The sequence below is a fragment of the Heloderma suspectum genome, chromosome 3 (assembly GCF_057233095.1).
Source record: "Heloderma suspectum isolate Gila_16-S chromosome 3, 16-S_ref, whole genome shotgun sequence".
NCBI lineage: Eukaryota > Metazoa > Chordata > Lepidosauria > Squamata > Helodermatidae > Heloderma > Heloderma suspectum.
This window is the reverse complement of record NC_139460.1, coordinates 147,695,620-147,767,708: the sequence shown is the minus strand read 5'-3', so window position 1 is coordinate 147,767,708 and position 72,089 is coordinate 147,695,620.

The window sequence follows — 72,089 nt, the reverse complement described above, 5'->3', positions numbered from 1 at the left end:
TCAGCCAGTAAGCGAAGTCCAAGTCTCTTTATATTTAGTGGGCTGGATCCAAGCAGCTACTTCAGGAATGCCAAAAGGGTTGGGTATGCTGCCCAGTGAAATTTGCAATATCTAATAATATTTGTTACCATTACGGACAAGGATCAAGCATACAGGTGGCTGGCTGGACTTGTCTAAACACCTTGCCCAGATATATCATCAGGCTTCAACAGCTGAAAGTCATCCATAACAAATTCTCATGCTGTTATGTACCCTGAATATACTTGTACAGTGAGTCTGATGGGGTCTCTTTGCTAAATGTTTGGGAGCTTCTGTTCTTTCACTGTTCTTCGGAGGAAGGATGGAATCATCCTCATCATGTCATTTCATAATAATTATTTGGCAATCCAACAACATGTACTGAGCAGGAGTACGATATTTTTAATTAAATATTGGTAGGTACTCCATCTTTCACATATAACGAAGACTTATGATTTGGGAAGAAATGAAGCACAATGACCTCAGTATGTATCTAGTCTAATTAAAATGTTGCTATCCACAAGATAAAATAAACCCACCACCACTTATTCCATCAATGCCTGTTTTGTTTTGTTTTTCAGTTGTGGGGGAATTACCTACATAACATTACTGCATTTACTTTGATTTTACAAGTGGAAATCACAAAAGTGACAATAATTTTATTATGAAAATGGAGGTGAAGGAGTCTGAATGGTTGCATTAAAAACGTATTAAGGGGTCAGTCTAGCCCAACTTTTTGATCAATTAAAATGGCTATTTTACAATGTGGGGGTACTACTGACATTTTGTGGATTATGGAAGTCATTGGGCATGATCCTTTCCCTTCCACAAGTGCACTTCTGCAAGGACTGCAAACCCAAGGCAGTATCCAATAAGATATGAGCACTAATGTAAGTTGCATTCCACTAGTGTAAGGAACCTCTAGTGCAACACCAGTAGGGTTATCTGGTGTGACAAGATTTCCTGGAAAACCCATCATGCCAACTAACACTATTGTGTTAGCTGGAATTGTGACAGAATTCCCTTACACTAGCACAACATAATTTGCATTACTGCTCATGTCTTGTTGGATATTGCCCATAGGGCACCATTTATTTATTTAAAATATTTCTGAATTGCCCCTTCGCTAAATGAGCGCTCGAGGCGATTTGCAATTAAACCATAAACACAATAAGGTACAACAATTCCAAGCAAAACTGATAAAATGCATAACAATAACACAGGGGAACCTTCTAAAACAAAGGGCAGCTTTAACCTATAAAAGCTCAGCAGAACAGTATAGTTTTTATGAAGCATCTGAAGGCCAATAATTAGGGATCCAACCTAGCCTCCCTGGGTTGCTGCTACACAGAAAGCCCTCTCTCAGGTCCCTGTAAACCTCACCTCTCCAGGAGGTGGGATGTTGTTGTATTCTTTCTCCCCTGTCATATTGGCCCTTAGCTTGGCATGGGTAGTGCAAGTACAGCGCTACATTCCCAGCCATGAGCTGCCCTTGCATGCCTCCCACAGAACAATGGAATGGTCTAATTGTGTCACAGGGTGAAGCACTGTGCTTGTGCTCCTCATGCTTGCACAAGATCCTTAGCGCAATCCCAGACAACACAGGTGGTGCTGGGAAAGAGTCCTATCAGAAACTCTGGAGAGTGGATGCCTGTCTGTGTAGACCAGGGGTGGGGAAACTCTTTGAGCCCAAGGGCTGAATTCCATTTTTTGAGAAGCTCTCAGTGGCACATTCCAGTGGTGGGAGGGGCTGAAGGCAAAAAGGGGTGGTGGGGTGAAATTACCCCCCCCCCCAAAAGCAGCATATTGAAGCTTGATACTCTAACTGCTAGTAACTAAGCCTTAGGAGAAGCATTTCAATCTTTTAGCATCCCAGTGTTTTCCCACAAGTCGTAGTGATGGCCACCATTTTGGATGGCTTTAAAAAAAAGGGGGTTAGACAAATTCCTGGAGAAGAAGGCTATCAATGGCTGAAATCTTGATGGCTATGTGCTACCTCCAGTATCAGAGGCAGTATGTCTATCTACACCACTATGTACACCACCTGGGAACATGGGTGGGAGGGTGCTGTTGCACTTATGTCCTGCTTATGGGCTTCCCATGGGCAGCTGGTTGGCCACTGTGTGAACAGAATGCTGGAAGAGATGGACCCTTGGTCTGATTCAGCATGGCTCTTCTTATGTTCTTAATGGGGAAAAAAACAAGAAACCGCTAAACGGTTGTTGGGGAAAAGAGGGTGGGGGCAGGGGAAGAGAGTGTGACCATCTGGGGAACCCCCAGGCCTGAGCGCCCCCACCCCAGTGTAGTATCCTCTCAGGAGCAGCAATTAATGTGGCTTTCAGTTTGTGGCATCCTTCCTGGGCTTACAAAAACAATCCTGGCCTCTGTTAAATGTCCCAAGATTGTTGCCCATTATCTCCAGTAGTTAAAAGGATTTACATGTACATCTGGAAAGCAGATACTTTCATACTCCATATGAGAATGAGGAAGAGAAGTTCTTTTCAGTGACATGTCAAATTCTTCACTGTATTATTAATTTAATGAAATTGGTTTTGAGTAATGGGACTAAAATGTTTGTTAAGGCTTCATGTAAATATGTTGGTTTACTAGACAACTGGTCATAAAAACAGAGTCTAAAACACTCATAGTTAAAAATTATTTCTGCATATTTATTTTGAGAAAGGAAAGGCCAGGATACCTCTACAGATGTGTTGTGACAATCTATCCTATCCCTTTTATACTGTCCTTCTTGATTAGTTGCTTGCCTCCATTGCTAATAATATACTAAACTGCCCAGGGTTCATTTGCCATAAAGTGCTATTTTCTTCCTTTTCCCTTCCCTGTTTCTCTGAGTCCATACAAATAACCAAGCTACCCTGGGATGAGCTCTCCAAGCCCCATGATACTTTGGTAATCTACAAGGCTGCAAAAAGTCCACGCATCAAGTCACCATTGCCAACTTTAATATTAAGCTCAGTGATGGGTAACAACAACATCTTCCAACAACATCTGGAAGGCCACATGTTCCCTATCCATGCTCTAGAAGTTACAAAGTCACAATTGTGATAGATGTATCTTTGCTCCAAGCCCTGCATAAATGAATGGAGCTTAAACTGCATGGCTCACAGGAGAAAATCATGAAGGTGGCCCTCAAGGGATAGATCAAGAGTCTATATTTAAGAGGGCTACTTCCTTTTTCTCCTGAATCTCTCCCTGCAACTGTGTCTCTCACAAATCTATGTCCTAAGCTGTGTTGTAGTTGGAACAGAAGTTGCTGTTATATTAGGACTTTGGTGTATCTGAATGATTACTGACTCTGGGAGACTTTCTGGGAGCTGTACTAACAAGTGTGCATGCCCTCTGGATTCACATATAAATAAGAATATTTCATTAATAAGAAGAATGACTATGAGCAAAGAGTGCCTTTCATGTACCATGGAGCAACTGCAAACAACTTGTTGGATGGAAAGATTCCAGTTTAGAGGCTATGAATAAAATCCAATGGTGTCTGTCCATCAACAGAATGGACACCATTAGAGGAATGGATTTGCCCTTCCGATGCCCCACCTTGCAAACCTTAACATCTGGTTTGGAGAGTTGTGGACCCTCTGGATCAGATTTAGGGCATGTGGGGGGATAGGGGAGGGATGGGAAGTCCAGTTGCATGAGTGGAAGTCTACTCATGTGACATTGGATGCTGCCCATTGATTTCTAGGTTTAGACCTGTCAGCTGTTAATTAAGCACTGCTTTGGGGATGGAGTGAAGGAGTCAGAATGAGATCAGAATTTATCAGTGAAAATGGAACCCCCAAAAGTACACTCATTGGGCAGTATCTAGCACTGTCATGATGCTAGAGGGAATTACCAATTAATGCAACAGGAAGCTGGATCTGGCTAGTGCAACTGGAAACCAGCCCAAACAATCTCTTCTGGAATGGGACACTTCAGCAGACATCACAGAAGGGAGCGCCGCTGATCTGTCCCATTCCAGAAGTGCTAGTTTCAACTCATTTCCTGGGCTGTGCTAGCTAGCAAGTATTAGTTTCCATTGTGCTAGTGGTTTTCCTGCTAGCACAATGTGTTTAGCTCTTTGTCATCTGTATCATCCTGCTCCTGTCAAGTAGTGAGGTCATTTTCACCACACAGGCCGAGTGTATTTCTAGTGTTGTGAGAGAAGCCAGAAGCTTCCCTTCTCTCCCTCTCGCTTCAGCCACTCATAATTTTATAAGTATTCATTCATGTCACACAAACCCCATATACAAACACACGAATTATTTCACTGATGGATGGAATGATTCATTCATTCATTCATTCATTTGTGCATTCTCTCTCATTCATTTTTTCACTCTTCTAAAGGGCCATGATCAGTCCAAACTCTGCAGGAAACATTTAAGTTTAAAACTGTTTCCTGGCTGAAATAAATATGATAACATTGCAATTATGTTAAGCTTATACTCATGACAGTCTCTCATCTCAGAATGTTTTACAGACTCAGTGCTATAAAGAGGCAGATGCATTTCTAAATGTTATTAAATCTTCTTATCGCAAGCTATTATATTAGCACATAAACAAGTATTATGAAACATTACAATACTTTAAAAATGTTCATTACCTCTACTCTTCTCTATCAGCTGGGGGTTAATGCAGGTCAGATTTTTCTGTTCAACTTTAAACTCACTAGAGAATGAAAGGAGAAGTTGATCCTCATTGTTATTTTATCCACAAGACAATTTAGAGGCAATTTGTCGTGCAAGACCATAGGCTTTTTATCCTTTTTTATATTCTTAATCGATCTCAGTGCACAGACATTAATTTGGGAAAACAAAAAGTGCAATCAAGGTTGAGGAGGCATTGCTTAGATTGTCTGTGAGATGTATGTTATCTCTAGAGAGTAATGATCTCTAATGAGAACTCAGACTCATAAAGAGATGGCAACAAAGCTAATTCATGCCTAGAAAGATGTACTTGCTTGAATGACAGATTCTGGTTGGATGTGCCTTTTCCCCCTTCCTGAGAAAAGTAAGAAAAACATTGTACATATAATATTCAGTGGACTTCAATGTGCCAGTCACAGCATGCAAAAAAAGGGTACACAAGTGTTAAATCATAATCTACAGAATGGAAGCCCATATATTTTTGATGATGATAATAATAATAATAATAATAGGATTTATTTATTTATTTATTTATTTATTACATTTATATCCCGCCTTTTTTCCTCCAAGGAACCCAAGTCGGCTTACATTATCCTCCTCCTCTCCATTTTATCCTCACAACAACAACCCTGTGAAGTAATTTGGGCTGAGAGTCTGTGACTGGCCCAAAGTCACCCAGTGAGCTTCCATGGCTGAGTGGGGACTGGAACCCGGATCTCCCAGCTCCCAGTCCAGCACTTATTATTATTATTATTACTATTATTATTATTATTATTATTATTAAAATAAATAACTACTCTGAACAGATATACACTGGATTTTCAAATGGCGCCTTTTGTGTTTTGTTTGGCATTAACCACACTCCCTAAATCACCATTGCTTCAATCCAGCTCTAGTCAAATAGTGACATGCAGTGACCATTGTCCCTGGAAAGAGTGCGCAGCTAGCTTTGTACACATCAGTGATGTGCTCAACCAGTATGCAGTGATGGCCAGCTGAGCATTGTGATGCAGATGTGGATTGGCACCCAGATGCATATTTGCATCTGTTACACATGAAGATGCCTGCTTCTATATCCCCATACTGTATCAAGGCAAGACAACAACCTCATCTGAAACTACAATTTGTTTCAATTATATGAAGCTGCTTTTGTTCACATTCCTCCTTATATTACACTTTCTTCTATCCTTCTTTCCCCCCTGCTGTCAAATATATTGTAAGCTCCCTGGAACAAAGCAGGGGTCTGAAGGCCACATGCAGCAGTGGCGAGGGGACCACATGTGAATTGCCAAAAAAGAGGACATACATCACCAAAACAGTGGACAAAATAGGACACTGATTTGCATTAATCTAGTTCTGGCCCAGCCTATAGCAAGGAGTGCCTCCAGCAACACCAGACAAACCACTCAACAAGATCAGCCTCGGATGGCCTTCTCTCTGTCTCATCAGCCAGGACAGCTAGGCTGGTGGGGACAAGGAAGAGGGCCTTCTCTGTGGTGGCCCCCACTCTGGAACTCTCTCCCTAGGGAACTCTACCATGCCCCCTCTTTAATGAGCTTCCGCCACACACTGAAAACTTGGTTGTTCAGGCAGGCATTTGGGGTGGGTTAGGGTATTTTTAGAATATGATGTTTTAATGTTTAATTTTACTATTTTATATTGTTTGTACTGCTGTGCATTGCCCAGAGGGGCCAGATTAAGAAATTTAATTAATAAACAAATTGTGCACATGCTAATTTATATGTATATATGCAAATTCTGAAATGAATATTATATTTAAATAGAAATATATCTCACCATAGTATGCAAGATTGTAATCAGGTGATAGCTTATAGCTCAGTCTGCTCTCCAAGTGCTAACCGTTGATGGGCAACTTCAAGATCCAGCTCTTCCTTCTGATGTTTCTTTATCTTTCAACTGGAATTGGATGGGACAGCTCTTTAAACAGAGGATGCCTTCAAAACAGAGGATAGCCCTGTAGGTAGCTCTTCAAATAGAGAACTGTTCTGTGTAAAAGAGGAAACCAGGCCACCCTAACAGTGGGTTGGGGCTCAGGGGGCACATGTCAGTGTGTGATGTCTGGGAACACACACTTCTTCTCTCCCTGGGGCCCTTGGAAGCTGACTGTGACCAATTTATGTTCCATTTTTCGGACAAATTTGTTCTCATTCTTTCCGACTTGGATGCCATTATTCTGACAATCACCATTGCTTCAATCCAGCTCTAGTCAAGTAGTGATATGCAGTGACTATTGTCCCTGGAAAGGGTATGCAGCTTCATACACATTAGTGGTGTGCTCAACCAGTGCAGAGGCAGAGATTAATTTGGCCAAGTTTCTGTCTAGTCGTGTTGTGTGAGATAGGTTTCAGCTTGTGCAGCTTATGATGCGGACAAGTTATTGGATGTTCGTGACCTACCACTGCATGCCTTTCCTGGATGCTAAAATCTGCTAGGGAAAGGTTCACTATCTGGATTTCAGAGGTGGTTAATGCCTCTCTAAAGGAGGGTGTGGCCCCCACTGCTATAAGGAGGTAGTGGTTCAACTTCTGTTCAAAATAGTAAATTTGGATCCCTTGATTTTGGATAATTATCATCCAGTATCTGATGTACCATTCTTGAGGGAGATAGTGGAAAAAAGATGGTGGCTGCCACCTAAGTAAAATAGTAAATAAATAGTGATGTGATTTTATCTTTGTTTCTAAGCAGCAGTGCCTCGGTCATCCTTCCCTATCCTTAGATTCTCAAATGTTGTTGGACTACTAGTCTCATCATCTCCAGCCAGCCTGGCCAGTGGTTGGGGCTGATGGTTGTTGCTGTAGTTCAACATCATCTGGGGATCCAAGTTTGGGGACAGCCAGTCTAGCTGGAGGCAGCAGAGATATCTGGCTCTCCATGTTGCTAGAGCCAACCTGTAATGAGTGAATGGCTGTGATTTCATCCTAAGCATCTTCAAATCAGAGAATGTCTTTTGTGTCATCAGCTTCTGATAGATGCGGAGTACCGGGTGCCTTATACTTCATCTTCTTGATCTTCTCTCTTGATACTTTGCTGTCACTGAGTAACACTGCCTGAGTTTTGTTGTGGAAATCCTTGTCTCTCTGACTTGATGAAGGACGTGGGACACATTCAGCCTGTTCTTTTGATTGCAGCATCCATATTGGCCACCACTTTGCATCCTGTGGAGATGAAGTCCAATTTGTCAATGTGGAGGAAGACAAACATATTAGAACACAAACCATTTGCCATAACAGAGCTTTGTCATCCATAACAGTTGGGAAAAAGTTTCCATTAGCACATAGTACTTGGACCTGAGACCTTCCCTTTCTTAGCATTCAGCTTTCCCTACCCTTCAGAGCTCAGGTTTCTTTCCAGGAAAATGGTATTTCTGTTTACTTTCCCTCTTCTCACTTGCTCATTCCAGGAGTCATCCCTTGGCTGTAAAATGTTATGTCAGGACTGGCTCTAGATTTGGATTCTTTTCACTCACAGTTGGAGGTAGTTGAACGAAAGCATCATTATGAGAGAATTCAATCATGGCTCAACACAATTTCACAGATCCTTATTGTTCCATTTAGTAAGAAATGGCTCAGAGAGTTAATGTAAATGGTTGTGGGAATTTGAACAACAACAAAGAAAACCCCACTCCTACCCATTATCCAAAATTGTTAGTATTCGGTGCACATAGGTTGCCACAGTAAATCTTGCACTAATAAGGGTATCTTTATGCAATGGAGAGCCAAAGATAAAGTATGGGAAATTATAATGAGAAGAGACATGACACGATCAGACTTGTAGAAAGAATGACTACCTGGGAAAGCTGCGCTTACTTTTCTGTGTTCACAATGAGGCAGAACAAAGCACAAAGGGAATTTCAGAGAAACATTAGATTTGATTAAAAAGTTAAACGCAGTCCAATGTCATGCATCTCTCAGGATAATCACAAAATGGATTTGCTCCGTGCCCCCATAAGTGATACATTTACTGACACAATCGAAAGTCAAGTGGCATATTCAGAAATGTACTGTAGCTTTAGCCAATATGCATTGGCCCATTTCATGTCAGATACAAATCAGTATTTCTGTCAGATATTGATTTAAATCAGAATCACTCAGGGCTCTCTCATCTACAGTTTCGTATGCCAAATTCTTTGAGTGGGAAATAAACAAACAGTAGTGGCCCATCGAACGTCATCTGTTTAGTGTTTGTCAGCTCAGAGACAATGTCGCCTCTGCTTTTTTAGTAAATTCTTCTTGGGGGACAGACAAATACAGTACAAGTAACCTTGATTCCTGAATTGGTTGAAATTTAGGTCTTACCATGCATGTGTAAGCATTTGTTTGCAACAGAATGAGTGCCAGAGAAAACATTACAGTTAGAGATGGACAGACTCACCCTGGAAGCCGGCTGGCCCTGCTCACTATGTGAGGCAAGCAGGAGCCTGGTGAGCTGCAAGCAGCTGCCTGGTTCCTCAGCGAGCCACCATTTTGTGTAAAAATGGCAGCTTGCTCTTTTACGCAAAGGGCCTTTTATGTAAATAGCTGCTGTAAAGTGGCCATTTACTCAAGATTACAGGCCCCTTATTTAAAAGAACAAGCCACCATGTTTACGCAAAATGGTGGCCTGGTGGACCAGTGGGGACTACTGTGCTTGCCTGACTCGGCACACGCGGAGTCTGGCAAGCACAGCTGTCCGCGGACTACAGTTTGAGAGGTCGAGCAGGGGGGAGTCTGCCAGAGTCACCCCCCTCTCAGACTCATTACAATAATTACACAGAGCCTGCTGAAAATGTATCATACAGTCGTAGAATCACAGAATAGTAGGGTTGGAAGGGGCCTACAAGACCATTGTGGTATTGCTCTAATGGTAGGAATGGCGGAGAATTCCACCACGGATTCCAGTGAAGCCGGATTCTTGAGAATCCGGCCCCCCAGAATCCATGGCGGAATGGCCTCCCACCCCCCCACCCCCCGCAGAATCCCCCCGGGACGGCACTTACTTGGGGTGGATGTGGCGGATTCAGCGGCAGCAGTTGCGGCGGCTCCAGCAGCGGTGGCTCCGGCAGCTCCAGCGGCTGGTCTCCTGGCCACCCGCAGCAGGGCTGCTGCTGCCGCCATTGCCGTCCTTGCAGCCGTGATAGGCTACATAAGAATTTACATTGCCTATCATGGCTAACCTCAATCCCCCCCCAAAAAAACCCTCAGTGTATGCAATTGGCGGCAGCTACAGCGGCCGCCATTTGCATTCCCTATTTTCTGCCGATTTATCTTACGTAAATATTTACGTAAGATAAAATGGTGGGAAAAAAAGGGGAATGCAAAAACAGCGTAGTGGATGCTATTTTCGTTCCTGTATTTTTCGCCGTCCTAGCCTACATAAATATTTACATAGGCTAGGACGGCGAAAAATAAAGGAACGCAAATAGTGTCCACTATGTTATTTGTGTTCCCCTTTTTCTTCCGCCGTTTTATCTTACGTAAATATTTACGTAAGATAAATCGGAGAAAAATAGGGAACACAAATGGTGGCTGCCATAGCCGCCGCCATTTGCGTACGCTGCGTTGTTGTTGTTGTTGTTGTTTTAGGTTTAACGTGATAGGCTACGTAAATTCTTACTTAGCCTATCTAGGGATGTACGAAAGGGACTTACCTTGTCCTGCAGCTTTTTTCACGGTGGGGGGGAGGCTCTTCGCTTCTCCGCCCGAAGTTCATGTGGGGGGGGTGTCTTCCCTCCTCGCCCGGCTGAAATTCAGGCCGGGGAGAAGCGCCCCGTCTCCCCAGCCATGAACTTCAAAAGAAAAGTAAAAAAAAAGCCCCGTAATAGGCTACGTAACGATTTACATAGCCTATCATGGCTAGATCTGCAAAGTCAGCCGTGATAGGCTACATTAATCGTCACGTAGCCTATCACGGGTGACTTTGGAAAAAAAAAAAAAAGTGCGTACGCAAATGGCAGCCCCCATAGGGAGCCACCATTCGCGTTCCTGATTTGGTCCCTGTAGTCTACATAAAGATTTATGTAGACTATGGTGAAAATAAGGGCAATGCTATTTTTTACTTTGCTTGTAATGGCGGCGGCGGCAGCTGGTCGAAAGACCGGCTGCCGCCCCCGCACCTGATGAAGACCTGCCAAACCACCGCTGGGACCCGCTGCCGGGAGCGACATTCGTGAAAGGTAAGTCCCATCCTGAGGGGGGGTCGGGGGGTGGCGGCGGAGAATTTCTCCCCGAACCTTCGGAGGATCGAATGCGTTGGCACTCGGCCCCCTGAAGTTTCGGGGAGAAATTCTCCCCCATCCCTAAGCCTATCACGGCTGTCTGGCTGGATGCAAATTTGCAGAAATCTGGCTGGGGATGGCCCTGGCTGGCTGTTCCGCAGCCAGGCTGCAGAGCGGAGCCAGCCGTCGAGGATTCCAGGGTGGAGGAGCGGATTGCCTCCCCCCTGTTGAGGATTCCGGGGGGAGGGACAGAGCACCTCCCCCCCACCATGAAAGATTCCACGAAAAGGTATGTGAGTTTCATACATCCCTATCTAACGGTCCGGAAGTTTTTCCTGAAATTCAGCCGGAATCTAGCTTCCTGTAACTTGAGCCTGTTATTCCATGTTTTGCACTCTGGGATGATCGAGAAGGGATCCTGGCCTTCCTCTCTGTGACAACCTGTCAAGTACTTGAAGAGTGCTATCATATCTCCCCTCAGTCTTCTCTTCTCATGGCTAAACATACCCAGTTCTTTCAGTCTGTCCCCATAGGGCTTTGTTTCCAGTCTCCTGATCATCTTTGTTGCCCTCCTCTGAACCCTCTCCAGTTTGTCTGTGTCCTTCTTAAAGTGTAGTGCCCAGAACTGGACATTGTACTCCAGGTGAGGCCTAACCAGTGCTGAGTAGAGGGGAACTAGTACTTCCCGGGATTTGGAAACTATGCTTCTATTAATGCAGCCAAAAAGAGCATGTTTTTGCAGCCACATCACATTGTTGGCTCATATTCAGCTTGTGATCTACAACAATTCCAAGATCCTTCTCACTTGTAGTATTGTTGAGCCAAGCATCCCCCATCTTGTGACTGTGCATTTGGTTTCTTTTTCCTAGGTGCAGAAATTGGCATTTACCCCTATTAAATTTCATTCTGTTTTTTTTCTGCCCAGCACTCCAACCTATCAAGATCACTTTGAATTTTGTTTCTGTCTTCCAGGGTATTAACTGTACCACCAATTTTGTGTCATCTGCAAATTTGATCAGCATTCCCTGCACCTCCTCCTCCAAGTCATTAATAAAAACATTGAAGAGCACTGGGCCCAGGACTGAGCCCTGCAGGATCCCACTTGTTACCTCTCCCCAGTTAGAGAAGTTCCCATTGATAAGCAGTCTTTGAGTCCAGTTCTGTAGCCAGCTGTGGATCCATCTGATTGTTGTTTCATCTAGCCCACTTTGAGTTAGTTTGCTCATCAGGATATCATGGGACACTTTGTTGGAAGCTTTGCTGAAGTCGAGGTATATTATGTCCACAGCATTCCCATATCCCACAAGGGAGGTTACCTGATCCAAAAAATGAGATCAGAATAGTCTGGCAGGACTTGTTCTTGACAAATCCATGTTGGCTTCGAATAATCACTGCATTGTTTTCAAAGTGCTTACAGACTGATTGCTCTATAATCTGCTCTAGAAATTTCCCTAGGATTGATGCCAGACTGACTGTCATTCCCAGGTTCCTCCTTTTTGCCCTTTTTGAAGATAGGGACAACATTGGCCCTCCTCCAGTTACCTGGCACTTCACCCATCCTCCATGATTTCACAAAGATAATAGACAGTTGTTCTGAGACTTCTTCTGCCAGTTCCTTTATTACTCTAGGATGCAGTTCATCTGGCCCTGGAGATTTGAAGTCACTCAAATCTCAGATAACATAATTAGGGATGGCGGAGAATTCCGCCACGGATTTCAGTGAGGCCGAATGCACTAGCATTCGGCCCTCCAAAACCCATGGCGGAACAGCCTCCCACCCCCCGTCACCTTGCGGAATAGCCCCGGAACGAAACTTACCTGAGGCTCCAGTGGCAGCGGCGGCAGCGGCAGCTCCGGTGGTGGCAGCTGGTGTTTCAACCGGCTGCTGCGGCCACCATTTGCGTCCTGCTCTTTGCCGTGATAGGCTACATAAGTATTTACATACTCTATCATGGCAGTCCAAAAGAAAAAAACAAACAAACAAAAAACAGTGTAAGCAAATGGTGGTGGCTACGGCGGCCGCCATTTGCATTTCCTATTTTTCACCGTTTTAGCCTCCGTAAATATTTACATAGGCTATTACGGCAAAAAAAATGGGAACGCAAATAGCGTAGTGGCGCCATTTGCATTCCTTTTTTTCTGCCATGTTATTTATGTAAGCTATTATGGTGGGAAAAAAAAGGAACACAAATGGCGCCCACTATGCTATTTTGTTCCCCCTTTTTTTGCCGTAAAAGCCTAGATAAATATTTACGGAGGCTAAAACGGTGAAAAATAGGGAATGCAAATGGCGACTGTTGTAGCCGCTGCCATTTGCATATGCTGTTTTTTTTTTTGGCTTGCCATGATAGGCTACATAAATACTTATGTAGCCTATCATAAAAGCTTTGCTGGATGCAAATGGCGGCCGCTATGGAGGCCACCATTTGTGTCTGCAGCAGCCCGTCTGCGGCCAGAACTCCGGCTGTGGACAGCCCTGGCTGGCGGCTCCATGGAGCCACCATGGAGCGGAGCTGACCCAGGGAGGATTCCGGGGGGAGGGACGGAGCGCCTCCCCCCCACTGCGAATCCAAGCTGCGAAAAGGTAAGTGACTTTCGTACATCTCTAAACTTAATGCACTCAGATGACATAACGACTTACACCTACCAAGACTATCACATGTTTATCCAGCCCTCATGTCATGGCGGTATTTAGCATAGGAAGCTCTAATGCCAAACTGGGGTGGGATTGGGTGGGATAATTATTTTTTTAACTAATCTTCTGACTTGGCATCTCTAGACAATCATATTCTAATATACCAAGTTGCAATTCTTTTACCTGCCCCAGAGCAGAAGTTTCCTAAGAACTTTTGCCCAGGTCCACTGACAGAATTTCAAGTTGCCTGTTTAGTATCTTCATCTTTTCTGCAATGCATGATTGATCGATTGATTGATTACATTTCTATATTGCCTAATCATCAAAGCTCTCTGGGCAGGTCACAACAGTTAAAACAATAAAATACAATAACATGACAAAACACAATATAAAACTTTGGAAAGTTTAAAACTACAGTATGAAACCAAAGTAAAAACAAAACAAAACAGCAGCAGTGTGAAGTTCTAAAAATACAATAACAGATTTAAAACAATAAAATCTGAAGAACTAAAATGTCTGGGAGATTAAAAAGGTCTTCACCTTGCACTGAAAAGACCAAACAAGCCTTTCTGGAGAGGGCATTTCACAACTGAGGTGCCACAACTGAAAAGACCCTGTCCTTAGTAGTCACCTGCCTCACTTCATTTGGCAAGGGCATCCAGAAGAGGGCCTCTGAAGACAATCTTAGGATGTCATTTTTGTTGCTCTAATAGACCTTGGGATCAAATATTTTGGGATATTTTTAACCAATATTTTCCTTGGCTACTGGAATCTCCCCAAATATGGCGGCGACCCCCTAGTAGACATTCCTGCGATTGGTGTGAGAGAAATAGTCTTTTCTGGGCGTGATTTCATTTCTAAGAAGGAAGGTCTAGGGCTGCCAAACCACAAGTTTGTTAAACACCCTGATTTGATCCAGACTCCCTCTCCTGGAGAGGAGAGTTTCCACACCAGTGCTATGAATTCCAAGTGATGTTCACTCTATACCAGAAACCAGGATGACATGGTGTCTGCTGCTAAACATTATGGGTGGAGGGTTAAATGACAGAAGGCCACAGAAGTTAACTTTACAACTTCCAGATCAACTTTTTGCAGGTCACAGGGAATGGGGAGGAAAGGGTGGGAAAGCCTCCTTGTGCGGGTGTCATTCTGCTCATATGTCTGGATCCAGGACAATAAACACATTGGTTCAGGCTTAGTCATACCTATAGTATGAAATTGAAGTCATGGCTAACTTAAGTCCCACTGATTCCAATGGGTCCTCTCCTGGGGTCTCCAACGTGGTACTCGTGGGTGTCAATGTGCACATGGACACCTCTCTTGGCATGCACCCAGCTCCCTGTCTCTCCTGAGTTTTATTTTATTTCTTAAGATAAATTTTTATTTTTTTAAAAAAAACGCTGGCTGGGAATCATGGCAGTTGCAGTCCAACACATCTGAAGGGCACCAGTTTGGAGAAAGCTGATTTGGGGGAAGCTTCCTCTTCTGAAAAAGAGTTGATGTTTTCAGTGAGGCTTTTCAATCAAGACTTGGTGTACACTCACTCTATGCATTGTACTATTCACAAGAAAATATTAGTATACATTTACTGCATGGGTGACGTAGAGGGGAACGTAGCATTTGGTGGTGGTGGTGGTAGGGAACTGAAAATAATATGTGTAGAACGTTTCCAGTCTTTCATAAAACCAAGCAAAACTGAGGAGACAAACTAGATATTATATAGATTAGTTTGGATACAGATAGCAGTAGCAACTAAGGATGCTGCACACACTTTTGCAAATGTCAGGTTAGGAGTTGCTACTGGATTTCAGGAAACAGACTTGTTTGAAAATTCCTGATTTATCTCTTTGACAAACAAACAAACAAAAAAACAAACAAATCTGCACTTAATTTCCTCCACGGTCCTTGTTCCCTTCCATGCCTAATTCTGTCTGCTCTTAGGAGGTGTTTTGGTCACATAGCAATTATTTCCAAGCTTCTGATTTCACACTGTAGATTTCCACTTATGGCTGAGGGGTTTTCCATTCTTACAAGATTACACTGACTACAAAGGCTTTTTTGTCTTCCATCAGAAGTTAATGATGGTGCAAGGACTGTGATGGATGGACAATGGATTTTCTTCTTTTGTTTCTCCAGATCAAATTTGTTCTGTCAAACAACTGCTTGGGATTCAAGTATCAGATCCTCAGTTAGTCATATGTATGTCCCATTGAAATTAATAGGACTTGATTGCAACTAACGTGCCCCAGTGATGTCAATGGAACTTCAGCACAACTAACTTTTTCCTTGATTTGACCCTAGTTGTGAAAATCCCAGATGCAATATAGTTTTGATGAATTCTTTACATCTCTAGTAGTGAGATTCTATATATGTCTACTTAGAAGGAAGTCCTATGGAGTTCAATGGGGCTTACTTCCAGGTAAGTATGAATAGGATTGCAGCCTAGAAGACAAGAAATTCAGCATAAAATTGGCTGGGGATGCTGCAGAATATAATTTGGTCCACATTTTTAAGCAAACCATCTTAATTCACACTTTCTGGTTTAATATGAATATTAATATGAACATTTACCTTCAGATCGCACACTTCTCTGAAGTTTTTCATGCAGTTCTCAGCTCAAACGTTGTGTAAGATAAGTGCATTAAGGAAAGTTCCATGTGAAGTAAATGTGAATTTTTTTGTGGATTTTTTTTTTTTTTAAATCCCACACTGATGAAGTTGTTGTATGGAATGGACTTATGGCTGAACTGAATCCATACAAAACTGACATGGACCAGATATAGTAGGCGTGGGCAAATTTTGGAGGTCCAAAAATGTGTTGACAGGGAGAACTGTGATTTGCCACTGATTTTTAATGGCAACCTACTATGGAAGGCTAAAATGTGGCCGTTTTAGCTTTCTGTAGCAGTTCACCACTGAAATTTGGCAGCACCCCATCAGTGTTCTTTCCCCCTCCACAAATTTCAGCAGTGTAGGGCTGGCAGGGGTTGCACCGGGATGGTAGGTGCCCCATGAGGCCCATGGATTACGTTTCCCTCCTCTGAAATATATAATGATCATTTCTAGAATAGGCCCACCAAGCTTGTGATCCTCTAACATAGAATTTTATCACAAATAACTTTAGAATTGTATTTTTAAAAATCAAGGAAAAGGGATTAGTCGTGATCCATTACAAAGACAAATGACAATGCAGGCATAAATGTCTGTCTACGTATTTTATTTTAATTTTTAAGATACCATGCATTATTAATTAAATGGACTTGTATATAAGCTTTTATTGCTTCCCATACTATGATGTCATGAACATCACCTGTATCATTTATCTGTAAATATCCTTTCAACTCTTCTGAACAAGTCTTCATTTTGCAACAATAAGACATTTAGGGCGCAATCCTATCCAGATAGGCGGCCGCCTCCGAACTTGGAGGCGACTGCCTATCCAAAGCAAGGCAGAAGAAGCATGGAGGGGATTGTTCCCTCCGTGCTTCTTCTGCCCTGCATTTTTGGCTAGACAGCCTATTGTGGCTGTCTAGCCATGGGAGGACAGAGCAGGGAAGGAGGCTGCTGTACAACGCATCGGATGTGTCATACAGGTATTTCCCCCCTCCCCGCCCTGGAACGCCCCCAGCCATGCCCCTTTTCGGCTGCTCCACACTCCTCTTGTGAGCACGGAGAATGGGGCTGTTCTGCGCTGCCTCTGAGGCAGTGCAGAAGTGGGGGGAAGTCAGTTCTCCGGGAACTGACCTCAGAGCACCGGCTCTGAGGTCAGTTCCCAGATAACACTATATCCTATGGCCATCTAGTCACTGTCTAGGAACCATAGGATTGCTCTCTTAATTTCCAGTATTGTTGAAACTTCTGATTCAGCCTTATTTTTAAAAAATCTAAGTGGATTATGATCTACATAACTAGAACTATTAATTGAAACTGCATCGACTCTATTTGCTAACTACATATTTTAAAATGAATTCACTATTTCAGACAAGAAATGCATTTAATTCATGAATGCAACTGATTTGTATTGACATGAAGTACACCAATACATATCCATTTAATATTGCAGTGGTTACTCTATATCATCACTTTCTTGCTGTATGCCACCTATATTTTCACCACTACTTCACTACTGTATTCTGTGAAGTTGATGAGGAGAGTGATCAAATTATAGTAATAAGGAGAAAATGTTGGATAGGGAATAAGATTGTGCCCTTGATTCTCTGTGACATTCTTGTTGACCAGACGCTTTTTGAACCTGTGCTGCATTGGGTCCTCCCTTATATCTGGTCAGTTTCTTACTTCCTTCTGAAGACTAAAGGTGGGTACAATGTTCAATTATGTTTTAATAGACAGGGAATTCATTAGGGATGGCAGAGAATTCTTCCATGGACTCCAATGAGGCCGAATTCCATGTGTATGTATATGTGTGTGTGTATATATATATATATATATATATATATATATATATATACATTTTTTAAAAAAGAAAAACAAAACACAACAACAACAACAACAGAAGCAGAAACACAACAACAATACACATTCAATAAAATATCTCTTAAGATTGTAAGGTATCTACCTTTGGCTCCCCTTACACAACAAATTATTATTATTATTATTATTTTCTAGTTCTTGTCTTAGTTGTATATTATACACTGAGTTCACAGACATTATCTCCTTTCTCCTAATTTTAACAACAGAAAAAAGAGAATCAACCACCTCAAAGTTTAAAATCCACATACATAGATATCATTTTTCTCTATTTCTTGTACAAATTTAGTTGTTGACCCTTCTTTAATTATAATAGTAAGTTTTGCCATCTCTGCCAGTTCCATCTTTTTCATGATCCACTCGCTCACAGTTGGTACTGTTTCATTCTTCCACTTTTGTGCATACAATAACCTTGCAGCCGTTGTCATGTAGAGAAAGAGGGTTTATCTGTTAGACTCAATAAAAAAAGTTTCTGACTTTACTTCTATAGTAATATTCTTTGAGCTAAAGACTGTATTCTTTTCCAAAATGTTTTAGCTTTTTTACAAGTACATCATAAATGATAAAACATTCCCTCTTGGTCTTCACATTTCCAACATTTTCCAGAAACACCTTTATATATTTTAGACAACTTAAATGGTGACCTATACCATCTATACATCATCTTATACAAATTATCTTTAAGACTTGTTCATAAATTTTAAATCCCTTCCCCACATATTTTCCCACTCTTCGATTGATATATTATGACCAACATTTTGTGCCCATTTTATCATACAATCTTTTACTTGTCCATCCTCTGTCTCATACCTTAACAGAAATGCCCTCACCCCGGCTCCAGCTTGTCTGGCCGAAAGGGGGGGGCATTGCGGGTGGGTGGGGTGACAAGACGTAGGGGCCTCTGATTGGTGCACCCCAGTGGCACCACCATGCAAGGAGGGGCAGGCTGAGTTGTCTTAAACTCAGCCCCCTTCCCAATCTCAGCTCTCTGGCTCGACGCAGCTTGAGAGAACTACAGCTCCGCTGAGAAACAACGAAGGACACCTGCCTGCTGGAAACCGCTGTCGTCATCGTCGTCGTCATTCCAGCCACTTGAACTTCTCCTTCTCCTTGGTTCCTCCGTCTTGGTCCCAAGGGCTCAGCATGCCTGCTGCAGCTCCGGCTTTGCTGGCAGCAGCGGTGGAGGCACACGTGCGCGGACGCCACCGCCTTCACGGCCGGCTCTTGGTCTCATCGGCAGGAGTGCAGGTGGCTGTGCCAGCGGCGCTCACCCGGGGGAGGCGCCAGTTGCCCGCTCCTTGTGCGCGCCCCCGCCCGGCCGAGGCTCCTCCGAGCGCCCGCCCCCCTTCATTGTCCCCCACTCCGGCGGTTGCCACGTGCCTGCGCCGCCGCATCTCCGGTGTTGCCGGCGCTCGCGGCGGGGGCGCGTTTGTGTGGGTACCTCCCCTGCGGCCAGCGCTTTTCGCCCGATGGGGAGGCCTGCGACTGTGACGTCGCGGGCCCGGGCACGCCGCCTCCAGCGCGCTCCCTGCTGTGGTGCCTGCGCTCGCGGCGGCCGGGCGCCTGCCCCCCCGCTCGCCTCCTCCGGCGGATTGCCGTACGCCTACACCGCCGCGGCCCCGGGGTTGCCGGGGCTCGCGGTGGGGGTGCATGTGTGCGGGTGCCGCCCCCTCAGCCGGCGCTTGCCGCCCATCGGGAGCGCGGGTGGGTGTGCGGGCGCGTGCCCGGGTGCGGCGCCTCCTGGCGCGCTCTCCTGCTGGGGCGACCGCGCTCCAAAAAAAAAAAAAAATACTGCAGCCAGGTGCCCTCCCCACCAGGGGGGAGCGCCTGCTTGACAAACCAGGGGTCCCAGGTTTGATCCCCGGCACCTCCAGGCAGGGCTAGGAAAGAATCCTGCCAGAAAACCCTGGAGAGCCGTTGCTGCTGAGCAATGCTGGCACTGTTTGGCTGAAGGGAGCAATGGTCTGGCCCAGTATAAGGCAGTTTCCAACGTTCAGCCAAAACAAAACAAAACACGCTTTTGTTCTCGCCGGCGGTTGCACGGGCCTGGGCGCAAGCTCTTGCTGCCTCCCGCGAGCGTGGGGAACTTACGGAGGCAGCACGTGCATCCCCCCCCCAAAAAAAATACACAAACCAACTCGAAAATACACAAAACAAACAAAACAAAATAACCACCTGGGGGCGCCTGCGCTCAGGAGTGGCTCCCGTGGCCGCAGGCCCTTGCTGAGCCTCTTTGGCGCCGGGATTAAAGCAGGCAGCAACTGCGCCCCCCCCTTCAAAGCCACTGTGTTATAGTGGCTAGAGTGTTGGACTGGGACTTGAGAGTCCCAGGTTCTAGACTCCTTTCCAGGGGCATCATTTAAGGCTGAGCCACTGCTGGACATGCAGAAGGTCCCAGGTCCAGTCCCGGCATTTCCTGATAGGACTAGAAAAACTCTATCCGAACCCCTGCAGAGCCATTGAGTGAGCCACAGATTCTCCACCCCTGCCCTATAAGCTAATAAAGTTAATGGCTAGACACACGGTGTCTTAACCATGAACACATATACACATACAGAGAGAGGGTCTATGTTTTTGAGCTCACCTCTCTAGCCGCTGCCAGACACTGAGGGTGTCCCCCCCCGTCTGGTGGTAATGGCGGCACAGTCGCCTGTTGCCCGGGGTGCCCTGTGACTAGCCCACTGGAACCTCCTGCTATGTGCTTTGACCCTTGCTGCATTTACTTCTTGGAGTGGTGGTTGATGTGTTGGACTGGTCCGGGCACACGGGCCCTTGCTTCTTCTTGCCAATGTCATACCAAGCTTACCTCACTTTCTACATCATGCCCCCCCCCCAAGAAGGGCCAAGCTTGAAAGATCGAGAAAGGTTGGGTCCCGGAAGAGTAGGGCCCTGCCTCCCATCCCCAACAGTCTGCTACCAAGGCCCGATTCTGAGTTTGATGATAACGGACCCGGTTTGGGTGGCAATTCTTGCTCAGCATTCTTCAGCCTAAGTCCAGCCTAAGTGAATGCAACAGCAGACCCAACGCTCGCTACTTATATCTATTTCAGCTCGTCTCTGGGTTCAGTGCACCCGTACGCCATTGAGGTCTCCATCTCGCCTTCGCAGGTTCACCATGGCAGCATTCCACCACTGTAGGCAGTACACCTTCCTGCGGCTTCTCCGTCAGCAGCGATCCAAGCAACATCCTCCTCCTTGGGGTTTCGCCCAGGCCAGGCAACACACCACAGCTGGAGGCAATCCGCCCTCATGGGGCATCTCCATCAGGAGCACTACAAGTGGCATCACCTCCCTTGCTCCCGGGGACCCAGACATGGCTGCCCTGGATATGGGTGAGATGACTGCACCTCACCCCAGTTGTCCAGTCGGGTGACCTTCAGGGCCGTGGTGTTGCAGCCTTAGGTTACCTCCCTGGGGCGGCTGTCCCTCCCAATGTCATCTCCCTATAGGACGCCCGGGCCGCTTGTAGCTCCACCAGTCACACCCCAGTAACCCCAGCTGCTTAATGCAGCATCTTACTGGGTTTTGCTGGATTAATTTAGGATCCCTCACCTGCCCACGCCTGTACAGGCATCCACATAGGGGGCTTATCAGATCCCTATGCTAATCTGGTGAGTTGTATTGTCACCAGGGCTACTTCTTCTCGTAATGTCTTTCACCTGAGGAGGTGTCTGAATGGCTTGTTGAGGCCTCTCACAGGAGGGCCACCATTGCCCTGCTCTGCGTAGGGACCTGTTGGACCAGGACCTTTCGCTCCAATTGTTGACTCCTTCCTGGTCGGGATTGGCAACAGATCTGGCAGTGACCACATTCACCAGGTGGTCTCGTGCACTGTCCCTCGACCTATGGCGGGTCCACTGCTTCAGCACTGCTATCTGTGCAGGGAATAAAGCCCCAAGGGCACATACTCCCAGAACACGTGCAGTTTCTGTCGTGAATGCTCCCTTGTAGCAGTCAGTACTTATGCACCTCTTGTCCAATGTCCGGGGATGGGGAGGTCCCACTTGGAAAAGCCGAGGCAGGAGGAACCTCTGGATGGCCCATGCCTAGTTAGGTTGGTGCCATTACTCTGGCTTTAAGACACTACCCCAACTGGGGGAACATGTCTTAACTTGGAACTCGGTTTATGCTAGGTTCTAAGCGGTTAACAAGGCAGTACTGGCAGGAGGGTTTTAGCCCCCCCTTTTTTTCTCCACACCCCGTTAGCTACTCTAGGGATCTCCCTTCGTGGAATGGTATCCAAGAAATCCTCTAGGGAGTTATCCTGATTCGTAACCTCTCTTCCCTGAGGGCCAGTCAGTTAATCACAAGATCCCTGATCATCTCTGCTCAATGCGACACACCTCTTCATGAGGCAGCTGTCTTGGTCTGGGATCCTGTCCACGGGTCTCTGAGGGGCATGTGCTACATGGAGTCCAAAGACAGTGGTCAATGTTCTGACCTATTGCAAGTATTGCTCCCCTTTCCTGTTTCTTCGGTGCCCCTTAGCTCACAAAGGCTGATGGCCTGTCTTCCACGGCAACATTCGGTGAAGCCTATCCGATACCCTTAGGTGTTATTCTCACTTCCCTCAGGACAACTTTCAGCTCTTTTAGGCACAGCTCCAAGCAGTTATACATCAGGCATGGCTTCAACTTAGTATGTCTTTAATGGCACCTCCTTCCGGAAGCATGAGCCTCTCCTCAAAGCCGGACTGCGGACCCACAAGGTTCCGCTGCTACCCCATGGGGTTTCAGATTCTTAGGGCAGGTCCGATCGTGCGGTGGATAGTGGCCTGTAGAGTGGAGACTGCTGCCCCTGCCAAGCACATTGTGGGATGACCTTATAGCCAAGTCAGTAACACCCCCCCCTTCGGTATGACAACATGACCACGTTATTCATTCTCCGTCCTCCTGAAATTGGAGGGTCATGTCATGTGTCAGTGTGTTCACGCTCCAGAGTCAGTGTTACAACATCTGGTTCTGGCTCCACCATGTGCCGGGTTAGGCAAACCCAATTGTCGATGCCTTGTCATGCAATTAGGTCAACATCTCCCAGGCCTTAGCCCCGTGGGTGCTCCATTCCCTGATCCCATCCTTGCAGTACTATGGGAGACCGGGATACTGAAGCCAGGCATGCCAGCCTGCATTCCATGGCTCTCTGTACAGAAGCTGCCTGAGACAGAGCAGATGGGGTGTGCCACACATTAAGCAAAGCCTCAGTGATAGGATTCATGGATTCCCCTTAGGATTCCCCTTATCTATAGATCATTGGCCACAATTTCACGTCTCCTTAAGGAACAACAGAATATTTGGGACCATAAGTCGCAAGCTGGCCATTTAGCCTTCGGCCAAAAAGGTGGGTTTCACTGACTCCATGTCAGATTTTAGGTTTCGGTGTGCAAGATAGTGTTGGGCACAGATGTTGCCTGCATTAGTAAATTAATCACCCTCTCTCTCCGGATACCATTTTCGGGCTCTGGGGGTAATGGCCCTCCATTTGAGCTTTCCAATAAGACTTTCCCTGTTCCATGTAGCAGCCTTAACAGAATGCAGGGTTGGTCTGGGCTCACAAGGCCGACTCGTCCCGGAGGGCCTCAGTTTGCTTCAAGGTACAGGTCTGGCCCAATGTAACCCATTTACATATTTGCGATCAAACTGATCGGTATGGCAAAGGCACGGCAGTGGCCCACGGCCAAACGCAAGTCAACGGATTATGCTCTGGTGGCACCTTACGGGTTTTATGGAATGCCACGGGTCTGAGGAGGGGCCTCCGTTTTTTATCAATTCAACAGTTTACTGTTGACTTAAGGGCAGTTGTGCAGTTTCTGCATTAGCTTTACCCCACTAGGCCTAGGTAATTTGCAGTTCAGAACCCACTGTTGTTACATGGAAGCAGTCTCCATGGCAGCCTCTGGAGATTTCTCTCTCAGGCATGTTACAACATTTTAAATGGGGCTTCGCAGCATTTCGGCCTGCATTTGCGAGTTGTCCGCTTCTTCCTGACACAATTTTTGCTTTGTTGGCTCTAGTGTGCTTATTCCTTAGACCAGCAGACTCGTTGTACGCCGGTACGGGTGCTCTTACATGGGCACGTTATGATGTCTGGAGCTGCATGAAGAGCTTGTATGTCATCTTCAGACTTCAGCTTCTGTCACCCCATCACATTAAGATCCAGTGGCTCCATAGACGTGGCATACGGTGGGAGTCCCCTCCTCACTCTGTCCCACCAAAGTTTGTCAGTCTTCCTCTGCAGGTCCAGGTGCTGCACATTGGAGGGACTGACTTCGGCTGTAAGCCAGGCGAGGACCTGATGGAACAGGCCTTGGCTGAGATGCAGGTGGGCCAGCATACCTGGATGGAGGTAGCCTATTGCAGCCCTCACTGCTCCCATGGATCAGTGGGAAGGAATGCAATGACGTTGCCAGTGGCAGGGCACATCTGAAAGTGCACAGAGAATTGCAAATAGCGTTGCCCTTATTTTCGCTACAGCGACCAAATAAGGAACGGGAATGGTGGCTCCCTATGAGGGCCGCCATTAGCCGTACATGCTTTTTTTTTTTTTTTAAGTCACCCGTGATAGGCTACATGACAATTTACGTAGCCTATCATGGCTGACTTTGCAAATCTAGCCGTGATAGGCTACGTTAATTGTCACGTAGCCTATCACGGGGGCGTATTTTTTTCTTTTATTGGAATGGCGGCGACGGCAGCCGGTCGAAAGACCGGCTGCCGCTCCCGCCCCGGACGAAGACCCGACGAACCGCCGGCCGGACCCGCCGCCGGGAGGGACATTCGCCAAAGGTAAGTCCCGTCGCGGGGGGGGGGGTGCGGGGGGTGGGGGTGTGTGGAGAATTTCTCCCCGAAACTTGTTCGGGGGGCCGAACACGTTGGCGCTCGGCCCCCTGAAGTTTCGGGGAGAAATTCTCCGCCATCCCTAATTGCAGGCGGGTGGGGTGACAAGATGTAGGGGCCTCTGATTGGTGCATCCCAGTGGCACCACCATGCAAGGAGGGGCAGGCTGAGTTGCCTTAAACTCAGCCACCTTCCCAACCTCAGCTCTCTGGCTCGATGCAGCTCCCTCCCACCCTCCCCTAAGCAGTGTGGGTTTATTACTGGTTGCCCTTTGGGAACCATGTAGGAATTTTTTGGCTCACAGTTTGATTGGCCTATTACTGTGCATCTTTTTTGCCTACGTCACACTGTTTTGCGGGTTGAGTGTGTCCTGTAAGGGAATATGGTCTTTATCATCAGTCACATTCCAGTTGGCGGCTAGGACGGGCAAAAACAGGAAAGTAGGGATGGTGTGCATGCAGAGGCACCTTATGGTGACAGGTGATGCCTGAGGGCCCCCCAAACGGGTTGTGCAGCTCGGTGGGGGGATAAGGGTTGCCTGGGAGACCAACCCTACTCACTCACCCAGGTGTTGTGCAGCACCGGGTCGAAGGTGACACCGGAAGGTCTATCTCCCCCAGAAGGGGCAGTCCGGAGGGATGGCGAGATCACCGCCACCCCTCAGGCTGGGTATGTTTTCGCCCAAGAAGTGCCAGCTAGCCGCTGACACAGTTAGATGCCCGTCCTACTTACCCCTTTGCAAGTATTTAATAAATGTGGCCCAATTTTCAACCCAAGCTTGTTGTCTGCGTCTTCTTTAACCCATCTCCGCTCGCAAATTTATACAGTTTAGCAATAACATGTTCATCATTTGTACACAGTGATGTTTTAAACTCAGTTTCTGTTTGTTCAAATCCACCATTTTTCTCATCTATTTTAAACCTTTCTTTAAGTTGCAAATATGAAAACCACTGACATACATGACCTTCTTCCAATAAGCTTTCCCTTGATTTTAACTTATATTACCCTTGTGACAGTTCCAGAAAATCATTATATCTTATCCATGTATGTGTACTATCAAATTATCTTCTATGCATTGCTTCTTGTGAAGATATCCAATGTGGTATTTTTTGACAGAACCTTAATTTATATTTATTCCAAAATCTTAATTCAGCCCTTCTTATATAGTGATTATTAAAATCTACATTCACTTTTGTTTTATCGTACCACAAATAACCATGCCACCCGTATCTCAATTCATGTCCTTCTAGTTCTAAAAGTCTTCTATTTTTCAATGTCACCCATTCCTTCATCCACATCAAGCAGCAGACAGAAAAATAGGTTTTAAAATCTGGTAATCCCAAGCCACCTCTTTCTTTTGCATCTTGTAAATTTGTTATTTTAACTCTTGGTTTTTTTGCTTGCCATATAAACTTCGTTATATCTCTCTGCCACTGCTTAAAAGGTAAATCCAATGTAATAATAGGTTTCATTTGAAACAAAAATAACATTCTAAGTAATACATTCATTTTGATCACTGAAATTCTTCCCAAAAGTGATAGTTGTAATTTTCCCCATTTTAATAGGTCTTGTTTAATTTCATTCCACACATAGTTATTTTGAAAAAGCATACAATTCATATTTGTCAAAAGGACTCCCAAATATTTTACTTTCTTTTCAATTTGGAAGCCAGTCTTTTCCATCAACTTTTTTTTTTTTCTTGAACATTCATATTCTTTGTTAAAATTTTTGTTTTCTGTTTATTCACTTTGAACCCTGCAATGGCTCCAAATTCTTTTAAGTTTTTAATTAAAATTTCAATTCCCTTTAAAGGTTCTTCCAACATAAACACCAAGTCATCTGCAAAAGCCCTCAGCTTATATTTCTCCTTTTAAATCTTTATTCCTTGTAATTCGATCAACTTGTCTTATATCTCTGTTCAATAATTCTAGAACCAATATAAACAATAGTGGTGACAATGGGCAGCCTTATCTTGTTCCTCTTTGTATCTCACAAGGTTTAGTCAGATCCCCATTTATAATTATTTAAGCCTTTTGATCAGTATATACCAATTTCACCGATTTTATAAAGTTTTCTCCAAAGTCCAGTTCTTCTAAAGTCTTAATTAAAAATTTCCAATTGAGATTATCAAATGCTTTCTCTGCATCTAAAAAGATCAGAGCTGCTTGTTTTTCTGGATGTTTTTTCCAAATATTCCACCACATTCAAGACCATTCTTACATTATCTCTCATCTGTCTCCTTAGTAAGAAACCACTTTGGTCCTGATATACAAACTCCTGCAATATTTTCTTGAGCCTTTCTGCCAGAATTGCTGCAAATATCTTATAATCATTGTTTAATAATGAGATTGGACTGTAGTTTTTTGTCGAGGTTAAATCCTGTCCTTCTTTAGGTATTAATGTTATATATGCTGTATTCCATGCTTCCAGTATCTCCCCCTTTTCTAAAATATTGTTCATCATATTTTTCAACGGTTGTAAAATTTCTTCTTCACACTTCTTATAATATCCTGATATTCCATCTGGTCCTGGAGTTTTTCCCAATTTAATTTTTTTTATTGCTTCCACCATTTCATTTACTGTTATTGGCGATTCTTCATTTGTTTTTGTTCCTTAGTAATTTTTGGTAAATTTTGTGAATATATTTATCCATTAATTCTGGGGAGATATCCTGCCCTTTATACAAATTTGAATAATATTGATAAAAGGCTTTCTGAATAGCCACATTATCAGTTAATTCTAATTAGGGATGTACGAAAGTCACTTACCTTTTCATGGATTCTGTTCATGGGGGGGGGAAGTGCTCCGTCCCTCCCCCTGGAATCCTCGATGGGGGGGGAGGCGATCGGTCCTCCCCCTGGAATCCTCGATGGCTGGCTCTGCTCCACGGCGGCTCCGCCTCACTGGAATCCATGGCAGAATTCTCCACCATCCCTAGACATGTGTAGTATCTGCCCCCTGCTCTGGGCCTGTCCAGAGCCAAAGGATGGCTGGGGGAGGCGTGACTCCATCTTCTGGCCTTCGTTTGCTGCTCTGCAACACCAGGTGTGTTACCCAGAAAACCTCCCTCATCCATAACATGATCCTGGATGAGGGTGCAGACTGGCATGTATTACGGAGACCTGGCTGGCTGCTGCTCCAACTCTTGCTGCCATGTGTCCAGCCAGATTGTCATATGCACAGCAGCCGTGAGCTGGAGATTGGGGAGGGGGAGTGGCTGTTATCTACAGAGAGTCCTTGGTTTTCACCAGATCCCCTCTCTGGGAGACGAAGTTTGCTGAGTGCATATACTGGAGCTTGGGCCCGAGGGGCAGTCTGGGGATTCTGCTTGTGTATTGTCCATCCCGCTGCATGACTGACTCCCTGGCTGAGGTGCTTGAGGTGGTCTCTGATGTGCATGTGCAGTCCCCTAACTTATTGGTGTTAGGGGACTTCAATGTACATTCGGAGGCCATCCTCACGGGGGTACCTCAGGGCTTTATGGAGACCATGGCATCCTGGGAGCTGCACCATATTCTAACTGGGCCCACCCATGTAGCCGGTCTTGCGTTAGACCTTGTGTTTGTTTTTGGAGAAGTGGGGAGTGATCTGGAAGTCGGGGGTATATCCACCACCCCCTTGTCATGGTCAGATCACTATCTGGTGACATTGGACTTCTCGGTTCCACAACCCCTCCGCAGGGGTGCAGGACCCATTAAAATGGTCCACCCCAGGCGTCTTATGGATCCGAATGGATTCCTGAACATGCTTGGGAATTCTCTGGAGCACGCCAACGGCCACTTGGTCAAGACCCTGGTGGGTGGGTGGAATGCCGCAATTACTGGGGCATTAAATCGGGTGGCCCCAAAACGCCCTCTCCCCCTGAACAGGCCTAGGGATGTACGAAAGTGACTTACCTGTTGGCGGAATTGATTCGCGGTTGGGGGGGAGGCACTCAGTCCCCCCCCCCGGAATCCTCGACAGGGGGGAGGTGATCCGGTCCTCCCCTCCGGAATCCTGCCCGGCTGGCTCCGCTCCACAGTGGCTCCACAGAGCAGCCGGCCAGGGCCATCCGTAGCCAGACTTCCAGCCACGGACGGGCCGCTGCGGATGCAAATTTTCATCCAGCCAAGCTGCCGTGATAGGCTACGTAAGTATTTACGTAGCCTATCACAGCTAAACCCCCCCCAAAAAACACCAGTGTATGCAAATGGCGGCGGCTACGGCGGCCATTTGCGTTCCATATTGTTTGCCATTCTAGCCTGTGTAAATATTTATGTAGGATATTTCGGCGAAAAAAAGGGGAATGCAAATAGCGCCCACTACACTGCTGTAGTGGGCGCTACACTGCCGGAACCGCCGGAACCGCTGAATCAGCCGCATCCGCCCCAGGTAAGTTTCATCCCGGGGGGATTCTGCAGGGGGGTAGGGGGGCAGGAGGCCGTTCTGCCACTGATTCCAGGGGGACGGATTCTAAAGAATCCAGCCTCACTGGAATCCATGGCAAAATTCTCTGCCATCCCTAAACAGGCCTCAGACTTCACCATGGTTCAATCCGCAGCTACGAGCTCTGAAACAGGAAGTGAGATGGCTAGAGCGCTGGTAGCAGGCGTCTCACTCCAAAGAAGATCAGACATGGGCTAGAGGCTAGAGCTGTATTTTCAGCCTATCATGTGGCGGTGAAGGCAGCAAAAAAGGAATATTATGATGCCTCTATCGCGTCCGCAGAGTAGGGATCTACGAAAGTCACTTACCTTTTCGCAGGGGTGCTTCGTGGTGGGGGGGAGGCGCTTTGCTTCTCCCCCCGAAGTTCAGGTGAGGGGGGAGAGCCATCCCACCTCGCCCGGAGGAAATTCAGGCTGGGAGGGGAGGCTTCCCGCCTCGCCCGGCCAAAATTCAGGCCGGGGAGAAGTGCCCCGTCTCCCCAGCCGCGAAACAAAGTGTAAAAAAAACAAAACAAAACAAAACCTCGTGATAGGCTACATAACGATTAACGTAGCCTATCACGGCTAGATTTCCAAAGTCAGCCGTGATAGGCTACATTAATCGTTACGTAGCCTATCACGGGTGACTTTGAAAAAAAAAAAGCACGCACGCAAATGGCGGCGGCCTATGGGCGCCGCCATTTGCATACGCGCTATTTTTTTTTTCAAAGTCACCCATGATAGGCTACGTAACGATTTACGTAGCCTTTCATGGCTGACTTTGGAAATCTAGCCGTGATAGGCTATGTTAATCGTTACGTAGCCTATCACAGGTTTGTTTGGTTTTTTTACACTTTGTAATGGCGGCGGCGGCAGCCGGTCAGAAGACCGGCTGCCACTCCCGCCCCCGATGAAAGGCCGATGAACTGCCGCCGGGACCCGCCGCCAGGAGGGACATTCGCCAAAGGTAAGTCCCATCCCGGGGGGGTGGAGGGGGTGGCGGAGAATTTCACCGCCGATTTCGGGGGGCCAAATGCGTTGGTGCTTGGCCCCCTGAAGATTCGGGGAGAAATTCTCTGCCATCCCTACTGCAGAGTGCTGTCCCAGGAGGCTGTTCCAAGTGGTCCGGAGCCTGGTCGGTGCAGTGGCTCCGGAACCGCTGGAGCATTCTAAGGCCTCCTGTGAGGCCTTGGCAAGGCACTTTGCAGATAAAATTGATCAGATTAGGAGTGTTTTCCGTACTATGTGGATACAGTTAGTGAGCAAGAGGCGATCTGTGGCAAACCGGTTTTGTGGGATTAGTTCCAGCTTCTTCCTTCTGATGAAGTGGACAAGGTGCTTTCATCTGTAAGGCCGACCAGACCACCTGCTTACTTAATCCTTGCCCATCTTGGCTCATTATGGGCTGCAGAGAGAGATTGGGTAAGGGAATCAGGGCGGTGGTAAACACCTCCCTTGAGGAGGGAGTGATGCCATCAGCCCTCAAGGAGGTAGTCATAAGACCACTCTTAAAGAAGCCATTCTTGGATCTTCAAGTTCTGAACAACTTTCACCCAGTCTCGAATCTGCCATTTTTGGGCAAGGTGATTGAGCGGGTGGTGGCAATGCAGTTGAGGGCACACTTGGAAGAAGCCAATTATCTAGATCCATTTCAGTAGGGCTTCAGGCCTGGGCATGGGACAGAAACGGCCTTGGTCACCTTGGTGGATTATATGAGGGCTCTGGATAGAGCAAATGCTCCTTCCTTGTTCTCCTTGACCTCTCAGCAGCTTTTGATACTGTTGACCATGGTATCCTCCTGGACTGCCTGGAGGGGTTGGGCATTGGAAACACCGTGTTGTGGTGGTTCCGGTCCTACCAGAGGGTAGCACTGGGAGAGGAGGTTTTGGACCCATGGCCGCTCACTTGTGGGGTGCCACAGGGTTCCATCCTCTCCCCGATGCTATTTAACATCTATGTGAAGCCACTGTGGGCTATCATCAGGAGGTTTGCGGTGCGGTGTCACCAATATGTGGATGACATGCAGCTCTACCTCTCGTTCAATTCTTCACCAAGGTTGGCCTTAGAATCCCTGTCCAAATGTCTGGAGATGGTGAGTGGCTGGATGGGGAGGAACAAGCTGAAGCTGAACCCTGACAAGACTGAGGTACTTTTGGTGGGAGACAAGAGGAGGCTGGGGGATGTTGACCTGGTGTTGAATGGGGTACGGCTACCCTTGAAAGACCAGGTCCACAGCCTGGGGGTCATTTTAGACTCCTAGCTGTCCATGGAGGCTCAAGTGTCAGCTGTGAGCCGGACAGCGCTGTACCAACTCCATCTGATACGGCAGCTGCGCCCTTACCTTCCTGACCATCTGCTCCCATCGGTAGTACATGCCCTGGTCTCCTCTCGTTTAGACTACTGTAATGCGCTGTATGTGGGGTTACCCTTGAAGACAGTTCAGAAGCTGCAGCTGGTACAGAATGCAGTGGCTCGCCTGATTAGAGGCAGCCGCGAGCGAGATCACATCACTCCAGTGCTGAAGGAGTTGCACTGGTTACCAGTTGTTTTCCGGGCCAAATTCAAGGTGTTGGTTTTGACCTTTAAAACCCTATATGGTTCCGGCCCAGCCTATCTTAAGGAGCGCCTCCAGCAACACCAGACAGGCTGCTTAACAAGAACAGCCTCGGATGGCCTTCTCTCTGTCCCATCAGCCAGGACAGCTAGGCTGGTGAGGACAAGGGAGAGGGCCTTCTCTGTGTTGGTCCCCACTCTGTGGAACTCCCTCCCTAGGGAACTCCACCATGCCTCCTCTTTAATGAGCTTCTGCCGCGCATTAAAAACATGGTTGTTCAGGCAGGCATTCAGGGTGGGTTAGAGTAGTTTTTATGATGTTTTTAATGTAGAATTTTATTGTTTTAACTGTTTTGTTGTACATTGTCCAGAGTGGCTGGATGACCAGCCAGATGGGCGATTATTAATTTAATAAATAAATAAATACATTTATCTTGGTTTTATTGACGGATTTAGTGTTTTTAATATTTTGTGCACTGCCCAGAGCACTTTGGTTATTGAGTGGTTTAAAAGTAAGGTAAATCAAATAAATAAATTAGAAAGATCAGAAGTAAAATAGTGCTGAAACATCTAACTCATTTCACCATAATTACATAATTACAATGCACTTTAAAAACATTTGTTCTTTAAATTGGCAAGAAAAGCATTAGCCCTTCAAGAAATACAAGCTACAATTAGAGCTGTGCAGAAATGGCTTCTTGAATTAACCACCCTATTTGTGGGCAGAAGAACACCATTTCACCAGATTTCATTTGGGAAATGAGAAATTTCTTTCCAACATTTTATTGGGAATGGGGATCATCATTAGCAGTGGCAGTAGCACAGTTTCTTTCTTTTTTTCCTAGTGACAGGCAAGTGGCAGCTACAGCAACTGTGTTAATAGCTGGCCACCATTTTGCATCCTCCACAAAGCCCAGACATGGGGAGGGGCATTGTAGCCACAACAAAAAATAACGGAGAATATTCAGAGAGATGTGAAATGGCCTTATTTTTCTTGGTATGGGGTGAGAAAAGGAACATCTAAGAATATCTTCTGAGAAATGTTGACTTAGCTCAGCCTATAACCCAACAGATGTAATCATTCTTAAACCTTTTGAAATAAATGGGTTGAATCCAGATAGGGATGTACGAAAGTCACTTACCTTTCATGGATTATGTTGATGGTGGGGGGGAGGTGTTCCGTCCCTCCCCCTGGAATCCTTACCGGGGGGGAGGTGCTCCATTCCTCCCCCCACCCGGAATCCTCCGCAGCCGGCTGTGCTCCGCAGCAGCTCTGCGGAGCAGCCGGCCAGGCCCAGCCAAGCCAGAGCCGTCCACAGCCGGATTTCCAGCCATGGAGGGCCCTGGGAAAAACAAAACCACATATGCAAATGGCGGTGGCTACGGCTGCTGTCATTTGCGTTCCTTATTTTTGCCGTCTTAATCTACGTAAATATTTACGTAGACTAAGATGGCGAAAATAAGGGGAATGCAAATAGCGTAGCGGACGTTATTTGTGTTCCCTTTATTTTCGCCGTCTTTGTCTATGTAAATATTTATGTAGACTAAGATGGCCCAAAATAAGGAACGCAAATGGCGGTGGCCATTTAGCCACCACCATTTGCGTACGCGCATGTGTTTTTTTTAAAGTCAGACGTGATAAGCTACGTAAATCTTTACGTAGCCTATCATGTCTTTTTTTTAAAAAAAAAAAAACCTAGCCAAGATAGGCTATGTAATTCTTTACGTAGCCTATCACGTCTTTTTTTTTTTTACAACACTGGAAATGGCGGCAGCGGCAGCTGGTCGGAAGACCAGCCGCTGCCGAAGCCGCCGCTGGAGCCGCCGCCTCCTGGAAGATCCGCCCCATGTAAGTCTCATCCCGGGGGGATCCGCAGGGGGGTGGGGGGACAGGCCGGCAGGCCGTTCTGCCACGGAGTTCGAGGGGCTGAATGCACGGGCATTCGGCCTCACCGAGATCCATGGTGGAATTCTCTGCATCCCTAGATCCAGATGACGTTTGTTGCACTTAGTTTCATTAAAATCAAATCAATTGAGCTTACATTATAACTAACAGCCCATGGATTCCAATGGCAATGAAGTTCATCTAACTTAGTCTGGATCCAACGCATTGATTCAATCCAAGGCAAGGAGACTCAGGTCTGTGTTGGACTGTGGACACAGCATTCCACATTTAAAATATCAGTGCTAACCTCAGCAAAAAAGCAATCCTAATACAGAAATAACTTTAAACAAACATTTAGCTTTTGGGGATGCTTTCTTTGCTGCTTATACTTCTTGCCTTACAGACCTCGTCCAAATCACAGAGCATACAATGACAGCATGTCAAATTGATGTTCACCTTTGGATAATGTTTTAGGGCTTCCTGAAGAAACACATTTTCCTTACAATTCAATGAACATCACATTTAAGAGCAATGTAGCAAAACATATTTTTCTAACTTGGGATTTCCCCCTTTCCCCACCTCTCTTTAATGCTATTTGAAGGCTGTATCTAATAATGTATCTGTAGTAATAGATTAACTTGAGCACGCTCCGGGAGAGAGCGCAGGACAGGAAGGCCTGGCGTGCTATGGTCCATGGGGTCACGAAGAGTCGGACACGACTGAACGACTGAACAACAACAACAAGTAATAGATTATCTTCCTAAAGCATGTATTCTTGAAGGGCATCTTTGCTTGAAGGATAAACACATAACTGGCATGAAGGACACATTTTAACTCTCCTAGTTGGTTTCATACTTGAAGCAGAGGAATGGTAGTATCAACAACACAGTCCAGTGAAGGCTGGAATAATCTAGCAATTTAAACTTTCACTGTTTTGTATATTGGGTCTCCAGTTCCAGCAAGTACCATAGAAGTCAGTACATTAAAAATGAAACACACACACACACCTTAATTCCTTGTAATGGCTATAATCCAGTGAGGTGACATCTGCAAACACACGAAGGTTTCAGTTTCACATTGTGTAAATCCTGTGTTGATTTCCTAAACTCCTTTTTGAACGTGGAGGGGAACTGAATGAGATCTTACACACTGTGCCTGGATGTGCACATCTGAAATAAGGGTGCTATTTCAGATGTTAAGAAGGCACAGAACTATGATGTATCCAGTCAGTTAAAGGGCGGGGGGGAGGTGTTCCCTTATGCATTCAAAGAATGTGTGAGCATCACAAGGCCTCGGTGGACTATCTCTCCTTCGCCCCACTAACCATGCATGTAGCAAGTGTGACAAGGAGCTCACAGAAACTCCCTTGTGTTTGTCACACTGTCATACACAAAGGACAATCTTAAGCCAATCAGGAACCTTCCTTGCATAGAGGAGCTGTATATGCATCCATTAGCATGTGCTTAAGGCCACATTTCAGACTCTATGGGTAGCGTCCTATTGTGCCTGTGCACTTGCAGGACCCACTGCTTGTGCAACAGGGCTTTTGCAGTTCTAAAAAGATCCCTAAGAAGTAGAAATACTCATTTCCCAAAAGGGACAGGTCAGCAAAGTTTGCAGAAAGGAGCTCCACTGAACTGTCCTGTTGAGCAGCTCTGCTATTTTCCAGGGTTATTTTGAGAAGCACCAAAGTGGTAGATCCTGTGAGTGCAGCATCACGTTAACACATCCTGTGAGTGCAACATGTTGGATACTGCCTGGTGACTGCATGGCTGGCAGTGGCAGGAGGTCTTAATCAGTGGGTGTATTTGTGGTAGGAGACAGGCTAATGGGTGCAACCTCATTGCCTTTCAGTGAGCGATGGATATCCATTTGGACACCCTAAATATACAGACATACCTTTCCCAAGGTGGTGCCCTACAAATGTTTTTAACTTTTACTCCCAGCAGCCCCAACCAGCATGGCCAATGGTCAGGAATGCTGAGAGTTTTAGTTCAAAACATCTGGAGGCACAAGCTGGGGGAAGGCTGACATAGACACACCTAAAGGCTGATCATATATAGTTTGAAACACTACTGGATGAAGTGGGGCAAATACCTATGTGAATGCCCCTTCTGCTCTGCAAAGGAGCCAGTTGCTTCACTCCAGGGATATGGGTATACTATGAGGGGTGCCTGTGCATAAAACCTGCCTCATTCATACCAAGGAAGGGAGAAGCTCCATGTGTGCAATGAGGGGTTGTTGTTGTTCAGTCGTTCAGTCGTGTCCGACTCTTCGTGACCCCGTGGACCATAGCACGCCAGGCCTTCCTGTCCTGCGCTTTTTCCCGGAGCATGCTCAAGTCCATATTCATTGCATTGCAATGGGGGGTACATGCACTTAATGGTCCTCTCTATTAAAGCGACAGGAGCAGGCCACAGGGGTAGGATGCACTACTAGATGGAGATGGAGCAGATCATCAGATCAGCCGCGTGCATGTGCTTAGCATTTGGTTGTGGCGTGTGGACAGCACATAAGGAGTTTAAGCTCCATTGAAGAACATATGATGGAGGCTTGTAGGAAATTGATGCCTGAAACCAGGATACTCCAGTACTTCAAGTATCCAAACAACAATGGCCAAACTGTCCAGAAAATGATTGTTCTCTTAGGAAATAATACACAGCAAGAGAAACAGATAGGTGGCAACTGGACATTTTAAAAATGTACATTTCTTGTTCAGCAGAAGGGCATATTATTTTTTTGTATTTATACCCATGGTGGAATTCAAGGCAGAATACAATAGTTTCCCAAGAGATCTCCCATCCCTGACTCAGATCTGCTTACTTACCTTCAGCAATTTTGCTGCAACGTAAGTCTTTGACCATGTGCTTGGGCATTAGTCACACTGATGAATTGCACCTATGGAATAATATATCACATAAGATGTCCATCCTATTGAAGGCTGCAGTCATGCTCCCTCCACACGTGTGTGCATGTGCAAACATATTGTGGAAGGGCCTTCTATAGACATCAGACAGATCTCTCCCTGCCCCTGGCCATGCTGACACAAAGCCAGGCGAGCTCTTGACATGCATTTCATTTTCCAATGCATCCAGGCAACTCACTCTACATGGAGACCCACTTGAATCTCATCTAGGACCATCCAACAGCCTGCTTGTCCTCACTCCACATTGCTGTGCTCCATTCCTACTTCTGTTGAGACTAGCCTACATACCAGGGGCCATCATTTGCTGGATGGTCCTAGGTGAGACATAGGCTGCCTTGACATTAAGGAAAAAAGCTGCAGTCCTACTGTTGTGGAGGCTTTCTCTGTTTACAGAGGGCTGCCAGACAGTGACCACATGATTGCTGAGAGGGGAAAATTTTCAAGGTTCCATAGAACTCAATGAAATGGCACCATCTAGTGGCTGTTTTAATAGTGCAACAATCTGATGTATTTTAATATTTCATTATTTCCAGATCTAATTAGCATGGAATAACCAGAAAATACCTCTGGATGTGCCCTGGAGGTTGACAACATCATGAAAAGGACCTGCAAACGTCTGTGAGTGAGCAATCTCAATAGCAGGATAAAACCTCCATGTGTAGAAGTCCATAAACAAGGCTCTTAAAGTCAAATGCCTGGACACATTGGATCACAGTGAGGGTGGTAGAGTTCATCTGGCATTGCATCAATATGGAGGAGGATGGGAGGTCAGTTCTTCTTGACCCCCATGAGGATCTGTTCTCTCATTGTCCAGACAGCAGGAACAAGATTCCATTCAAAACATCTACAACAAAGAGTAACTACAGGAGTTTTTGTGAACCTACTGCGACATGTGGCACAATTTCAGCTTCATTTCTGTTACATTCACCAAATAGTAGATTGCCAGGAAAAAAAGTTGCATAACAATAGCAACAAAATGTGTTTGAATTCATTTTTGTTGTGACACAAAGGTAAAGAAATCTTAAGTGATACGGTTCCCCCACCCCCCTCCAGGAGCCAGATCAATTTTACTCCTTGGCAGTTTCTAAATTGTATTTGCCAATTGCTAGTGAAATTATGGAGACAGACGATCACTAAGCCTGACCTTTCATTATTTCAAGGCCACCATGTGAAGGAGCAAGATGCAGTTTCTGGGCTCTGCTGCTTTGTTTCAATTTACAGGATCTCAGCTTTCCTTTTTTTTCTTTTTTGAAAAAACAAAACAAACAAAAAACAAACCAAATAAGATGAGATCAGAAATCCTACTGGAAAACTGGCATTGCTAAGTTAGAGATCATGCATTTGTCTCCTCCATTTGTATGTTTTGTTTATTGTTGTATACACTTCAGTAGCAACATTATATGAAGATGAGGGTTGAGGGAAATCCTGTTGTTTTCCACACTGAATCATTATGCTTTGTCAGTTTTGAAGTAAAGTCCTAGATGTTAACATTTTATTTATTTACACTATTCATGTTCCAGCAAGAATATTGGCAAAGCATTCCATATATTTTGGGTTTCAAAACAACAGGAAAAACGTTATCTCTGCCTCTGTCTGTCTCTGCCTCTTGCATCTTCCTCTGTCTCTGTCTGTCTCTCTGTCTGTCTCTCTCTCCCTAATGTCTATAAGACAGTAAACAATTAAAATATAGGGATGGCGGAGAATTCCGCCACGGATTTCAGTGAGGCCAAATGCCCCCGAAATCCATGGTGGAATGGCCTGCCCCCCCCCCCCGTGGATTCCCCCTGGGACGAGGCTTACCCGGGGTGGATGTTCCAGATGGTGGCGGCTCCAGTGGCAGCTTCGGCAGCAGCAGCGGCTGGTCTTTCAACCAGCTGTCGCAGCCGCCATTTGCAATCTGGTCTTTGCCGTGATAGGCTATGTAAGTCTTTACGTAGCCTATCATGGCAAGCCAATAATAATAATAATAAATGGTGTACGCAAATGGCGGTGGCTACGGCGGCTGCCATTTGCGTTCCTTATTTTTCGGCGTTTTATTTGCGTATATATTTACATAGGCTATTATGTAAATATAATAGTCTGCGTATATATTTACATAGGCTATTATTACGGCGAAAAAAAAAAGTAACGCAAATAGCATAGTGGGCGCTATTTATGTTCCTTTTTGTTCCCCATTTTAGCCTACGTAAATATTTACATAGGCTAAAATGGCAAATAAAAAAGGAACGCAAATAGCACCCACTACGCTATTTATGTTCTCCTTTTTTTTCACCATAATAGCCTACATAAATATTTACGTAGGCTAAGACGGTGAAAAATAGGGAATGCAAATGGCGGCAGCCGTAGCCGCCGCCATTTGCGTACACCGTTCCCCCCCCCAGTTGTGATAGGCTACGTAAAGACTTATATAGCCTATCACGGCTGCCTGGCTGGACGCAAATGGGAGCTGCTATGGCAGCCGCCATTTGCGTCCGCAGCAGCCCGTCCGCGGCCAGAAATGCGGCTGCGGATGGCCCTGGCCAGCTGCTCCGCAGAGCCACCACGGAGCAGAGCTGGCTGGGCAGGATTCCGGGGGGGAGGACCGGATCGCCTCCCCCCCATTGAGGATTCCGGGGGGAGGGACAGAGCACCCCCCCACACCACGAACAGAATCCGCGAACAGGTAAGTCACTTTCGTACATCCCTATTAAAATAGCAAAACAGCAGCAGTCGGACCAAAAAGTCAAAACCTTCACTTTTATTTATTTATTTGATGTATACCCTGTAAAGGAAATGGTGTGCAAGATGACTGACTATAATAAAGAATGACATTTATTTATTTATTTATTTATTTATAAAACACCTTTGTTATAAAAATCGTAAAACAAATACATTAAAAGCAAATACATTTAAAACCCTAAAAGAATTTTTTTTTTAAAAAAAAAAAACAGCACTGAAAACAGCAGACCAGCTTACATGACAAAGGGCTGCTTGAATGAAAACATTTTTGCCTCCTGGTAGAAGGACAGCACAGAGGGAGCTTACTTAACATAGCTGCTCAGAGTGCCATTTTTCTGGGTAGAAAGGAGGGGCACAATTCAAATGAATGAATGAATGAACCTCCCTTGGCAGGGAGTTACAAAGCCTAAGAGCAGCTTCTAAAGTTTGGTGGAATAGCTAGACTTTCACCTGTGTCTCAAGAAAAAGCCAAACTGCCATTATGTCGAACGCTTTGCCAAAAAGCGCATGATACGCATTATATCAGCCATTCTCATTCAGTATGATGGGAAAGAAATTGCTTTTTAAAAAATGTCAAGGCAGAAAGTACATTTTGGAGAAATTCTTGTGGTGGGGTGGGATGGGGTTCTCACACATACATTACTTAGGAGGTGGCTAAGAGGGGTGTGTGTGAGTGTCTTGTCTTGTCTTTTACAGCCATATCTCTGGCAGTCTGCAGCCTCCCCTGCTTCCTGCACTTCATTCAAAGCCCAGGGGAAGACTTCATGAGACATGTCCGCCTGCTCAGGGCTTCTTCAGATCAGGAAGGGTAGGCAGCCAGGGAGGCCACACAGAGCGACTAAGAGATGTGTAACAGTGTAATAGACAGAGAAAGAGAAAAAACACAGCACCCTAGGCTACATCAGAACAATAAGGTAAACTATAAAAAGACCATCACAAGAAATTCTAAACCATCCTGAGAATGAGGCAAAAAAATGGAAGCCTCTTTTATAAGAGAAGAAATTGGAGGACATGGCCTCACAGAAGAAGAATTCCATTGTTCAGGGGACTCAGAAAAAGTCCTGTTCCAAATATTCAGCTATGACAAATCATTTGGTTTCTTTTTAATGTATGCCAGACAGAACTCAGAATTTCTCAGAGATTTTCATTGTATGTAAGTTGGGTCTTATTCCTTCACACCAAGATTAGCAGGTAGTGTACTGTTAAGTCAGATTCTAGAAACTAATCTCTAGCTATCCATTCATATTCATATTCATATTATTTATCTGAAGTTAATAGAACATCAGAGAAACTGAAGCATGGCAGTGTGTGTGTCTGGTGGGGGGGGGCATCCACATAGATGGGGCTGAGTTCCTGGACTACTGATTTGGCATTGTAGTACTAAACCAGAAGTAGAGAACCCAGTTCCATTACCTAAAGGAAGTATTTCATTCAGTTTGCCTAATACAATCCTACCCTAGTCAGGCTAGCCAACCAGGGATTCACATCACCTAGCCTAGCTAATCAGGGATCTGATATTTGAATCACAAGTCATGGCTAAACCTAAATGTTTTCCTTCTGGCCAGTGACCCCAGAAAATAGCTAGGAATCAAATGCAAATGGTAGTTGAGGTACCCGTTTACAAATGCACACATTTTATTATGAGAGTCTGCAAGTTCATTGTGCATACAGCATAATCTCGTTTTGTTTAATTCCCAGTAATTTTAACAAACTTTTTCAGTGTAATGTTAATCAGGTCTATCATCAGGTGACAGAATGTCTCAGCCAGAAAATAATAGGGAAAAATATTACCATTTCTTTTTAGATTATGACAAATGTTCTTAAATGGAAGGATGTATTAAGAATTTGCATATATCCAATGTCTCCTATCCATGGTTTCCAGAGATTTACAACTATTAATAGGAATAGGTACCCAAGGCAAGTAAGAAGTGTTCCTCTCTTTCAGGCTGACAAATCTTGACAGGATGAGCTTCTTCTTTTCCTTTCTTTCTTTACTGAAATCATACCATATAAGACACATTCAGAATCCAAATGGAATATGTGTATGTGGGTGCAGAGTAAACACTTGTTCATTTGCCATATATAGCAGCATCTCCTATATGTCCTGCCACATCCCTTACAACTGCAGAGGAAACTCTGCTCTTCATCTCATCTTTTGCACAAGTGGAGTAAAAGGACATGGAGTTGGGCCTTTTCCATGGTGGCACCCACACAGTGGAACACTCTTTCTCAGCTGATCCACCTGACCATCTCCATAATGGCATTTTGCTGGCGGGGGGGGGGGGACGACTTTTCATTTCAAAAGGCATCTTCTGCTTGCTCAGTTGAACTGAGATGTGCTTTTCCTTCATCCCCATCCAGGTGCAAATATCCCACTCTATATAATAAGAAGATAGTTATAGTATCCCTAAACAGATTTGAGGAACAGGAAGGGCTTTTATGGCCAAGATATGCAAGAGATTTCATCAAACAATTTTGCCCAGTGCATCCCCAATGGTCTCAGTAATGAATGGGTAGTCAGTCATAAATACTTTAGTTAAACTTAAATTATGCATCAATGAAATCTCGCTGCTAGAACATACTGTATTATGAACCTCAGGGTACTCCACATAAAAACTGGTGTCATAACAGGCCTGCACAACTTATGGTTGATGAAGCCAAATGCAGCCCACCAGCCAGCCATGTACAGTGGCCACTAGGGATTCTATCAACATTGTTTTCTTTCCTGTCGCTCTGGAACTGCTACAATAAGAGGACTGTCAATCAGACCCCAGTTTCATGGCTGGTGGGCTAAATTTGGCTTGGTGGTGGTCAAAAGCTATATAGGCCTGCCTTATAACATTCTCATACGAGATTAAAAAATGAATATAAATGACTGTAGTTCTGAAAAGGGTCCAGAGTGATGAAAAAGTTAAAGGTGATGCTGCTAAATAATAAATAAATCAAAACAGAAAGACACAGCGATGGTGAACTGAGCCCAGACAATATTCTTATTATCAAGAGAAATGGGAGAGTAAAATGTGCTATCCTGTCAGCAGCACAGGCAAGTAGCAAATGGTATGTAGTTCCTTTATCACTTTAGCTTTATGAATCAGACATTTTGGAATGATTTTAAAGTCAAATTAGGAAGATCTTTCACTGTGTAGCTGATACCTTCCATTAACATAGATTTCTGACACAGTAAGATGATGAAACAGCCATTGCTCAATTGCTAAATAAATGTCAACTGCTAAAGATATTTTTTGTGCTGAAGTAGCACAGACTGCAGAAGTCACTTAGTACCACATCACATGTATCATGCATGTGGGTGTAGGAAACAAACAAAGGTGTGCACATCACACATCATCTACATGTCTTTGGAAGCCCTAATTGTAGAAAAAGCAAAATAGACTCATGTCTACTCTTCGCACACATGGGGGTCAACAGTTTTGGGGTGGTTTTGGTGGCCAACAAAACATTTGAGGTTAGCAGAACATGTCCCTGCCCCAAGGGTGGGATCTGTTCCTGATCTCATAAGGGATGTATGGACTGTGTAAAATTTGCTCCGTCTCTGTTTCATGGATTGTCAGGTGCCTTTTGTTCCATCATCCACCTACAGACAGATGCAATTTTTTTTTTCATCATGTGGAAAAATACGGAAATATTTACATAATATTTACGTAAGTATTTACATAATTTACCCCAGTATGTAACATTTAGTGTCTTGTCCTCAATTCCATTCAACGTTTCCTCAGCAGAAACGTATGTATTTTTCTATGGATTTATATGCTTAAATTTCGGGACAGCAAAAACAAATCCAAAAGTCCACACACTCCACACAGCCTGAGGGGGGCACTCTGCAGTAAAGTCCTCAAGTCAGATTCTTAGAAATCTGATCTCATTTTAATCCATCTAGAATTTCTCCAGCATCCCTAGATCTCATGCAACATCTTTGACATCTTTAACAGAAACATCTTGGAGCTGGTGAGGCCTGGTAGAGGTGTATTGGTTTTCTCTGCTTCTGCACCTGGTTGGTGGTTGAAGCTCTGAATACCTGGAAGGTGTATGGCAGGGGTGGGGATGGGGAACCTGTTGTCTTCCTGACATTGCTGAACTACAGCTCCCATCCTCCCTTACCATTGGCCAGGATGTCTGGGGTTGAAAGGAACTGGAGTTCAACAGCATCTGGAGAGCCACAAGTTCTCCAGCCCTGACAGAGAGACATGTCAATGCACTTCCACCTCAACCTCCAACTCAGAGCCAGTACAGGTGGGGGTGAAGGTGCAGAGGCTGGTCTTCTGCTGGGTGCTTGGAGCTCCAACTAGCCAGCATGCACAGAGACAAGTCTCCTCTGTCTCCTCCAACTGAATTGTGTGGGCTGTCTCTGCTGGATAGTTGGAGCTCCAACCACCTGGAGGGCACATTAACAAGCCTCAGACTTGTACTGTCCCCTCCAGTTCATAGCCAGTCAAGGAAAGCAGCAGGCTTTGCCTTCTGCCTATTTGGGGGGCTGAGGAGGGGGATTATCTGTACCCCTCTGCACCTCCAGCTTTAGGAGGAAATCTCAGCAGGGCCAGTCAAAATCATTTTGCTGCCTGAAGAGGAGCAGGGTATGACACATACACCCTTCCAAAGTCAAGGTGTATAGTATCCACATAACATGCACAGAATTGGCTTTAAAGAAACCTTTTATTTCAGATCAGTAGGTAGAGGGGAAAAAAAATACAAGTATGCTGTTCACTTCCTGTTCCCATAGGGCTGAAAATACCCACCCCCCAATCCCCCCAAATACAAAGGCAGGGCCTGAGATAAATATTTGTTGTAAGGAATGGTACACTTTTGTGTTTATGCATGCTTCATTCCCCCTCTCCTTTTTCTACATTTAACAATGAAGAATTACTTGTGCAGCCTGATCCTATCCATGTTGGGGGTATAGAAGGTTCAGGAGGAATGCTGCTGCCTCCACTGCCATCCCTTCAGCATCTGTGGCCTAAGGTGTCTGCTTCTCTTTGCCTAATGATAGGGCTGGCACCAAGCCTCAAGATCATCTTGCTTACCAGAGCCTAGCTAACCTCTCACCATGACAAGTGCGAGGGTGATTGCAAAACCATGTTCACACATGATCCTGTATGCAGATGTACATTTTTATTCCATATTCAGAAGGAGGAAAAATAAAACAGCGCGTGTCTTTGTGTCCTGAGCTTTGCAGTCTTCACTTTAATTAGAAACATCTCATGGAGGAAAGATAACTTAACACTGAAGTACAGGCAGAGAGCAGAAAAACATATTTCTGCATATGTGTATAGCATCTAGCACCTAATAAGGATCTTCATTCTGTTGTTTTTGTGCTTTTGTTTATCTGTATCTAGATTTGCACGTCATTCTTGCATGATTAGCTTCCTCTACGATAAAAAATATTTTCCACAGTCAATTAGTAAATTAGGGATTGTTTTTCTTTTTCTGTACTATTTTAGCTGTTTGTTGTGAAGGGAAGCCATGTCTTACTGGGATATTATGCAGACTACGACAGGCTCTGAGGACCTTCAGATTGAGGACGTGTAATTTAATGAAGAATATAAAATGTGGCTGTAAATCTATGAAGAGCACTTGGCAGCAGAGCTTTTTTATCTTGAAATGCTTATTAATTCTAGATCATTGGAAACCTCTGCTGTTAGCAAGATTTCTGGGATACTACTAGTCACTTAATCTTGCTTGTAATATATATGACTAATCACCTTTGATAGGAAACATGCACACTCTGTCTAAATTATTGGATTGGATGGATCTGACTTCCATCGATGGTAGATCCTTCCATTGGAGGAAGGGAACCTTTCCTCCAAAGTACTGGTTATTTATCTATTTTTAAAAAGTGTAATCTCCATTCCAACAAAATGTTGTCAAAAGTGAGTATGATGATATAAAATCACTATAACCTATCATAACCATACATAACCTATCACGGCAAAAAAAAAAGGAAAGCAAATGGCGGTCGCCGTAGCTGCCGCCATTTGCGTTCACTGGTTTGTTTGTTTTTTTTGCCATGAAAGGTGACATAAATATTTACGTAGCCTATCAAGGGATGTATGAAAATTCTGCCACGGATCTTGGGGAGGCCGAATGCCAGCGCATTCGTCCCCCCAAAATTGGTGGCGGAACGGCCTGCCCCCACGCCCCCCCCCAGGACGAGACTTACCTTGGGCAGATCTTCCTGGCGGTGGCGGCTCCGGCGGCGGCTCCGGCGGCGGCTCCGGCGGCGGCTCCGGCGGCAGTTTGGCGGTGGCCGGTCTTCCAACCGGCTGCCACCACCACCATTTTCAGTTTTTTTTTAAAAAAAGTGATAGGCTACATAAAGATTTATGTAGCCTATCACGGCTAGCTTTTAAAAAAAAAAAACCTGATAGGCTACGTAAATGTTTACGTAGCCTATCACGGCTGACTTAAAAACACACACACACACACAATGTGCATATGTAAATGGCAGCGGCCATGGCCGCCGCCATTTGCATTCCTTATTTTGGCACGTCTTAGTCTACGTAAACATTTACGTAGACTAAGACGGCGAAAATAAGGGGAACGCAAATAGCGTAGCGTCTACGCTATTTGCATACCCCTTATTTTCGCCGTCTTAGTCTACATAAATGTTTATGTAGACTAAGACATGCCAAATAAGGAACGCAAATGGCCGTGGCCGTGGCCGCCGCCATTTGCGTACACGCATTGTTGTTGTTTTTAAGTCAGCCATGATAGGCTACGTAAACATTTATTTGGCCTATCACGGCTGACTGCAGGGGTGCAAACGGCAGTGGCTATGGCTGCCACCATTTGTGCCCCTGCTAGCCAGCAGCCGCATGTCCGGCTGCTGGCGGAGCCGGCCGGCGGCTCCGCAGAATCCCTGAGGAGCACAGCCAGCCGGCCAGGATTCCAGGCGGGAGGAACGGAGCGCCTCTCCCCCCAGCGAGGATTCCGGGGGAAGGGACGGAACGCCTCCCCCCCAACCATAAACATAATCCGCAAAAGTTAAGTGCCTTTCGTACATCCCTAAGCCTATCACGGCAAAATACAGGGACGTAAATGGCAGCGGCTATGGCAGCCGCCATTTGCATCCCTGCAGGCTGCCCAGTGGCCAGATGTCTGGTTGCGGCTGGAGAGAATTTCGGGGGGAGGGATGGAGCGCTTCCCCCCCACCATGAATGTTACCCTTTGAAAAGGTAAGTGACTTTCGTACATCCCTAATCTACGCTGGCATGGGATTGGGCCTTACGGCGTAATCCTATGCAGATAGGCAGCCACCTCCAAACTTGGAGGTGACCACCTATCCTATGCAGGGCAGGAGAAGGACAGAAGGATCATTCCCTCCATGCCCCTCCTTCCCTGCATTTTCAGCTAGACAGCTGATTGCGGCCGTCTAGCTGCAGGAGGGCAGAGCAGGGGAGGAGGCTGCCGTGCAACACATTGGATGTGTTGTACAGGCATTTCCACCCTCCCCACCCCGGAATGCCCCGAGGAACTCCCCATTTTGGCCACTCTGCACTCTTCTTGCAAGCACGGAGCGCGGTGCTGTTCCGCGCTGCCTGCGAGATAGCATGGAAGTGGGGAGAGGTCAGTTCTCCAGGAACTGATCTTGGAGTGCGGGCTCCGAGGTCGGTTCCCAGAAAACCAGATAATCTATGGCCATCTAGCCGCTGTCTAGCGGCTATAGGATTGCTCCCTCCATATGATTAAATTCACAGGAATTCTAGCCCAGAGTTTTAAGATCTAAGCATGCAAAGCCCTCTGCCTCAATGGATGAATTCGTCCATTTCAGTTTTTCCCACATTCTATTTTTTTTTTAAAAAAAATCTCAAGTTCTTTCTGTCCCATTTATGAAGAAATTTGCACATTTGGACACGTTCTTATGAAAAAACAAGCCAAACAAAATTCTCACCTGTCCGCACTTCTGAGGCAGTCTGTTCTACTGCCAAACAGTCCATACTGTCAGGACATTATTCCTAACGTTTAGCTTAAATCTGTTTTTCTTGTAATTTGAATCAATTGCTTTGGGTCCTATCCTCTGGAGCGACAGAAAACAAATTTGCTCCATCATCTATGCTCTGCATCCCTTCAAATATTTGAAGATGACAATCCATATTGCCTCTTCATTGTCTCTTCAAGGATAAACACATATCCAACTTCTTCAGCCTTTCTTCCTAGGACTTGGTTTCCAGACCCATGGCCATCTTTCTTCTTTATTCAGAAACAAGGATTCTGCTAAAAAAAAAAAAAGTTAGCAGGATGTTGTGATTAGAATTAAATAAAAAAATAAATGGAATAAGTTATATGTTAATTACATTTTCAGTCCTAAACATGTTTGGAAGTATACCTTATTTCTGTCAAGGGGACATACTTCTAATTATATTTAGATATAGAGGATTAATGCAACTGTTTCTGCCAGCATAGGTTCTGATATTTGAGAGATATTTGGCAGTATTCCTAAAAGGGACCTTGGCTCAGTGGCTCAGGTTTATTTTATGTCCTTAGCTTTACTGAATGCTTGCCATTTTAAAACATCCAAGGATGGAATTTGGCTTCTTTCAGAATACCTCACCTTGGTGTTTAATGGTCACTTTGTAACCTGCCAAAATCTCCAGAGTCCTCAAGAATCTAACTGTTCCTTTTCCAAGGTCACTAATTATCAGTTATATATTGAATAAAGGAGGCCCTAAGGCTGCCTGAGTAACTTCACTGGTTACTTGTCTTCATTTAGCATGTTTTTCTTCTTCTAACACATCTTCCCATCTATTGTTTCCATCAGCTTGTAGCTGCTACTTCTAGCTACTATGTCCTAGTATTATACTTCATTAAATAACAGAAATAAGAGCAGAATTAGGGATTCCCGTGTTTGCTGCCAATGTTCAAAACAAAGCCTGGAAGGCATTTGCAGGGGAGAAGCATGCAGTCCATCCACTTCGGCTTTCCCCCAAGCCAGGATTCCAAGACATGTTTCCTAGCCAAGTAGAGAAAAGCATTTAACTCAGTGATACCTGGTGGACCCAGGAGCTTGTCTGACTCTTAGCCAGGAGGAGGAGCTCCAAATTGTACAGAACTCCCCTGCATTCACCCTTCAAGACATATCTAGGGGAGCGATATGTCCTCTATTTGAAGGGCTGCCAGTGCCAGACAACTGTCCTCTATTTTGAAGACATCCACTTTTTGAAGAGCTGCAGAGCCCAACTCCAATACAAAGATAAAGAACCATCAGGAGTAACAGCTGGGCTTTGAAGTTGCCCATTCACAGCATCTCAACAGCAAATAAGCAAGGCACATAGGTCACCTGGTCACATTCTCCCATACTATAGTGAGATGTATTGTATTTCTATTTAAATTACAATACTTATCTCTAGAATTGAATCTATACATATGAATTAGCATGTGCTTAAGCTTTATGCAAACTGATGTCCTCTTTTGTCCACTGTTGTCCACTTTTCGGTGATTAATTTCCTCTTTTTTGGCAATGCACAAGTGACCACCCTAGACATATCAACACAAGTAAAGGGATATGCCTAAAGATGTGTGCCCTTGATTGAATGGGAACACATCTACACAGGGGAATCCAGGATGTGCACATCAGACTTCTAGATTTGGGTCATGATTGTTTCCTCAGTTAAAAACACTTAACTTTTTTTGTTATGACTTAAATCATGTTATAGCTTATGAACAGATGAGCAAAGTTTTGTAACTGGAAAGTTTTTTTTGCAATGATGAGCACTAGTGATCATTTTGACTGCTTCTACTTAGTAGTGTACAATTCTGAGTTTCGGTGGATGCATGGATTGTTACCTAAAAGGAAGTGCAATGCACTAAATGAGACATTGATTATCTGTCAAAATCAAGATTACAAATTTAACAGTCTGTGCTATTAGTATGCCTCCCAATACTACACCCTCATCATTGCTCTATGTGTGTGAAGATTGGGTTTGCAGTTCCTTCACCCGGCATCATGATCTGAAATGTTGAACGGATTTAGTTTATTGAAGTGTGAACAGTTTAGATCCACATCACAACCATCTCCCAAAAAGTGAGGTTTTCTCCTCTTAGCAGCAGGAAGGAACCCTACTTGCAGCAGGCCAGTCTTTGTCCTTGGCAGACATAGGCCTTTGGGATAGTCTAGACATTTAGAACACACACACACACACACACACACACACACAGGATTTCCCTGCATCGGGAGGGGGGGGATGCATGTCTGAGACAACACAGCCATTCCCCCTAAAATTCTGGCTTTCTTTATGCAAGGAGTTTTGAATATGAAGGAACATTTCAAATATATAATTGGCTGCCTGCAGACTCCCCATCCCCTTCCAGACCCTCCTTCTAAACTTACCGTTTGGCAGAGCAGGGGCAGCAACAGTGTTGGCAAAGTCTCCCTCCCTCCGTTACGGCAGCTGAGATAGTTCAGTGGCAGTATTCTAGGTACCCTGATGGAGTGGGGGGATCATGTGTAGTGGGTTGGAAAGGGAAGTGATTGGATAGAGAACATAACAGAGTATCCATATTTGGAACTGAGAAGAAAAAACCTGAGCTATTTTCTGATTGTGTGTGTGTGGGGGGGGGGGGAGGTTGCTTGGTTTGCTGAGCCCAATTCCAAATAGAGCCTAAAGAGGTTCAGGCAACACTAATCATGGTTTACGCTTAGGTCTAAAAGGCTCTGACTGCCATACATCAAAAGGTCATCTTAGGGACAACACATACAGTATGTTATTTATTTATTTATTTATTTATTTATTTATTTATTTATTTCATTTCTATACCGCCCAATAGCTGAAGCTCTCTGTTAAATGTATGATTACACTTAACATGCCGGGTGGGGGGGTGTCTTTAAAACCAGATTGTGGGGGTGCTAATCAGAGTCAGGACCATGGTGCATAGGGTGGATATTAACCCTTTTCCCCTACACTGCAATCTCAATAAAATCCCCCCTTCCTCCCATATTGATATTCGTACTGGAAGGGAAGCTGCCAATGGCACCAATGGCAACTTGTCTCTTGGGATGGATGAATCTGTCAATTTCCATTTCTCTCAGTTTCTCATTATTCTTATCTTAGGACTTAGGTTCCATTCATCCTGGAGGTTTTTGAGAATTTTGTTAAAAGTTCAAATGAAAATCTGTATGCTTTTTTGTGTGCATTTCTCCTAATGCATACATTTTTTCTATGGAATTTGCCTTGCATATTTTGTTTTACCAACAATTTTCCTATTATACTGCATGTTTAATGCTATTTTCACTAATACACACACTTTTGTGTGCACTTTCCCTTAATATATACACATTTTTGTATAGATTTGGAAAAGCATGGATTTCGAAGGATAACTGAGTTTGGGTTCATGTATTGGTTTGAAGCCCCTTCATGGATCACTGCCTTGTTGTGGCAAAGGGGCTTGCATAACTCAGTGAAGCCATAAGCTATGCCGTGCAGGGCCACCCAAGACAGACAGGTCATGGCAGAGAGTTCTGACAAAATGTGGTCCACTGGAGAAGGAAATGGCAACCCAATCCAGTATTCTTGCCAAGAAAACTCCATGGAACGTATCACAAGGCTAAAAGAGATGACGCCAGAAGATGAGCCCCTCAGGTCGGAAGGTGTCCAATATACTACTGGGGAAGAACAGAGGGAATTTCCAAGTAGCGCCAGAAAGAGTGAAGCGGCTGGGCCAAAGCCAAAAGGACACTCAGCTGTGGATGTGTCTGGTGGTGAAAAGAAAATCCGATGCTGTAAAGAACAATATTGTTTAGGAACCTGGAATGTCAGATCAATGAATCAAGGTAAGCTGGAGGTGGTCAAATGTGAGATGGCAAGATTGAACATCAACATCTTGGGAATCAGTGAACTAAAATGGACAAGCATGGGCGAATTTAATTCAGGTGACCATCATATCTACTACTGTGGGCAAGAATCCCTTAGAAGAAATGGAGTAGCACTCATAGTCAACAAAAGGGTGGGAAAAGCAGTACTGGGGTACAGTCTCAAAAATGATAGAATGATCTCAGTACAAATCCAAGGCAAACCATTCAACATCACAGTAATTCAAGTCTATGCCCCAACCACTGATGCCGAAGAAACTGTGGTTGCTCGGTTCTATGAAGACCTACAGCACCTTCTAGAACTAACACCAAAAAAAGATGTCCTCTTCATCATAGGGGATTGGAATGCTAAAGTAGGAAGTCAAGAAATCACCGGGATAACAGACAAGCATGGCCTTGGTGTACAAAATGAAGCAGGACAAAGGCTAATAGAGTTTTGCCAAGGGAACATGCTGATCATAGCAAACATGCTTTCCAACAGCACAAGAGGCGACTCTACACATGGACATCATCAGATGGTCAGTATCGAAATTAGATTGATTATGTCCTTTGCAGCCAAAGATGGAGAAGCTCCATACAGTCAGTCAAAACAAGACCTGGAGCTGACTGTGGCTCAGATCATGAGCTGCTTCTTGCAAAATTTCGGCTTAAATTGAAGAACGTAGGGAAAACCACTAAACCATTCAGGTATGACCTAAATCATATCCCTTATGAAGAAGGCAGGGACCTAACAGAAGCAGATGAGATTAGGAAGAGGTGGCAAGAATACACAGAAGAACTATACAGGAAAGATCTGGATGTCCCTGATAGCCATGATAGTGCGGTCACTGAACCTGAGCCGGACATCCTAGAGAGTGAAGTCAAGTGGGCCTTAGGAAGCATTACTAACAACAAAGCTAGTGGAGATGACAGTATTCCAGCTGAGCTATTTAAAATCCTAAAAGATGATGCTGTTAAAGTGCTGCACTCAATATGCCTACAAATTTGGAAAACTCAACAGTGGCCACAAGACTGGAAAAGGTCAGTTTACATTCCAATTCCAAAGAAGGGCAATGCCAAAGAGTGCTCAAACTACCATACAATTGCGCTCATTTCACATGCCAGCAAGGTGATGCTCAAAATCCTACAAGCTAGGCTTCAGCAGCATGTGATCCGAGAACTACCGGAAGTACAAGCTGTGTTTCAAAGAGGCAGAGGAACTAGAGATCAAATCGCCAAGATTCGCTGCATCATGGAGAAAGCAAGAGAATTCCAGAAAAACGTCTATTTCTGCTTCATTGACTACACTAAAGCCTTTGATTGTGTGGATCACAACAAACTGTGGCAAATTCTTAACGTGATGGGAGTACCAGACCACCTTACCTGTCTCCTGAGAAACCTGTACAAAGGACAAGAAGCAACAGTATGAACCGGACATGGAACAACCGATTGGTTCAAAATTGGGAAAGGAGTACGACAAGGCTGTATATTGTTGCCCTGCTTATTTAATTTATATGCAGAGTACATCATGAGAAACGCCAGGTTGGATGAATCACAGGTCAGAATTAAGATTGCTGGGAGAATTATCAACAACCTCAGATACGCAGACGATACCACCCTAATGGCAGAAAGTGAAGAGGAGCTAAAGAGCCTCTTGTTGAGGGTGATAGTGGAGAGTACAAAAGCTGATTTGAAACTCAACATGAAAAAAATGAAGATCATGGCATCTGACCCCATCACTTCCTGGCATATAGAAGGGGAAGAAATGGAGGCAGTGACAGATTTTATTTTCTTGGGCTCCAAGATCATCGCAGATGGTGACTGTAGCCATGAAATTAAAAGACGCTTGCTCCTTGGGAGGAAAGCTATGGCAAACCTAGACAGCATAGTAAGAAGCAGAGACATCACCTTGCCAACAAAGTTCCGCATAATCAAAGCTATGGTTTTCCCAGTGGTAATGTATGGCTGTGAGAGCTGGACTATAAGGAAGGCTGAGTGCCGAAGAATCGATGCTTTCGAACTGTGGTGCTGGAAAAGTCTCTTAGGAGTCCCCTGGACTGCAAGGAGGTCAAATCAGTCAATCCTAAAGGAAATCAACCCTGACTGCTCATTGGAAGGACAGATACTGAAGCTGAAGCTCAAATATTTTGGCCACCAAATGCAAAGAGAAAACTCCCTGGAAAAGACCCTGATGCTGGGAAAGATTGAAGGCAAAAGGAGAAGGGGACGGCAGAGGATGAGATGGCTAGATAGCATCACCGATGCAATGAATATGAACTTGAGTCTTGAGCACACTCCAGGAGAGAGCGGAGGACAGGAAGGCCTGGCGTGCTATGGTCCATGGGGTCACCAAGAGTCGGACACGACTTAATGACTGAACAACAACAAAAATTGTTTTGAAATGGCAAAAGTAGGTAAGTGGACATTAAATGTGAACTGAATGAATTTCTCCCCAAGTTGCCTCAAGGGTGAATAGCAACTCTGACAGTCCAAGAGATTCCATTTCCCAGGCACTATTACAATTTGATTCTAATACTACTAGCCCAGGCTAAAGAGCTTGTTCCCATGGCAGAGGAGCAAGTGAACACACACTCCTTTCATCATCTTCAAAGCAGAACATGTGATGCAATGCTCTGCACAAATATAGATTCTCAAAATTGTGTGATACTTACCACCCCTTTCCCTTAGAGGGAAGAACTGCACAACTTGGGCTCCTTCAGACATGGGTATCTGTGTTGAACACCTGTGTCACATATATTATAAGCATGGGGGTGACCACTCCTCTACCATGTGAACAAGGTCTTTGGTCCAGGTAAGGATTAGAAGAAGATGAAGAAGAATTTATGCTTTTCCACAGTGCTGGCGCATGGCAACCTCAGGACATTGCTGGACCTCCAGCACTCAAGCAGGGTCTACCACTGTCATGCTTGGCCACTTACATTTTTTTTCTTAAGCTCCAGATATCAGCATTTTCCCATGCATGCATATGCGTGCACGCACACGCACACATACACGCACATACACAATGCCCCTAGATCAGGCAGGTGGGGAAAAATAAAATTGTAGCACCAGGTGCCATGGCCAATCTCCATCTACATTACCATGGACCCTTCAATTTTGTCTTTCTTCCTTTCTCAGCACACTGGGGACAGAATAGTTGGGGCAGTGGCAGTTCTCTGTTGCCTGATGTTGCCATTTCTTCCACCACCCAGTAAGCATGTTGGGGGCATGGAGGGGTATGGCAGAAGGGCACAGGGCCCATTGATCTGAAGCTGGCACTGACTGTCATTAGCCTTTCACTCTTATTTACATCTATTTGGTAGAATAGAAATGTAATAATTTTATTTATTTATTTATTTATTTATTACATGTGTTATACTGCCCAATAGCTGAGGCTCTCTGGGCAGTTTACAATTAAAACCATAAAATACAACTTCAAAAACATAATATAAAACTGTTAAAAGTTTTTAAAATACCAGTAAAACCCAGCAGCATTTACAGCCCAGGGAAAGCCTGTGTGAAGACGGAACAGATCTGGAGGGCCGAGCTGAGGAAATATCGTTGAGCTCCACCCCCCAACCACTGACATCCCAACTGGGACAATAAGAATCTCTTCACCTGGTGCCTAAAAGAGTACAATGCAGGTGTCATTAATTCAGACTTACAGAACATGTTAATAATGAGTGGTAAAGTTATTGCAATATTTTCTGAATGCACGATTTAAGCTGCCATAGAAAACTACAGTGCGACTAAATATGACAAAAGCAGCCTGTTGGTATACTGAGGTGGCAGCTTTAGAACTGGGCTTTTAATTTGCTGAGGTGGGGGTGAGGGAGAAAAAGAGGGTGGGGAAAGAAAACACCCATTTTGTGCTTTTGCAAAGAAATATATGTGGTGGTCAGAGGAATCCCAGCCAATATGTCGAGAGTTACAAATCTGTCATTGCCAGACATAACTTTTCTGCATAACAAATAGAGGACATCTTTACTGACTGCTTATGTGACTGGAGCTGAGAGCTAAAGCAGGGCATAATGGGTTCTGTTACTTAATGTTATTGGACACCTATATATGTTATGTCAAATTTGTGTTTGTTCTGAAGACACACTCCATCTCCCTTCCCTCACTGTGATCATCTAATAAAAATGTCACTAGATCTGCATAGTTTGACCTTCAGAGGAAGCGATGTATTGCCTGTATTAACTTTTATGTTCTAGTGCCATGGGAACAAGATGATTTCAAGCAAATAATGCTTGTAGAATAGTAGTTTTCTAAAAGGAACATAAAATGTTTATTTACTCCTTGGCCTCTAATGTTCCCTCAGTCTCCTTCAAAGATTCCTCCCTCCCACAATACAGAAATTTTCAAAGTGATGGGCTGGCCTGTGTCGCATGTTTAACTTGCATAACGCTAAACCTGTCATAATGTCAATGCTAAAGAAGCAACCACCATTGCAAGAGAGATGCTAATTATACAGGCATTCTCTTCAACAAGCTAACAGGGCCATGAAGAAGCCAGTGGAGGCTGGTGGCTCCGAGGTCAATGAGGTTGTGCATCCTCCCTGGGTTTCAGTCAGACCCAGTCAAAATTCTAAAGGAGTTGTCCAAGGTTGGGAACCTATTTTAGGGATTGGGTTCAGCACCTTGGATAGCTCATTTAGAGTTCTGACTGGTTCTGACTGAAACCCAGAGCAGATTCACAGCCCCACTGACATTGGAACCACCAGCTTCCAATGGCAGAAGCCCCATATGGTGTATCGGCTACTGGGCTGTACCTTTTCATATCGAGTGGTTGAATGCTCACCCATATGAAATACGTTGTACACACACACACACACACACACACACTGGGAACTTTCTTCACGACATGGTTTGGATTTGTAGAAAGGTGTTTTTGTTGTTGTTTTTCAAGTCTGTGCGACCATTTAAGCTTGCGATCCCCCTTGGTTACAGACAGTACTGTAGTGATACATTTTGAAGTGCATGCCCACATCCTGACAGTCCCATAGATGCACTCCCACCAAGGAAAGTCCAAAAATGCAGGCAGCTGTGTTGATCCATATTAACAAACCAGTTCTTGCAGTTTTCATCTCCTGCAGGAGCAGGTCATCTGTAAAGTGAATAGATCTTAATTACCCATTCAAGACCAGGCCACCCCCCAAATACTTTGCATCATAATAGGGATATATCACAAAAATATGTTGCTGCTGGTAAAATCAATTTTCCCCAGCTACTGTGAGGACTGCAGCTAAGCTCAGAGGGAACAGAAATTCTGAGGGGGGCTAGGAAGGCAGATGGTGTCTATGTTCCTGCTAATCGAAAAGCATTAGCACTGTGTCACGGAGAGCCCACTGTGACCACTGCTTGCAGATCAGACCTGGACAAGCTGCTCCAGGGTTGGAAAACCTCTAGTTGTAGGGATGACCCTACAACATCTCTACTTGCTTCATACAGGCAAGTAATTTCACTTCTCAGTGTAGTATAGTGGTTTGGGGCAGTCGCCAACCATTTGAGTCCATGGACACATTTGGAAATTTGAGAAATGGCCTTGGGAGTAGGGATGGTGAAGATGCCCGACTGGGTCTGGGAGTCCATTGGAATCCCCCCACCCACACCCCCGGACCACACCTGCTGAGCCTCTGGCCTTGCTCACCCTTGCTTGCGCCCTCCAGGACAGTCCCTGCATTCACCTGGACCCGTCCGTGAGCCCTGCAATTTGGCCTGGGAAAGACTGATCTACACAATATTAGAGATATAAATGGGCCATTTATGCTTCTAATATTGCATATATCAAGCTTTCCAAGCACAATTTTGTGCATATTTAAATATGCATATTTTTTAATGACCTCCTTTTCCCCATAAAAATAAACTTAGAAAAATGATGGGCGCTCGCGGACAGGATCCAGGGTGAGTGTGGGTGGCTCAGCAAGCTCTTGGGGGTTCGAGCATGGGTCTGGGCGGGGGGGGGGGGCTCGAGTGGCAGTGCTTCAGCAGGTGCCTGCTGATACTGGATAGGGGTGGGTTCATCTTTCCCTACCTTGGCACAACCATAAAATGGCTGCCATGAGTGGGCATGGATAGTCCCAAGGGACAACTAACCTGCCAGAGGCATTCATGGGAAATTAAAATGGCAGCAGCCAGAGGCTTTTCTCTCTGAAGCAATTCCAGCTGCCAGTAAGAATTTTTTTTAAAATCAATAAAAATCGGGAGGAGTAGGGTTTCTTGTTGGGCCCCAAGTAAGATGCCTGTGGGCATCACAGTTCCTACTGCTGACTGTTGATCTAAGATTGGGAAAACCTAAGTTCAAATACTCATTCAGCCATGAAACTCACCTTGGGCCAGTCACTCTCTCTCAGCATAACCCACCTTATAGGATAGTTGTGAGGATAAAATGGTGGTGTGGAAGCACCTGTTCACTGTCTGGAGCTCCTTGGAGGAATGATAGGATATAAAGGTAATATTTTAAAATAAATAAGTAAATAAATAGATGCTTCAGTGCTCTCTCTCTCTCTCTCTCTCTCTCTCTCCCCTCCCCTCTCCCTCCCTCCCTCCCTCCCTCCCTCCTATCCCCTCTCTCACACATTTTAATTTCAAGTAGAGTCACAATTAGAAAGGGTGAGTCAGATGTCTATGCTTCGGTCAACATTTCAAAGTCCACTTTAAGCCGCAGTTCAACATTGGCTGAAACTTTGTGGCAGCTCTATATTTGACTGCTTCAAATGCTCCTGCTGTTGGTTCGTCATTCCTGACTAATAGTAAATCTAAAAGGTTTATGGCTATGCGTTTATGGGCTGAAATAAATGACAACTGTACAAACAAGACAAAGAATATGCTTTGCCTTCCCTGCCTTTTAACACCATTGATTTCAGGAACCACAGCTAGAGAAGCCAGAACAATGGTAAGTCCACCCAGAGAAGTAGGGTGCCTCCACCCCCCAGAGAAGAAGTTTATTAGCTACATATAATTTATGATACTTCCTAGCAACCAAACTTATAAATGAAAATCTATAATGAAACCCTCCATTATACAGCTCATGATAAAATGCATACCTAATTGATTCTGTGAAGAGGCTATCCATTATATTTAGATGTATTTGTTCCTAAAGACTTACATTTGTCCCAGCCTTAGCACCAGCCATATGCATCTATCCATCCCACGGGTTTCAATAGGAATTATTAAACTGCCTTGTGTAATGTTTGCATATGTGGAAAGCTTGCACAATGTAAGGGAAGAATACCTCTTCACAAGCATGCATTTTTTGGCCTTGATAACTGAGAAATGTCATGTCCACTCAGAAGCTACTGCAACATCCTATTTGTGTGCGTACACACAGCCAAGGTCAAATTGCTCTGATTGCCATTCAGAGCAAGCCACCATTTATACAATTCCACATAATCATTCTGGTACTGAGAGCCTGCTAGGCAGGTATTATGATAGGGTGCTGCCTCTCATAAGAATATAAGAACATAAGAAGAGTCATGCTGGATCAGACCAAGGGTCCATCTAATCCAGCATTCTGTTCACACGGTGGCCAACCAGCTGTCAACTGGGAACCCACAAGCAAGACACGAGTGTAATAGCACCCTCCTGCCCATGTTCCCCAGCTACTGGTGTACATAGGCTCACTACCTCTGGTACTGGAGGCAGCACACAGCCATCAGGACTAGAAGCCATTGATAGCCTCCTCCTCCAGTTATTTATCTAAGCCCCTTTTTAAGCCATCCAAAATGGTGGCCATCACTACATGTTGTGGTAGCAGATTCCATAGTTTAACTATGCACTGTGTGAAAAAGTACTTCCTTTTATCTGTCCTGAATCTCCCACCAATCAGCTTCACAGGGTAGCCCTGGGTTCTAGTGTTATGAGGGAGAAAAATGTCTCCCTATCCACATTCTCCACACCATGCATAATTTTGTACACCTCTATCATGTCTCCCCTTACCTTCTTTTTTCCCAAGCTAAACAAGCCCAGCTGTTGTAACTTCATAGGGGAGATGTTCCAGCCCATTGGTCATTTTAGTTGCCCTTTTTCTGCACTTTTTCCAGCTCTTTTTTTAGGCATTTCCTCCATGTTCTCCCCTTCCTGCAAACTTGTATGGTGCTTTATTGAGTTGTTTTTATATTTGTTTAACAGAGAGCCAGTGTAGTGTAGTGGTTAAATTGTTGGATTGGGTGGGTCTCAAGAAATCCAGGTGCTAGTCCCCACTCGGCCATGGGTGACTTCGGGCCAGTCACTGACTTTCAGCCTAACCCTCAAAGGGTTGTTGAGGATAAAAATGGAGAGGATGACCAGGTAAACCACCTGGGTTTCCCTGCAAGAGGAAAAATGGTGGGATGTAAATGTAATAAACAAACAAACACAGGGAACCTCTGGCCTGTGGGCCAAATGCAGACCTCCAGTTCTTCCCAAGCCATGCCCCTTCCCTCTAGGCTATGACCCATCACTGAATACTGATGTCATTTACCCCATCCTGTTCAGGACCCCAACTACAAAGCTGATGGAGAGAACCTTGCACAAGCTGGAGAAGGAGAATGCCTGGATGCAAATGTTCTATTTAAATTGCATACTGGACAGATGTAAGAGTCACATCAGAAACTCCATCCACTTTTGGCTCAGGTCCCGCCTGCTTTTGGCTCTGGCCACATCCACTGCTGGAATGTGTGTACCCCAACAGGTTTCTACTGAGGTAATGTGAACCTTGACAGGAAAATGTTTCCCCATCCTGAGGTTAACACATCTGGGGGTTTTTGGTTGTTTGTTTATTACCAATACAAGAAGGACAGAAAAATACAACAGAAAGAGAAATGCAAGCTAATAAACAACAAAAGATTAAACCTTATATTCCAAAAATACAAGTAAGAATCTATGAAAACATGAATGTATAAAAATATACATATATGGATAAAATCAAATTCTGTCTTATTCTCTCAGCCCACAAGTAGGTGTAAAATGCTGAGCTTTGGAATCATTGAGTATTCTCTAGGTGTTGCTTCTAATTAAGCCAAGCCTGGTGGTGTGGGAAGTGCCAGTAATATGTACAGTTCCAAAAGGGTGCTAATTTTTGAAGAGTCACTGTGTCAAGTACTGGAATTATTGAACAAGTGGTAGGTTGCCATCATAGTGTGACGGCAAGCAAGACAGAGATCTCAAATACTGACTTTGATTTAAAGGAGCATTGTTCCAAACAGGCAAAAGGTAGCAGCAGGACCTTCTTATCACACTCCAAAATGACTTCATGCAAGTGATATCTGAAGAAAAACATACGTATGCCAGCTCCACCCACTGAATCTACAAGAATTTGAGCAGAGTGTTCATGTAGCCAAGAGCATCCCTGCTTTAAATTCTTGCCCCGGTCCCTCAAAATCCAAATGCTTTAGACTTGTAGAGGCCTCCTGACTGCTGCTTCAAATTCTTGCCCCAGTCCCTCAAAATCCAAATGCTTTAGACTTGTAGAGGCCTCCTGTACGCCGCCATTTGCGTACGAGTTTTTTTTTTTTAACCCAGCCATGATAGGCTACATAAAGATTTACGTAGCCTATCACGTTGTCGTTGTTTTTTTTTTAACCCAGCCATGATAGGCTATGTAAATCTTTATGTAGCCTATCACATCATTGTTGTTTTGTTCTTACAAGACAAATGGTGGCAGCGGCAGCTGGTCGGAAGACCAGCCGCCGCAGCCGCAGCTGCCGCCGCTGGAGCTGCCGCTGCCCGGAAGATCCACTCCAGGTAAGTCTTGTCCCGGGGGGGATCCGCGGGGGGCAGGGGGGGCAGGCCGTTCCGCCACAGATTTTGGGGGGGCGAATGCACTGGCATTCGGCCTCACCGAGATCTGTGGCGGAATTCTCTGACATCCCTAGTTACAGGGCAATATTGGGTGGGCAGACTTCTTCAGGCTTGCAGGATCTATTTTATTTTTCACTAGAATCCCAAGATACACCAACCAGATCCTCGTGTCAAAAACATACACTTTGAAACCATTCCGAGCCCAGGAGGAGTTTGTTCTGACAACCAGAACTGAATGGAGCTTACAGTCATTCCATACAAAAAAATCTACTCCTGGATACCTCAAATTTTCTACATTTCAGCAGTACAATTTAGGGTGGGAGGGGGGTCATTTTGTTGCTTCTATATAATTAAACAACGAAGTTCAAGAAATGCCTGCCAATCTCATGCAAATCACCCAGAGATCTACCAGTAACTCATATCAGCCTTCCCCAACCTGATGCATGGCTGCCTGGGAATGATGGGAGTTGCGGTCCAACACATCTGGAGGATATCAGGTTGAGGAAGGCTACTCTAGATTTGTCTTCTGCCCACCCTTGTTCTAAGGCACACAATGGAATGAGAGACAGTGTGGTATATGGTTAGGGTGTTGGAATGGGCCTTAGGAGATCTGGGTTCTAGTACTCATTTGGCCATGAAGCTCACTGGGTGACTTTGCGCCAGTCACTGACTCTCAACCTAACTTACCTCACAGGGTTGTTGTGAGGATGAGATGAAGAGGAGGAGGAGGAAGAGGAAGATCATGTACACCATCTTGAACTCCTTGGAGGAAAGGTGAGATATTAATGTAAGAAATAAAGAAATAAACATCCAACTAAGGATGTTGGAGAAATCCAGAATGGAACCAAATGACGTCAGATTTTCATGAATCCAACCTGTGGAGTCCGCAGCAGGCTGGCTTTTCCCTTATCTGGCAGATTCCGTAAACTTGTGGACCAGTTTTCTAACTTTCCCAAATGTTGTGCAAATTTTGTCATAGAAAATACTAAATAGCAATGACTGCTATTGCTGCTGATACTGCTGTAATCATTGCTGCTTTTATTGTTGGCTTTTATTGTTGCTTTTATTGTTATGTTTTTATCACTTTTAATATTTTAAGTGTTTTTATATATTTTATTGCTGTAAGCTGCCTTGGGAGGGCTTCTGTCCTGAAATGTGGCCAAGAAATATTTTAAATAAATTAAATAAATAAAAAAATTGAGGGCACGGAGGTGGCTGCAGGGAGAGGAGGAACATTCCCTTCCTATTCTGCTGATGGAAATGGTTACATTAGTGGAAGGCCTTAATTGGATTCCATCCACTATGTCTTCAAACAGAGCATTAAGGCTATCTTTTGCAGGACCATTTGTCCCCTGTGAAAGTGGCAGGGTGAATAACAATAACTTTCAGAGAGGTGGGCCAAATTGAAGAATGTTTGGGTGCGCTTACATTAAAGACAAAGAGGTCAAGGATGGTCATTTAAAAACATAAAAAGGTCTGTTGCCACTTCAGCCTGGTCTCAGCCATCCGATGGTTGTTGTTGTTCAGTCGCTCAGTCGTGTCCAACACTACGTGACTCCATGGACCATAGCACGCCAGGTCTTCCTGTCCTCTGCTCTCTCCTGGAGTGTGCTCAAGTTCATATAATTCATTGCATCGGTGATGTTATCTAGCCATCTCATCCTCTGCCATCCCCTTCTCCTTTTGCCTTCAATCCTTCCCAGCATCAGGGTCTTTTCCAGTGACTTTTCTCTTTGCATTTGGTGGCCAAAATATTTGAGCTTCAGATTCAGTATCTGTCCTTCCAATGAGCAGTCAGGGTTGATTTCCTTTAGGATTGACTGATTTGACCTTCTTGCAGTCCAAGGGACTCGTAAGAGTCTTCTCCAGCACCACAGTTCGAAAGCATCAATTCTTCGGCGCTCAGCCTTCCTTATACTTAAGGAAGTACGAATCACTTCCCTTTTCCAGTCAGGGCATCCACTGGTGGGGAGGCGCTCTGTCCCTCCCCCTGGAATCCTCGATTGGGGGGGAGGCGATCCGGTCCTCCCCCCACCCAGAATCCTGCCCAGCTGGCTCTGTTCCACAGCGGCTCTGTGGAGCAGCCGCCAGGTCTGTCCGCAGCCGGACTACCGGCCGCGGATGGGCTGCTGTGGACGCAAGTGGCGACTGCCGTAGCGGCCACCATTTGCATCCCTCCAGGCTGCCATGATAGGCTACATAAGAATTTATGTAGCCTATCATGGCTACCCTCCCCCCCAAAAAACGACGTATGCAAATGGTGGCCGCCATTTGCGTTCCCTATTTTTCGCCATTCTAGCCTACGTAAATATTTACGTAGGCAATTACAGCGAAAAAAGGGAACCACAAATAGCGCCCACTATGCTATTTGTGGTTCCCTTTTTTCGCCATAATTGCCTATGTAAATATTTGTTGTTGTTGTTGTTCAGTCATTCAGTCGTGTCCGACTCTTCGTGACCCCATGGACCATAGCACGCCAGGCCTTCCTGTCCTGCGCTCTCTCCCGGAGTGTGCTCAAGTTCATATTCATTGCATCCGTGATGCTATCTAGCCATCTCATCCTCTGCCGTCCCCTTCTCCTTTTGCCTTCAGTCTTTCCCAGCATCAGGGTCTTTTCCAGGGAGTTTTCTCTTCGCATTAGGTGGCCAAAATATTGGAGCTTCAGCTTCATTATCTGTCCTTCCAAAGAGCAGTCAGGGTTGATTTCCTTTAGGATGGACTGATTTGACCTCCTTGCAGTCCAGGGGACTCGTAAGAGTCTTCTCCAGCACCACAGTTCGAAAGCATCAATTCTTCGGCGCTCAGCCTTCCTTATAGTCCAGCTCTCACAGCCATACATTACTACTGGGAAAACCATAGCTTTGATTAGACGGACCTTTGTCGGCAAGGTGATGTCTCTGCTTCTTACTATGCTGTCTAGGTTGGCCATAGCTTTCCTCCCAAGGAGCAAGCATCTTTTAATTTCATGGCTACAGTCACCGTCTGCGGTGATCTTGGAGCCCAAGAAAGTAAAATCTGTCACTGCTTCCATTTCTTCCCCTTCTATATGCCAGGAAGTGATAGGGCCAGATGCCATGATCTTAGTTTTTTTAATGTTGAGTTTCAAACCAGCTTTTGCACTCTCCTCTTTCACCCTCAACAAGAGGCTCTTGAGATCCTCTTGCCTTTCTGCCATTAGGGTGGTATCGTCTGCATATCGGAGGTTGTTGATAATTCTCCCGGCAATCTTAATTCCGATCTCTGATTCATCCAACCCGGCATTTCTCATGATGTACTCTGCATATAAGTTAAATAAGCAGGGTGACAATATGCAGGCTTGTCGTACTCCTTTCCCAATTTTGAACCAATCGGTTGTTCCATCTCTGGTTCTTACTGTTGCTTCTTGACCCTCGTACAGGTTTCTCAGGAGACAGGTAAGGTGGTCTGGTACTCCCATCACTTTAAGAATTTGCCACAGTTTGTTGTGATCCACACAATCAAAGGCTTTAGCGTAGTCAATGAAGCAGAAATAGACGTTTTTCTGGAATTCTCTTGCTTTCTCCATGATGCAGCGAATGTTGGCGATTTGATCTCTAGTTCCTCTGCCTCTTCGAAACCCAGCTTGTACTTCCGGTAGTTCTCGGTTCGCATACTGCTGAAGCCTAGCTTGTAGGATTTTGAGCATCACCTTGCTGGCATGTGAAATGAGCACAATTGTGCGGTAGTTTGAACACTCTTTGGCGTTGCCCTTCTTTGGAATTGGAATGTAAACTGACCTTTTCCAGTCTTGTGGCCACTGTTGAGTGTTCCAGATTTGTTGGCATATTGAATGCAGCACTTTAACAGCATCATCTTTTAGGATTTTAAATAGCTCGACTGGAATACTGTCATCTCCACTAGCTTTGTTGTTACTAATGCTTCCTAAGGCCCACTTGACTTCACTCTCTAGGATGTCCGGCTCAAGTTCAGTGACCGCACTATCATGGCTATCAGGGACATTCAAATCTTTCCTGTATAGTTCTTCTGTGTATTCTTGCCACCTCTTCTTAATCTCATCTGCTTCTGTTAGGTCCCTGCCTTCTTTGTCCTTTATCATGCCCGTCGTTGCACAAAACGTTCCCTTGAGATCTCCGATTTTCTTGAAGAGATCTCTAGTCTTTCCCATTCTGTTGTTTTCCTCGATTTCTTTGCATTGTTCATTTAAGAAGGCCTTCTTGTCTCTCCTTGCTATTCTCTGGAACTCTGCATTCAGTTGGGTATATCTTCCCCTTTCTCCCTTGCTTTTCGCTTCCCTTCTTTCGTGAGCTACTTGTAAAGCCTCATCAGACAGCCACTTGGCTTTCTTGCATTTCTTTTTCTTTGGGACGGATTTCGTTGCTGCCTCCTGAACAATGTTACGGACCTCTGTCCATAGTTCCTCAGGCACTCTGTCTATCAGGTCTAATCCCTGAAATCTATTCCTCACCTCCACTGTATATTCATCAGGGATATGATTTAGGTCATACCTGAAAGGTTTAGTGGCTTTCCCTACGTTCTTCAATTTAAGCCGAAATTTTGCAAGAAGCAGCTCATGATCTGAGCCACAGTCAGCGCCAGGTCTTGTTTTTACTGACTGTATGGAGCTTCTCCATCTTTGGCTGCAAAGGACATAATCAATCTGATTTCGATATTGCCCATCTGGTGACGTCCATGTGTAGAGTCGCCTCTTGTGCTGTTGGAAAAGAGTGTTTGCTATGATCAGCATGTTCTCTTGGCAAAACTCTATTAGCTTTTGTCCTGCTTCATTTTGTACACCAAGGCCATGCCTGCCTGTTATCCCAGTGATTTCTTGACTTCCTACTTTAGCATTCCAATCCCCTATGATGAAGAGGACATCTTTTTTTGGTGTTAGTTCTAGAAGGTGTTGTAGGTCTTCATAGAACCGATCAACCTCAGCTTCTTCGGCCTCAGTGGTTGGGGCATAGACTTGAATTACTGTGATGTTGAATGGTTTGCCTTGGATTCGTACTGAGATCATTCTATCATTTTTAAGATTGTACCCCAGTACTGCTTTTCCCACCCTTTTGTTGACTATGAGTGCTACTCCATTTCTTCTAAGGGATTCTTGCCCACAATAGTAGATATGATGGTCACCTGAATTAAATTCGCCCATGCCTGTCCATTTGAGTTCGCTGACTCCCAAGATGTCGATGTTCAATCTTGCCATCTCATGTTTGACCACCTCCAGCTTACCTTGATTCATTGATCTGACATTCCAGGTTCCTAAACAATATTGTTCTTTACAGCATCGGATTTTCTTTTCACCGCCAGACACATCCACAGCTGAGTGTCCTTTCGGGTTTGGCCCAGCCGCTTCACTCTTTCTGGCGCTACTTGGAAATACCCTCTGCTCTTCCCCAGTAGCATATTGGACACCTTCCGACCTGAGGGGCTCATCTTCCGGCGTCATCTCTTTTAGCCTTGTGATACGTTCCATGGGGTTTTCTTGGCAAGAATACTGGAGTGGGTTGCCATTTCCTTCTCCAGTGGACCACATTTTGTCAGAACTCTCTGCCATGACCTGTCCGTCTTGGGTGGCCCTGCACGGCATAGCTTATGGCTTCACTGAGTTATGCAAGCCCCTTCGCCACAACAAGGCAGTGATCCATGAAGGGGTGTAAATATTTACATAGAGACTAAATCACTTTGTCGGCAAGGTGATGCCTCTGCTTCTTACTATGCTGTCTAGGTTTGCCATAGCTTTCCTCCTGAGGAGCAAGCATCTTTTAATTTCATGGCTACAGTCACCATCTGCGGTGATCTTGGAGCCCAAGAAAATAAAATCTGTCACTGCTGCCATTTCTTCTATATGCCAGGAAGTGATGGGGCCAGATGCCATGATCTTAGTTTTTTTAATGTTGAGTTTCAAACCAGCTTTTGCACTCTCCACTTTCACCCTCAACAAGAGGCTCTTTAGATCCTCTTTGCTTTCTTTCATTGGGGTGGTATCCATCCAATGGTACTCCCTCTGTAATATGCAACAATGTCCCATTTGAGCAAGAGGTTATATCCAACATTAATCCAACTTAGAGTAGACCTACTGAAATGAATGGGACTTAAGAAAGACTAACGTTGGATGCAAACCAATGCTACATCATGACATAGCATTTTTCCCAGTATACATGGGTGGGTAGGTGGCTGACCCATTGGCAGAAATAGAGGCAGTCACCTTTCCCCCTACCCCAGTCAATAATGCTGAGGACAATAATAGTATGCCATGTAGCTTCAGTCCCATGGGACATTCCACACAAAATTACAAAGGGGTTGCTGTGGAGCCTCTGAGGACAGCCAAGCCGCTGCTCCAAGGGGAAGCAATGCTTCAAAATATAAACAGACAAATCTTGGCCACCCCATCTGTAAGGAAAACCCACCTCCCACCCAAACATTCTTTGATTTTGGCTGTTTCCAAAGATTAACCCAATATTTTTTTTGGGGGGGGGATTTTCTTACCACCCCCAACATACCAGAAGTAACAAAGAAGTCTGGTCTGAATAATACATCCCAGTGTCACACAGCATACATACAGCCTTCTGTTTTGCTTCTGGCTCTTTGGACTGGGGAAAGCTTTTGCAAGCAAGAATATAAGTTATGAACTGGTTTGTTCCACAAATAAATTAAGAAAAAGATGCAGATTTCATTTCATTTCATTTCATTTATTTTATTTAAAACATTTATATCCCACCCCTATATCATTGAGATCTCAGGGTGGCATACAGGTAAAATTAATTTAAACAGTATAAACAGATTTCACAGATGAGACTAAGGCCCAGTTCACAAAGCAGCCTGTCAAACCAGCCACCATATGTTCCGACGAGGCCTCTGGATGACCATAGCAGCAGCTGTCAAAACCAACAGTTACAGAAGCTGTGAAAAACCACTTCTTGCCCTCTCAGTGCCACTGATACTCAACCATAAGCTTACCCTGCCTTCCACAGTGGCTGGCCTGGCTTCTTCTAACAGCAGAAAACACTAAGGAACGTCTGTTCATTTTGACATCCATGTTCTTCTCTGCTCTTAGAAAAAGCCAAGTGCTGTCGTAGCGTGACTGAGTGGCATGCTGTGACATTGGAGACCTGGTGGAGCCTCTCGAAGAGTGCCTGGAGCAGTGGAGCTATTTGCTATGACAGCTGCTGTACAGTCACCTAGAGGCTTCTCAACATATGGTGGCTGGTTTGTAGGCTGCTATGTCAACTGGACTTAAGCTTGATATTCTAAAGTGCAGAGAGTAGTTTATCCATAATTATATGCCTGGTTCCATCTGCCACCTGCTGAAGAATACTGTAAATTCTTTAAACTCATTTCAGATCATTATAATATTTTATTGCACAGAGCTGACTGTCTTTGAAATTATAATCTATTGTCATGGTTTTCAAGATTAGAGGAAGATTTAACCTCCTATGGCTCAGCCATCACCTTATTGGGAGTGAAATAAATAGACATAGAGACAGAGCTCATATATTATCTTAGGCTTCTATAGAGTTCTTTTAATTTGTTGAACATTCAGTGGCTGCAGTCCAGAAATGTTCACATCTACTTTACACTATTTAGTTTCCTTTCCCCATTGTAAAACAGCCTCTTTCCTCTCCTATTTAAACATACATATGTCATGATTCCAAGCAGAAACTCCTGTATAAGCAACAGATTGATACACTCCGGTGTGCATATGATGTTGTTTGATGGGTAGGGATGTACATATTGTATAAAATCTGCTCCCTGTTTTGCAGATTGTCAGGCACCTTTTGGGTTTTCCGTCATCTGTTCACAGATGGATTCTTGTTGTTATTGTTGTTATGCAGAAAAATGTGCAAATAATTCTGTAAGAAGTTCCACAACAATTTACATAATTTACCCTATTATGTAACATGTAGCATGTTGTCCCCCATTCCATTCAACTCTTCCTCAGCAGAAACTCGCATATTTTCCTATGAATAAATATGCGTAAATTTGGGGAAAGTAAAAAAAAAAGAAAAGATCCAAAAGTCCATGGAGTCTGCAAGGCCTGGGGGGATCAGTCCACAGCAGATTCCACAAGTCAGATTCTTAGAAATCTGAGCTCATTTTAGTCTGTCTTGAATTTCTCCAGCACAGCATCCCTATTGTTGGGGATGTTGCCATGTTACATAGCAGCCAATGGCCTAGATCCAAATATCTGTCCATGTGCCCAAGGGAGGTTTGGATGAGTTTCTCAAACTGCAGCTCACTATGGCACACTGTTATAGCAGGAAGGGGGGGATTCCCTTCACTGGGAATATATAATATAGTTCTTTGGCTGAAGATGATTCTTTGGATCCTGACCAAAGTATAGAGCTCCTAAGAAATATGACAAAATATGACATTCCCCATGCAATGATGGTCCTACATAGAGATACTGGAGAAATTCAAGATGGACTACAAGGAGTTCGGATCTCCAATAATCTGACATGCAGAATCCACTGTGGACTGGCCTCCTCGGGCTGCACAGAGTCTGTGGACTTCTGGATTTTTTTATTTATTTATTTTACTTTCCCAAATTGTATGCAAATTTATTTGTAGAAATATAAGCAAGTGTCTGTTGAGACATATGCCATCCTGGAAAATATACACAAGGAAAAGTTGAATGGAATGGGGGACAATACACTACATGTTACATACTAATGTTAATTACATAAATGGAGTTATATATATATATATAGAGAGAGAGAGAGAGAGAGAGAGAGAGAGAGAGAGAGTGTATTTTTCCACATAATGGAGAAAAAACATTCAAATACATCTGTAAACAGACACGGGGACGAATGATCCCGCACAATCCATGAAACACACATGGGACAGATTTCACAAAATCTGGACACTCCTAGTCTTGTGGCCTTTTTTTAAGACTTTTTTTTTTTTTTAAGACAAAGGGCATTTCAGTACAAATAAATAAAACCAACAAGAAAGGAAGAAAGGGTAGTCTCATCTTTTGCTTTTGCCCATACTTACCCAAATTTCCTTAATCAGACTGGAACTGCATCCATGCTGCACTGATGGTACTATCATGCTATCCTATACTGACTCATAGAGGCCAATAACATCATTGATCCACACCAATGCCAACACGGCCAATACTGGGCTGGCACAAGGCACTCCTGGACTCAGCGCAGGCCAGGCCAATAACTGCAGTACCCTGGCTCTCCCCCCTCATCATGTTTTTCCTCTCACTTTCCATTCTTTTGGAAGTAGCAACAAAGCACTGAAGAACACAATGGCACATGGTGAGTGACTGCTGTTAAAGATGTTGCAGTGTGAAGGAGGAACCATAGTTTTCGATGAGTTGCTGTACTATAGGATGCAATTACATGGGGCACTCTATAAGCAAAAAGAAAGAAAGAAAGAAAGAAAGAAAGAAAGAAAGAAACCTAGAGCAATAGTCATGTTCTTATTACATAAAAGTTGCCCAGAGTTCCTTTATTTCATATGTCAGATGTTATAAAATTTGCAGCAGAAAACATTACAAAAGGAAGTGAGGAAAAGCCTTCCAGGTGTGGGGATTTGATTGATCAAACACAAGATTCTACTGGTTGATCACATTATTGAAATATATGAGGATTATTGGAATTGACTTCAATATTCTGGATGCTGCTGACAAAAGCCCATTCAAATACCACTGTGCTGCTAACTACAATGAGCTGTCTCCTCCTCCTCCTCTTCCTCCTCTCCTCAATTCTGCAAATGTGCATGAGTTCAACAAGAAGGTGCTGATCATAAAAAATTATACTCCTGGGTGCCACATTTGCTGTTCGGACTCCAACTTATATAGTGTTGGCTTTTATTATTATTATTATTATTATTATTATTATTATTATTAAATTTATTAATCGCCCATCTGGCTGGTCACCCAGCCACTCTGGGCGATGTTCAGCATACAATAAAACAGTTTAAAACAATAAAATTCTACAATAAAAACATTTTCTAAAATACCCTAACCCACCCCAAATGCCTGCCTGAACAACCACGTTTTTAATGCACGACGGAAGCTCATTAAAGAGGGGGCATGACGGAGTTCCCTAGGGAGAGAGTTCCACAGACTGGGGGCCACCACAGAAAAGGCCCTCTCCCTCGTCCCCACCAGTCTAGCTGTCCTGGCTGATGGGACAGAGAGAAGGCCATCCGAGGCTGATCTTGTTAAGCAGCCTGTCTGGTGTTGCTGGCGGCGCTCCTTAAGATAGGCTGGGCCGGAACCATATAGGGTTTTAAAGGCCAAAACCTACACCTTGAATTTGGCCTGGAAAACAACTGGTAGCCAGTGCAACTCCTTCAGCACTGGAGTGATGTGATCTCGCCGGCAGCTGCCTTTAATCAGGCGAGCTTCCGCGTTCTGTACCAGCTGCAGTTTCCGAACCGTCTTCAAGGGTAACCCCACGTAGAGCGCATTACAGTAGTCTAAACGAGAGGCGACAAGGGCATGTACTACCGATGGGAGCAGATGGTCGGGAAGGAAGGGGCGCAGCCGCCGTATCAGATGGAGTTGATACAGTGCTGTCCGGCTCACAGCTGACACCTGAGCCTCCATGGACAGCTGGGAGTCCAAAATGACCCCCAGGCTGCGGACCTGGTCTTTCAAGGGTAGCTGTCACCCATTCAACACCAGGTCAACATCCCCCAGCCTCCTCTTGTCTCCCACCAAAAGTACCTCAGTCTTGTCAGAGTTCAGCTCCAGCTTATTCCTCCCCATCCAGGTTTGTTTTCTCCTTCAGTAAGACATAGGAAATGACTAAAATGGGCATAAAACACTGGGAGACTGGATAAGATAAGTGACTCATGTAATTCACTTGGAAAGAGACAAGTAAACAGAATCATTTTTCATATGCAGAAATGGCAACACAGTGAGAAAAAAAGAAACATATGATAGAAAATACAACATTTCTGGAATCTTGCAAGCATTACATGGGAAAGAATTGTAGGGATGACAGAACATTGACTGAGCTCTGGTACATATACTCACCAGGGACTGCGCTGACATGTGAAGGAGTAGCTGTTTTTCTCCCCCGCCCGCCCCACCCCATGAACATAGATGCCTTAAGCATCAAGATCCACTTACATCCACACACAAAAAGGGAACAGATTTTGTGTGCATTAGATATTTACATCTTTACTCCAGTGCAGTTCTTCTACACTGTACAAAATGCCTTATTACATAACCACGGAGAAC